At 43.4% G+C, this 72,089-nt stretch overlaps 1 protein-coding gene across 2 annotated transcripts; it reads right to left on the minus strand.

Annotated features, from left to right (window-relative positions):
- Nucleotides 1-3,247: 3,247 nt before the first annotated feature.
- Nucleotides 3,248-22,587, minus strand: SEC11C (SEC11 homolog C, signal peptidase complex subunit). 2 transcript variants are annotated; one of them, XM_005586559.4, is made up of 6 exons: nucleotides 22,426-22,587; nucleotides 13,097-13,206; nucleotides 9,356-9,505; nucleotides 6,256-6,375; nucleotides 4,421-4,478; nucleotides 3,248-3,448 (listed from the first exon to the last, which is right to left on the minus strand). In XM_005586559.4, the coding sequence occupies exons 1-6, from the start codon at nucleotides 22,510-22,512 to the stop codon at nucleotides 3,395-3,397; spliced, it is 579 nt and encodes a 192-aa protein (XP_005586616.1). In that variant the 5' UTR covers nucleotides 22,513-22,587; the 3' UTR covers nucleotides 3,248-3,394. The 2 variants fall into 2 exon arrangements, with proteins under 2 accessions (XP_005586616.1, XP_045234267.1); XM_045378332.2 differs by having other exon boundaries at nucleotides 22,410-22,587.
- Nucleotides 22,588-72,089: the final 49,502 nt, after the last annotated feature.

The raw sequence follows: 72,089 nt of genomic DNA on the forward strand, positions 1-72,089 counted from the left end.
CTGTAGTCCCAGCTACTCAGGAGGCTGGGGCAGGAGAATGGCGTGAACCCGGGAGGCAGAGCCTGCAGTGAGCCGAGATCGCACCACTGCACTCCAGCCTGGGCGACAGAGCAAGACTCTGACTCAAAAAGAAATAAAGATTACTTGATGAACACAAGTGGTAAAGGATGGATCTCCGCCCAGAAGCTCAGGATGAGACTAAGTTGATCACCCAGTGCCCTGGGCCAAAGGGTGCTTTGTAAGATGAGGGCTCACCTGGAAATCAAGTGACCATTCAGAGAGGTTAGCATCATCTTAGTGGGGGAAATGGTGGCAAGAGGATGACACATAGATGCAGTGTGTTTCTGGTTTATTCTTATGCAATCTGAAAATAACTTCATAAGCCGAGAAGGAAGATATGAACAGTCAAGCATCCTAATCACATTTATTCTCAACTAATGTGTGCAGACGTCTGTTTCTCGGTGGTTCTCAATACTGACCACACATTAGTCACCTAGGGAGGTTTTTTTAAAGACCAGATGCCCAGGTTTGCTTCCTCTAAATTAGAGATTCTCCTACATTGCTAACTTAGAAAGGTTAGGCTTCCTTCTCTTCCCAACAATGTTTCATTTGCCCAGACTTGCTGGGACAGTGGCAGGTCCAGAATCTCAATAGAAGAGCGATTTAGTGCCCACAATCTGGTTGTTGGTTTGTGCATGTCTGCAGGAGCTGTTTTTCTAGGATTTGCATAATGTTAACATATTGTCAAGGGGGAAAGGGGTGGAAGAGCAGGACTCAGGCCTGTGGCTTAAGAAATCAACCACAGGTTCCACCACTCACCTCTTGAAAAAACTGAAGCTCATCCTACCCCGTAGTAGAAACTTTCCAATCTGGATGAAAACCTAAATTGATCTCAAAGGCAGTATGGCAAATGCCATTTAACTTCTTCCTAAGTGTCTTCTTATAGCACAGTGTCGCCTTTGTGGATACCCCGGGCTGCTTCCTGAAATCCTTGCATCTGTTTTTTTATAGTTTATATTCTTCCTTCTCAGTGGGTATTACCTGTCTGGCCATTGCCTACCAGAAACCCTCTACTCTGATGCTTCTAAGCTGTTGCAAAGTGGAAAAGCAGTTGTGTAACCATGTGAGAAATGTGTCACATGAACATTGAAAAGCTCCCAATAAGAGGTTCTACCTGATGAATCAACTGCAAGCAGCTTGGATGTTCTAGTGCTGATTTTGTCTGCTCAGATACATCCTTGGTTCGTGTTGATATGTTCCAGACACTGAGGTTACCACTGAGACCCCCAGATAAAAGAACTTCAATCCAACATTAATTGCCATCACTCCCATTTTATAAGGACCAACAGCATCAGGGAGGTCAAAAGACACCTTTGTCACTAAAATCCACAATTCAATGGCACTGGCTGAGCCCTGTCAGGGTTCTTAGGTGTCTTTGTAAAGTTCACTTCAGAATGTTAGGCATGTTCAAAGAATTACCAAAAAGCTTAGCCATGATAAGAGTTTTTAAAAAATTTACAGAAGCCCAAGAAGATGATAAAATAATACGATTTTGACCCAACATTTTAAAATACCAGTTTTAGGTAAGGGAAAAAAATCCATTTTTTCTTAAGAAAACAATTTATTACAGGACCCAAGGGAATAACGTTTTTAGAAAGTATTCTGTAAATCTTCTTTTCTTTGACTTTGCCGATTTCAACAGTTCGAGGTCCATTACCGTTGCAATAGCCTATATTAGCAGAGAGAAAGGATTAAAGGGCAAGCTGTCCCCAGCAGATCACTCCCGCTGGTCCTTACCAAGCCAGGTGCTCACTCAGGAAAAGTAACCATACAGGTGTGACACAGGTTTACACTGAAAGGGAAAAAATGAGCAATAGGGAACGTCTATCGAGCGGATACTGTGGACGTGTCAAGGACCACGCGGCTTATTGCTCACAACAGCCCCGTTCGGTAAGTGCAGTTCTTATCCTCCATCTGAGGCTAAGGGAAGGTAACTCGCCTGAGGCCACATAAGTGGTTAAGTGACTTTTAGGGCTTCTAAATTCTTAGATCAGAATTGAACAAATGTAAAATAATGAGGTAGATTTGTAAGTCCTGATTGAAAGGATGTCAACATCATTGTGTTTGGTGAAAAGAGAACATTTTAGTAAAACTGAAGAGTGCATTTTAAAACATCACTGGCCTCCTTTTGATTCTTCTAATATTTCACTGTGCGAAGTGGGCACCAGCAGCATGAGCATCCCCTGGGAGCGTGTTAGAAGTGCGTAACGTCAGGCTCACCCCAAACCTCCTGAGTCCGCATCAGCCGTGAACAAGACAGGTGGCTGTGTACTCCTTAAAGTGTGAGAACCCTCTAGCCCGCCAACAGCACTCCCTTTTCTGCACTTGGCTACAATGCACTTCCCGGGATTTATGTGCTCCACTCCCTCTCATTTCTTTCAACTCTGCTTAATGTCACCTCCTTAGAGAGGTCTCCTCTGACTTCCATCTGAAAAGCAGTGTCGTCTGTCACCCTCTATCTGCTTAACATGCTTTATCTTTCTTCATAGCAATGACCAGTACCTGAAATCATAGGCTCATGTGTTATCTGTTCCTCCTGCTCCAGTGTGGGCTCCGTCAGGGCAGGGACTTTGTACCTCCAGCACATCAGACAGTGGCTGGGTAAAAGCGCTTGATAAATACTTGCAAGAGGGTCTACTTTCTCTGCAGGACTATATAGCGTGCAAATATCTAATTTAATGGTGGATATCCCTGGTAAGCAGAAAGGGAAGTCTGAGGAAAGGGACCTTTTGTAGTTTTTGCAATTTTCAACTTTTACCCTTCTGGAGTTTTTGCAGTTTTTCAAAAGAGTATGCACCATTTTAAATAATTTATTAAACACTTCTCAAATAATTTAACAAACTATCTCAAGATATATCATACCACAAAACAAAGCAGATTACATCCCTTCCTTCTAAAAGATGTTGGCTTTCTTAGTTTCTCAGATTATACTTTAATAAGAAACTATGTCCTTTTAAGGGCCTCTTTGTTTACCCCCAGAAATGTCATTATATTAAGAATTTTACTTTTGAAACTCAGACATTACAACTATACATGTGGACCATGCCTTGCCCCACTAGCAGGCCAGGCCCTAAACAGCCTGCCTTGTTATTGAAGTGGTGCAGACCCTCACACTCAGTGTAGAGCTTCCCACAATTGGCAGAGAGATTGAGCAGATTCAAATCAGATTCCACAAAAGAAAACCATCTTTACTGGTGAATCTTTTATTTGGACAAGACAAAAACATCTCCACACTGTTCCCTTTTATACAGAAAATGGAACATCTCAAATATATTAGTTTTTCTCTTTTTCAACAGAATTCATTTCAATCTGGTCCCAGGAACTGCTTCTCATTTTAGGATTCACGTTTTAGTAACACATATGCACCCATTATAGCCAAAAGAGCATACTGGAAAGAAAACACAATGGAAAATCACTGTGAGGTCTACAAAGAAACTTGGTCTGTAAATGTATTCAGATGAAGTCCGTTAAATACTGGGCTGAGGACAGAATCAAAAGATTACCTCTTCCCCCCATGCCTTGTTCTCTAAATGAGCTGTTCAATGCCACATTATGATCAAAAACCTAAAAATATACTGATGGACTGAAGATCAGACAAAGAACAAACACAGCAAATGCAGTGCTTACTCCTACGCAGGTTTCCCATTGTTTGTCAAGTGATTTTTTAAAAAAATACTTAGATACATGCCTGTAATCCCAGCACTTTGGGAGGCTAAGGCGGGCAGATCACCTGAGGTCAGGAGTTCGAGACCAGGCTGGCCAACATGGTGAAACCCTGTCTCTACTAAAAATACAAAAATGAGCTGGGCGTGGTGGTGCACACCTGTAATCCCAGCCACTAGGGAGGCTGAGGAAGGAGAATCACTTGAACCTGGGAGGCGGAGGTTGCGGTGAGCCGAAATTGTGCCACTGCACTCTAGCCTGGGTGACAGAGCCAGATTCCGTCCAAAAAAAAAATATATATATATACACACACACACACATTTACATATATATGATACACACACATATATACACATATATATTGAGAGAGAGATACCATTTTGGTTGAAGTTGAGAGGTAAGCATTACTAGTTTATGGGACTACTTTTGTGTGTGTGTGAAAATTTCCATAATAAAAAGCAGCAATTAGATAAATGCCATTTTAGAACATGAACACACAGGGGGAAAGTAGCTATTTTAAATAATTAATTTAAATGTTGCTACTTTAAATGACTACATTAATTTGTGGTTAACTATAGATATTCTGCAGGCCTATTAATGGCAACATGTTTTAAGAAGACTGCCTCTTTACAGTTGCACAAGTAAAAGCTCCAATATTTAACTAAGTAAACAAATATAGACACACATAAATTCCTACCTTGAATTTTGGATAGTCATTCATTATTATGGTGACCATACCAACATATGGTAAAAACCTAAATTGTGGGATAAAAAGCAAGAGATATAAAAATTGTTTATAACATGATGATGGCAACATCTGAAAATACTATAAATCAGTCTTAGGAAATGAATCGTACGTGGGAATGCCACTGACCGGGGCTGTAAGGATGTATTCAGCCCTGTCTCAAACAGCTTTATTAGTAAGGAGCATCAGCACTGGCAGCCAGGACAAGTTTTCTAAGTAGGCACTTGAGTTGAGATAGTGATGCTGGTTGTCTTCACTTGCTACAATTAAAATAGTTAAGCCGCTTATACAAAAAGAATAGGCAACTTTCACAAATCTAGTTTTTATTTAGAAGAGAAGATTCAGATAGGCTATATAAAAACTGCTGTTAGATAAAGCTTTCAAAGCACATGAGTAATGAGTTTGTAATGCAAATAATTATTTTGATTTCCCAGTGCTTGTCAGATATAACAAATAAATGTATTGGGTAGCAAATACAAATGTGAATAGCATAACTTATACTCATATATGATTATGAGCCCAGAGAGAAGAGGTTCAGTGCATAAACCAGCCAATGATTACGCTGACAAAATTAACAGCAATATGTAATCAGATGGACCCAGGTCTCAATCACCTCTGCTCGTGGGAGACAAGCTAACACACCCATAGTACCTTCCAGTCTTTTATACATCAGTAGCTCCATCCTCTCTCTTATCCAAAGTCTTTCACCAGAGTGTCTAGAAAGACAGGATGGACTAACTGGAAGCCCTCCCGGTCCCCCCGGAGATATTCAAGTGAAAATGCAACAAAGAAAAATGGTTAAAGGAGTAGGAAGAAGCCGTAAGCCACAATCTGATTGATAACGCTAAATCTTACAAAATGGTAGCCAGTCTCTCCAGCCTTAAAAAGCTAGTGAGATTTAGGTAAGATAAAAAAAAACATTTCTACATCTGTTCAACATAAAACGGGTTGCCGAGAGGGGAAGAATTCCCTTTTTTGGTTTTTAATGAGGACACATTCTCTGTTATGTCAATCAGAAGCAGAACTCATTGCTGGACAACTATACAAAGATGAATACTAAAAGATGTATCACAGAAATGTTTCTAGTTACGAAAAATACGAAATGATCTAAGTGTCCACCAAAAGGGGATTGGTTAAATAAATTTGTATTCGCAATAAAACAGCTTGTAGCCACTTAAAAAGATATAGATGTAGATTTGACACGAAAAGCTATTTCCAACTTCCTGCTGGGTGAAAAACAATCAAATTCTAAGTAAAATTATATATATGTATAACACACATCTGTACCAGCCCAGAGAGTATCTACAGCATTCCCTGAAATGTTAAACAGTGGTTATCTCTGGGAGACTTTCTTGTAATGGTTATTTAAAATCCACAAATAACTAATCTCTCAGGATTTATTTTTATTCATTTTTTAAGAACAATTTTTTAATAATTTTTATTAATAGAGATGGGGTATCCCTATGTTACCCAGGCTGGTCTTGAACTCCTGGGCTCAAGTGATCCTCCTGCCTTGGCCTCCCAAAGGTGCTGGGATTACAGGTGTGAGCCACTGCGCCTGGCTGGATTTACTTTTAAATAGATTTGAACCCATCATACGGGTAACTGGGCTCCGTTTTAGATTTTAGGTCTTTAGGAATTTATAAGTTGTATTTGTCTTCACAGGATAAACTAGAACTGCTTAGAACTCTCCTGATTTGTAATTAACGATTCAGCCTATCGATTTAATTTCTTCATTTCTAAGTGTTTTCCATAGCCTTCTATATAACTTAAAGGTGAATTCTCACCCTCGTGCTCTTCCCACCACGTCCTTCTTTTCCAGCCAGTTCTGGCCTTCTTTGTACAAGCCTCTATCGTCAACTTCATTATTATCTCCTTTAGTCAGAAATTTGATGTCTCCGTTATCTCTGGAAAGCAAAATAATGTCCTCTCAAAAATTATTTTCAGCACAGCGTCATTTACAAAAATATTAGTTTACCCAAGAGTTTACTGTCAGACAGGAGCATTTAGAAAAACAGTCAAAGATAACCTGACCTTTTTTAAATCTAAGATGACTGCTTAAGACAACCATTCAACTGAAGCACAAATCTAATGACCATTTTGTAGACTTCAACTCCAAAACACTCAAGTAACCGTGACAACAAAAAGCATGACCAAGCACAAGGGCAACAATTTGCTTCCAGCACAGCACACAATGAAGAATTCCATCTCACCACATGGCTTCTGGGAATGACGAATATACTAGGACCTAATATTTTTTTAACCTGTAAACAAGTGTATTCGTGTCATTCATCAGTAGGTAAAATCATGTGAATCACCACTGTGCAATTCTTTCAAGTCCAGATTCGAAATACACAAAAACACTGCTGACAAGGAGCTTTTCCAGGCTCACTTCATTCACTTCAAGTCAGAACAGGTCAGAAGTCAGGACATGAAGGTGGTTTAACAACCTGTGCTGGACTTGAACTGTTTTCATTCTTAGACCTCATGGAACAATTCGGTTTTTTGTTTGTGTGTTTGTTTGTCTGAGATGGAGTCTTGCTCTGTCACCCAGGCTGAAGTGCCATGTGCGATCTCAGCTCACTGCAACCTCTGCCTCCCAGGTTCAAGCGATTCTCCTGCCTCAGTCTCTGAGTAGCTGGAATTACAGGTGTGAGCCACCACACCGAGGTAACTTTTGCACTTTTAGTAGAGGTGGGGTTTTGCCATGTTGGCCAGGCTGATCTAGAACTCCTGACCTCAAGTGATCCACCAGCCTCGGCCTCCCAAAGTGCTGGGATTACAGGCATAAGCCACCATGCCCAGCCTCATAGACCAATTTGTTAACATGGATGATATTCCTCTTCACTCTAGATATAAACTTAATCCTAGATCACACAGATTTGAGCACAAGGTAATTTAAATGCAACTGTGCTCTAGGCTGTCCTCAGATTTCCTTTTCCTTGCCAAATGCACAATTTGTTACTGCATTATTTCCTTCACCACTGACCACGGTAGCATAAAGTAGAATTTGCAGGGAAACAAGAATCACAAATGGCATAACACCAGTGTGTTAAAGAGACATGTGGGACCCATTTTAAGCATTCTAAACTGGTGCTCAGATAGCCTTGACTCTAGAAACATAATATTGTAGTATTATGGAGCTGTAAAGAGGGTCTTCTTTCAATGAGAGAGACGAAAAAAGAATGCACTATTATAATGTGATAAAATGCCAAAAACCCCCAAAGATTTGAAACCATATTAAAAAGAGCAAGCTGATTTGCAGACACGGTTATAAAGGAAATCAGGATAAAAATCCTGACAGTGTCTCATAATTCATGCAAATTAGAGCAAATAATCATTTCCTCAACTTGGAACAATGGATCATCTTTAGAAATTAATTGTAAGTCAGTGCAAGTACTGTCACATCATGATTGAGGATGCTTCTTCCTCAGGAATCTAACAGGTAGGCATCAAGTAACCGTTAGCACAGGACCAGTGTATCAGCACAGGATGAAACTGGATTGTTCTCATGTGTAGAGTAATGTGAAGTGAATAAGTATCCATATCTGTGGGGTACACTTGTGAAGAAGCAGTAAATGGGCCAGGCGCGGTTACTCACGCCTATAATCCCAGCAATGTGGGAGGCTGAGACGGGTGGATCACCTGAGGTCAGGAGTTTGAGACCAGCCTGGCCAACATGGCGAAAACCCATCTCTACTAAAAACACAAAAATTAGTCAGGTGTGGTGGCACGTGCCTGTAATTCCAGCTACTTGAGAGGCTAAGGGAGAACTGCCTGAACCCAGGAGGCAGAGGTTGCAGTGAGCTGAGGTCACGCCATTGCACTCCAGCCGAGGAGACAAGAACGAGGCTCTGTCTCAAAAAAAAAAAAAAAAAAAAAAAAATTAGCCAGGCATGATGGTGCATGCTTGTAGTCCCAGGTACTCAGGAGGCTGGGGCAGCAGAGTCGCTTGAACCCGGGAGGCGGAAGTTGCAGTGAGCGGAGATCACACCATTGTACTCCAGCCTAGGCGACAGAGTGAGACTCCATCTCAAAAAAAGAAGCAGTGAATGGAATGGGAATCTAATACCAGATATGTACAAGGAGTTACTTCTCTCTCTCAAACTCACACACACATACAGAGTGAGAAATGCTCCATTATTTAAAAACATACCTTGGCATACCTGAATTTAATTCTGACTCATACAGATAAAAATCCATACTAAGCTGCATAAAGGTAAATGAATAACCAAGTATATATGAAATGTAACACTTTTACTAATCATGTGAAGTACTCTCTCATGGGAACTTTATATATTTGAGCAAGAAGCAAATGTTTCCGGTTCCAGAAAAGGATCTTAATAAGTAAGTCATGGCTGGTATTAACAGCAAGGCTGTTTGGGGAGTGGGGGATGTGGCAATGGAAAATTAATGCAGAATATGCAACGACCAAATCATGAGATGAGTTGGAAAAGGAATTTTTATCCATCCAGGACTAATATTACTGCTGAAAATGCCACTTTGGCCAAACATAGAAAAAACAGCTAGTTTTTTTGCATTTCAGAAAATAATTTTCATATCAAAACTGTTTGATTTTCTTTGAACTCCTTCAAATAACTACCATGTCATAATATATCACACCTTACATTTGTGTAGCAATTTAAGTTTCTGAATTGCTTTAGTAAACATTAGTTCACTCAATTCTCATAATCACTCTGTGAGTTACTGTGGGTTTAACTACCACAACTCTCATCCTACAGAAAGAGTTACGCAGTCGGTCCAAAGTCACCCAGTGAGAAAATGGCAGAACTCACGACATCATCCTGTGCTTTTACTAGTTTCTAATTAGCCACGAATCTACCAAAAATTTACAAAACAAAATCAAAAAGAAATAAGCCTCTTTACTTTTCATGAACTTTGATTACTCTGTGAACTATTGGAATGTCTCGTCCTTCAACTTTAAAAACAACTATTTCACCAGCTCTGATTGGGTCTTCCCGGAAATTTGTGAGGAACAGGAGGTCTCCTCTGTGAAAGGCCGGCTCCATACTGCCACTAGAAAGAAGCACAAAGTCAGTATCAGCATTACCCTGTGTCCAAAAGGCGATCAGAATAAACATGTCAGAGGTGAAACTCAATAGTCAAGTAGGTCTCAGGAGCTATAAAACAAGCCACTGCGGCTTCCTTCTGACTGCTCAAGGTAGTAACATGTGCGAAAGGAAATGACTTCTACTGACATTAACGTGTCATGAGCACTGGCAGGACCCTCTGCAGTTCGTATCAGGTAGAAAAGCAAGCAGGATTAATGTCAACTCTGAAGTAAAAGCTACCAATTTTTAGCTTTCAAAAAAGTCCTGCATCTACAAATACAGTAGCGTTTTCCTCCAGAACTGCAGACTTACAGCTAATCATCTAGGGCAATCCTTTCATTTAGAGCAGATCCCCAGCACTTAGGATACTGCAATCCTTACTTAAGAAATGAGGCACACACCGGCCGGGCGCGGTGGCTCAAGCCTGTAATCCCAGCACTTTGGGAGGCCGAGACGGGCGGATCACGAGGTCAGGAGATCGAGACCATCCTGGCTAACACAGTGAAACCCCGTCTCTACTAAAAAATACAAAAAACTAGCCGGGCGAGGTGGCGGGTGCCTGTAGTCCCAGCTACTCGGGAGGCTGAGGCAGGAGAATGGCGTGAACCCGGGAGACGGAGCTTGCAGTGAGCCGAGATCCGGCCACTGCACTCCAGCCTGGGCGACAGAGCGAGACTCCGTCTCCAGAAAAAAAAAAAAAAAAAAAGAAATGAGGCACACATGAAAGCACTTGGGGAGCACGACCCACCCTGATGCCAAACTGAGGCTGGGACAAAACGGGAACCCGGCCGGGCGCGGTGGCTCAAGCCTGTAATCCCAGCACTTTGGGAGGCCGAGACGGGCGGATCACGAGGTCAGGAGATCGAGACCATCCTGGCTAACACGGTGAAACCCCGTCTCTGCTAAAAAATACAAAAAACTAGCCGGGCGCGGTGGCGGGCGCCTGTAGTCCCAACTACTCGGGAGGCTGAGGCAGGAGAATGGCGTGAACCCGGGAGGCGGAGCTTGCAGTGAGCTGAGATACGGCCACTGCACTCCAGCCTGGGCGGCAGAGCCAGACTCTGTCTCAAAAAAAAAAAAAAAAAAAAAAAAAAAAACCGGAACCCAAGTCCTTCGCCTCCTGCAACAGCAGGAGAATATGGTGGAGAATTCCACCATATTCTACAAAAGTCCAATTCTAACAAATATGGACTGAGTTATTGTGGAAGTCAATAAATAATTCCACATGATACCAATTTAAACCTGTGCCAAAATCTTTGGTGGATTCAAAGTAAATTGCAATATGCTGGAAGCTAAAATTTGAAAAGTTCATTTTTTAAAATATATATATATAATATATATATATACACACACACACACACGTATGTGTGTGCTAATTCTTTGCTTTAATACGTGAGAGAATAAGACCTAGAAATACAGCTTGACAGGGGGCTGTGCAACCAAGGACGAGTAACGGCTGCTGAGCAGGAAGAACCTGAGGAGAATGAACCACTGAAGCTCCGTGGAGCTCTAGCGGAAACAAAGAAAACCATGGCTCCCAACAAGAGTTCGAGAAGCTTGCCCTCCTTCCCTCCAGCCTGGCCCACCTCGAACATCTCAGCAGGTGCAGAAGGTGGCAAGGAGAAATGCAGCCTGTCAAACCAGTGCCACTAAGTATGGTCATGGATGAAGCATTCAAAGTCAGCCAATCTGAATGACAGGGGAAAAGGGCTAGAAATACAACTGACTTAAGAGAAAACATCACAGTCAACAAATTTGAGTTTGTTCTGTCCCCCAATATGAAATTCTATTTTGTCTTCTTCTGAAAATAAAACATCATTGTTTCAGGGTTAAAAAAAAAAAAAAAAAGCTAAAATGCTTAAGATAATTTCTTCATCTGAGGCTTCATCTTTACTCCTTCGACAAAATTCCTGAAGATACAGTGGGAAGATGTTGATAGAAAAGTAACAGTGTAAGAGAACTGCAGCTAGGAAAAGATCCCTGCACAGACGACAGAGGCCATAGGTGTCCTGAAGTTGGACATCAAGGGTCACTATCATGTCCTATCAGGAGAGCAGTTCTCTTCAATGTTTCACTAATATCAATGTCTGCTTGCTTTCCTCATGGGCCAGATTCCCCCCAAAACTACACATCCCTTAGGGATGTCATTGGTTTATGCTGATAAACCAAATTGCTTTAACATTACAAAGGATGCTTTAAAAAAAAAAAAAAAGTCCCTAAGTGCAGCAATTTCACACTAGCTCCTGTGTGGAAGTGTGTCTGTGACATCTGAGGAGGGCCAGGAAATCTCAGATCTAGTGTTGGCTCTGCCAAAAGTTACTGGGAGATGCTTGAGGCCTGGCCTCATTGGGCCTCAGGTTCCTTGTCTGTTAAAGGAGAGAGTCCATCTAAATTTGAGGTTTTAACTTCCTTCTTCTTTAAAAAAAAAAAAAAAAAAAAAAAAAAGCCTTAAAATCCTTCCTTCAAATGAAATCTTACCAGGAAGTGTAACCACATAAAACACACAAGCATGGAACTGTTACACGTGAAGCTAGGCTAAGGTTTCCTGAATCCATGAGTGTACCTCCCTTCTCCCCACTCCTAATCCACCCACCCCAACGCCAGGGGCCTCCCTAAAGCACAGTGTGAACACGAGTGGGTCGGAGGTCCCACAGCTCTGCTGTGTGCTAGGCTAGCCTCTTCTAAATTCATGGAAACTCCATCTCTAGAAGTGTGCCCCTTGGCCAACCACATGAGGGCGGCCTGGTGGGGCATGGATCATGGCTATGACCCCACAAGGTGGTGGCAAGGCCTGGTGGAGGGAAAGGGCACTGGTATGGGAGCTAAGAGCCCTATGTTCTGGCCTCGGCTCCTGCACTGGTAAGCTGTGACTCTGCCCAAGTTACTGCCACAGCCCACCATGCCACCTTGAAAACAACAGATCTGATGACCTAAGACACACCAGACAGATGGCATCTTGAAGCACCTACCAGCTCCCAAACACGGCCATTTGATTTCAAACTGATGTTAAGTTTTTCCCCTTGGATGGCTTTATGGCTGTGTGAAGTTAACTCTAGTGGTAACTTTTCTAAAATAAACATGCTGTACTTTTATAAGCATCATAGTCTCAAGAAGATAGTAGCCATCAATACACCAGTAGTACTGAAGAAGCTTGAAAAAAATACTAGACACAATGCTACGCACTGGGGATACGGACGCCCTGCCTGTTTGGTACAAAGAAAATGAAGTAACATTTTTAGTTATGTTTAAAAATCAATTTGTATAGAAATAATGCATGAATACCATATTATTAAATTGTCATTTGACATGGATTAGGTGCACAAGCACCAACATGGTTAAAGCTCTAAAATGTCTACTAAGAAAGATAAGATTTTTCAAAAGCCAGAAAAAAAGAAACATTCTCAAAATAGGTATCAATAAAGACTAATAATTTATCCAATTAAAATCTTGAATTTCAGCTGTCATACAGGTTTTCACTTAAGGCTGCTCCGCTCCTCAGACCCAGGGCAGCCTTGTGATGGAGGCTGGAGGCTGGAGGCCAGCCTGGGGGACCTACCTCAGCACCACCACGATGGGGCTCTCGCTGCCGGTGAGCACGATCAAGCCTTTCCATATCATGAGAGCAGAAGACACAATCATGGCGAAGTTTAAAACCTGGTAATAGAGCTGGAATGAAAAAGAGGAACCACAGTGAAAACCAGTGGCAGAAGACCCGCCACCCTGAAGCTGGAGATGCACTCATCAAACTTTTCCAAAGACACGGTTTTAGGACAGGAAACTAACACAAGGGACAAAATTCTGCAGTATTTCAACTTTTGTCCCTGGAAAGAGCCTGGCAAATATCTCTCCTTAAGTGAGAGAGAGGGGAGGAAAAAAGAGCAATCTGTGAGGCCTGTCTTGTTAAAGCCCCAAGGAGGCCCTCATCACCTCTTCGGGATTTCCCAGCACCTTAGACCCTAGAGGGTTGCGCTACTCAAGGCCTGCCACCAGAGCCTCCCGATGAAGACCATTCCCAGACACAGTGCAGCATGCTGAGCACAGGTCTCACCCAGATCCGCACACTGTGGATTCACCTACAACTACCTTTAGCCTCAAACGGAAGCTTCCGATTCCTATAGTGCTTGGCAATGAGGTCATCCTGCATCTAAAAATGACATTTTAAAACCAGTGAACAGAAATGCTAAACATCTTAATGTTTAAATTTTTCATAAATGTTTCAAAAGGTAAATAACAAATATGTGGTTAGGGGCCGGGCACAGTGGCTCACGCCTGTAATCCCAGCACTTTGGGAGGCTGAGGCAGGCAGATCACGAGGTCAGGAGATCGAGACCATTCTGGCTAACACAGTGAAACCCCGTTTCTACTAAAAAATACAAAAAAAAATTTAGCTGGGCGTAGCGGCAGGCACCTGTGGTCTCAGCTACTTGGGAGGAGGCTGAGGCAGAAGAATGGCGTGAACCCGGGAGGTGGAGCTTGCAGTGAGCCGAGATCGCACCACTGCACTCCAGCCTGGGCGACAGAGCGAGACTCCGTTACAAAAAAAAAAAAAAAAAAGAGTACAGGTGGGCAGGTCACACGAGTTAACGCATAAGCACTAGTTACATCAGCTCTGAGAAGGAGGTAGAAGCCCACCCACTCTACCTCAGACCACTGCGTTTAGACCCACTGGGCTTGCCTCGCTCCTTGCAGCATGGCACAAGCTGAAGCACAGGCTCTTCCTTGCTGACAGCTGCCTGCTGCACCTGCCAACTCCTGGTGACTAAAGGAGAAAACAACACCTGCCCATGTGCCAACACCCTGTCGGGCTGGAGCTGACCTGTCAGCCCAAACATCCGCCTTCCTTCCAGGCGCAACAGGGACTAACGCTGCTGTGGCTAGGACCACTCAAAATCAAAGCCCCTCATGGCATCGCCAGCACCGCCCACCAGGGAGGCTCCTTACTTTGGTACCTGCCTCAATCTTCCTCTCCACAACCCCTGCAGTTGTTGGGGTGATCTGCAGAGCCAGGTGGGTGGTCCATCAACACTGTGCTATCTTAATTCCTGGGCCCCCATCCACATCTCCAAAGATCTCCCCTCCACTGGGGCCACCCACTCTCAGCAACACACCCCGGAACCAAAATGGCTCTATCCCCACGTGGGTCTATCCCCACTGGTTCAATGACCCCCTTCCACCGGGCCGCAGGTGCCTATTCTCCTGGAACCTGTGCTCAGCTCTGTGTATACCTGAGGACCCATGTTCTGTCAGGTCCTTCACCCCTCACTTCTGTTTTTCTACCCTCAGCATGTAGTGTGCACAGTCACTTATAGGGTGGGAGCCACAACCCTACCAGGCCTGGCAGCCCCTCCTCCAGAGATTTCCGTTCCCCTCTCCAGGCAATGAACTCCCAGACCTCTGCTGAGGAAGGTGAGGCCTCTGGGTGGAAGACAGGAGAGCGGGGGGTCTCACTGCTTCTATGCCTTTCTACCCAATCAAATTTATTTCAGCCCTATCTCCCCTTCGCCTTCAGTTCTGGGGACACCAATTCCTGGGTCTCAGGACTCTCTCTGCCTCACAAACCCGAAGAGCCACAGCCTCCCCCAGTGCCGCTCAGATCCTGGCTTTCTCTGGCTGTGCCAGTTCCCATTCTTCCATCTGTTTTCCAGCTTCTAGTATTTGGCTGATCTTGTTTCCTTTCCTGGGCATATCCTGGAGTAACTGATAACTTCTAAAACCTCCTTGCTATTAATATAGTTTTAGCGTTTTGGAGGCAGTGATGTTAGACAAGTTAGATCCCACCTTAGCTCCCTACCAGCTTTCCAGAACATCCTTTTGAATTGAGTTTGGAGTGAGGACCTGGATCACGTGGCTCTGGGCAACATCATTTTCCTCAACTATCCAAATTCAATTTTAACTGAGCTGGAATGTGGTGGTATGAACTCTTTTTGAGCATTGAGTACAATTTAAAATACAGTTTTAAACACAGTTTAAATACAGTTTAAAATACACAAGGCCGGCCAGGCGCGGTGGCTCAAGCCTGTAATCCCAGCACTTTGGGAAGCTGAGACGGGCGGATCACGAGGTCAGGATATCAAGACCATCCTGGCTAACACAGTGAAACCCCGTCTCTACTAAAAGATACCAAAAACATTAGCCGGGCGAGGTGGCGGGCACCTGTAGTACCAGCTACTCGGGAGGCTGAGGCAGGAGAATGGTGTAAACCCGGGAGGCAGAGCTTGCAATGAGCTGAGATCTGGCCACTGCACTCCAGTCTGGGCGACAGAGCGAGACTCCATCTCCAAAAAAATAATAAATAAAAAAAAAAATACACAAGGCCTGGAAAAGTCAGGCTGAAAGACACTCAGGAAGTTCAAATAGAGACTTCCCAGGTGGTTCTACGTGGTTCTGACTTCTGGGTATATGGACCGTTCTTTACAGCGGCAGCGTGCAAGCATCAGTGTGCACTAGGATCAGCTGGCGATGCCTGAGGACTGCACTTCAGACACATTCCCAGGCGACACGAAAGCTGCTGGCGTGGGAATCACAGCTGAGAACCACTGCTCTATACCATTGGTTCTCAACCTTGGCTGCACCTTAGAATCCTCGGGGAAGCCCTGGAAAGTCCATCCCAGACCAGCTGGATCGCTGGGAGGGGTGGGGTGATTCTGAGGTGCAGTGAAAGTTGAATCATGGCTCTATACCTCCTCCTCCCATCAGCTAAAGACTCTCCCATCGCAAACCCTTCCTCCACCTCACATCCTCCTCCAGCTTTCACACTCTCTCTTCTCCTTCACAGCTCTTCTCAAAACAGTGTCTACCCCAAGTTGCTCCCCTTCTTCACCATCTATATTCAGTCCTCAACCTACATAATCAGTCACATGCTCACTAAATGCAAAGGATAACTGTCAGCCCTCACCTTAACTGACCTTCCAGCGGCTCTCAATACACATGATCATTTCTTCAAACCCTTGGCCCCTGCCTTCCACGATGGCATGCCATCCACTTCTGACCACTTTCTTGTCTTCCTGCCAGTTGCTCCTCCTCCACCTGAACCACCTCCTCTACCTGAATGCTGGCATGGGTCCCGTCATGCTAACTACTCCCAATTCAGAGACTTCCAACTGCCTACCTGATGTTTCCACTCAGATGTCTTTAAAGATACCTCCTGCTCAACATGTCAAAATTAAACTTACCTTTTCCAAAAGCTTTCAGTGCTAGTGATCCTTCTCTCAGTAAATGACATTATTATTGCCCTGTTATTTGGGGCCACCCCGTACCCATTCATTCTATACATTCTGGCTTTCCAAACATGTCTGGAGTTTGTACAGTTCTCTCTATTCCCACTGCCGCCACTCTCATATCACCAACGGGGCCCATCAGGCTGCTGTGACAGCCTCATGACAGGTCTCCTAATGCCCGTGCACACCTCTTCCGATCCATTCTCTGTGCTACAATCAGGGCAGTCATGCGCCACTTTATGACAGACACATTCTGAAAAAATGCGTTGTTAGATGATTTTATTGTTGTTTGAACATCATAGAGAGTACTTATACAAACCCAGATGGTGTCGCTTACTACACCCCTAAGCTATACGGTGTAGCCTATTGCTCCTAGGCTAGAAACCTGTACAGCTTGCTACTAGATTGAATACTACAGGCGACTGTAACACACTGCTAAGTATTTGTGTAACTAAGCATAGAAAAGGCAGAGTAAAAATATGGTATAATTTTATAAGACCACCATCGTGTATGTGGTCCATCATTGACAGAAACATCATTATATGGTGCTTGACTGTACTGGTTTTCAAATGCACATCTGGTCACCTGGTCATGTCTATGCCCTGCCTAAAGCCCTTTGATTGTATCCCACTACTCTGAGGATGAAGACTAAACTACAATATGGCCTCTAATGCCCTGTCTGATATATCCCCCCAGCCTCACTTCAGCTGCTGAAGCTCGCCTCACCCCAGCTGCACTGGTGGTACTGTCCATGCTTCCACCTCACATGCTTCTTTCCACCCCAGGGCCTTCACCCAGAAGGCTCCCTCCCTGGACCCCTCAGTTTACCAACACTCACCTTTACATCCACCATTAAATGCCAGTGCCCAACAGAACCCTGCCCTGACCGGCTAGACCAGAAATCAGCAAACTTTTTGTGTAAAGGGTAAGACAGTAAATATTTTATGTTTACGGGTCACATAGTCTCATTGAAACTACTCAGCCCTGCCAATGTAGCGGGAAGGCAGCCATAGACAATATGTAAAAGAAAGAGCATGGCTGTGTGCCAATCAAACTTTACAAAAACAGGTGGTGCAGTGGGGTTTGCCAACCTCCACTCTGGCCAGCCTAGGTCTTCCTATTACATATTCTCACTGCATCCTGTATTTCTTAATATCGTTCATCAGCATCATAATTAAGCATGTAATTACCTAAAGTGTCTTTTGCACTAGACCTTACATTCCACAAAAGTAGGCATCATTTCAGCCTTGCTCATAGCTGTATCCTCAAGATTCAACATGGGCTTGGCAAAAAGCTAAGTATTCAATTTGTTGAACAAATAGTGATAAAATAACCATCTTTAATGGTGAGTGCAGGTTGAGAATTATGGCCCGAAGACATTCATTACAGTCTTAATTCTAATAATGTGGAAAAGGCAATAAATGAGCAACAACAGGGAAATAACTGAGTAGAAAATGGGGTCAGGTGCGGTGTAGCTCACGCCTGTAATCCCAGTACTTTGAGAGGCCGAGGTGGGCAGATAATCTGAGCTCAGGAGTTCAAGACCAGCCTGGCCAACATGGTGAAATGCCAACTCTACTAAAAATGCAAAAATTAGCCCGGCATGGTGGCACATGCGCCTGTAATCCCAGCTACTCGGGAGGCTGAGGCACAAGAATCTCTTGAACCCGGGAGGCGGAGGTTGCAATGAGCCGAGATAGCACCACTGCACTCCAGCCTGGGTGACAGAGCAAGACTCTATCTCAAAAAAAAAAAAAAAAAAAGAAAAGAAAAGAAAAAGAAAATGGCAGATTAGTCCGCTATTTAAAACAATGCATAAAGAACTTAATGGGAGTGGAGGAGAAAGTGGGTTGGGTTAGGGGAGGAAAATAAAAAGGAAGTTTAATGACACAACCAAACACAGTATGTTGAGTGAAAAATGTAAGCTGCAGTAGGAGCTCACCAAACGATAAAACAAACACAAAGAGATGCCCCAAGACTCTAAGAGAGGCTATTTTAGGATAGTGAAATTACGAGTCATTGACTTTTCTTCTTTAAACTTTTCTCTATTCTGAAAACATTCTGACTGATGTAAGGTAGGAAAAGCAGAGCTCAAAACTGTCTCTTGTTAATGTTAAAACTGTAACAATAGGTAATCTGATGCAATTATGAAGGATACAACTGAAAGTGAGGACATAAGTGAATTAAGATAATAGTTAGTGTATTTGGTGCAATAAATCAAAATAGGAACATAAATATAATTCAACATTAAAGTTACACCTTTTTTTTTTTTTTTTTTTTTTTTTTTTTTTTTTTTTTTGAGATGGAGTCTCACTCTGTTGCCCAGGCTGGGGTGCAATGGCACGATCTCTGCTCACTGCAACCTCCACCTCCCTGGCTCAAGCGATTCTCCTGCCTCAGCCTCCCGAGTAGCTGAGATAATAGGCGTGCGCCACCACACCTGGCTAATTTTTATATTTTTAGTAGAGACAGGGCTTCACCATGTTGGCTAGGCTGGTGTTGAACTCTTGACCTCAAATGATCCACCTGCCTCGGCCTCCCAAGGTGCTAGGATTGCAAGCGTGAGCCACTGCACTCAGCCTACACACCATTTTTTAAAGCGACTTGGCTACTGTGTCAATAGCAAATTATGAAACTATCATTATATTCCCAGGAGACTGAAAAATGAAACTGGAGTGCTAAGCAGACATTGTCAAAGTGTTGGGCTATAATACGTTAAACCATTGCTTCTTCTGGTTACATGGATTAAGTTCTTTAGTGGTCGTTTCTAAGATTTTAGTGCACCTGTCACTGGAGCAGTGTGCACTGTACCCAATATGTGGTCTTTTATCTCTCATCAAATGAAGAATGTTTACCAGAAAGTTGCCATGAAACAATCAAAGTCTTTACACCATTTCACCGTAAGCTCAAAGAGCATAACGGAAAAAATCAAAAATCACAAAGCAAATATTTAAGAATGCAACGAAGTGAGCATTTAGAAGAGATAAAAAAATTCATGTCTTCATTCAATAAATATTGAGTGTCCAACAACAACAACAACAAAACACTGCTTCTAAAGTAAAATCAGCCTTACAAGTCACGCCACGCTAAAGCAGAAGTTGTTCACTGGAATTCACATTCAAAACCCTCCCCAGCTGCTCTGCCTGACTGAAAGCACTTGATAAATCACCACTGTTCCATAATGAATTACATATCCAATTAGGAAAGCCCCAAACCATGGTTTTAAACAAAGATTGCCGTTTTTAGGCAAGTTTTCAAGCCATCTGGTTCCACCCTGATAAAAGCAAATTATAAAATCTTGCCACTTATCCAGTAAAGACCTCGTACCAAGAATATATTTTCCCGTATAATTTCCCAAGCTTGAAAAGTTCAGTAAGGGGAAGCAAAATCAATTCCTCAAAAAAGCTTCCATTGAGCAAATCATCTACCTGCTAAGGAAATGCCCAAATACACAAAAATCTAAAAATCAAACTAAGAAACCACAGATCATACTTGCAACACCTTAACTTTAAGAAATCTACTAATCAGATTCTAGGCTTAAAATCCTGGAATCCAGAAAAGTAATTTTGACTGAACTCCTGACAAGCTGACTGGGGTCTAAAAAAACCAAACCACCACCACGTTTCACGGGTGCTTTTGTTGTTGTTCACCTTTGCCTACCAACTTTGTATGCTCAGCACTTAATGCTCACGACAAGAGTGTAGAAGTAAGTCCACACTCAGTCATTGTCAACCAAAGATGAAACAGCCAACGTCTAAGAGTTTTAAGCAAACATTTCAGACCAAAGATTCTGGCTGACAGCAGCAGCACTGCCAGTAGCTGTATTTCCTCCTCTCTTCCTCACTGCAGAAACAAAGAGCCCTTGTCTCGCATGTGGGTCCTGCTTTAATAGTAAGCAGGGGCGGCAGAGAAAGAAGGTCCTGCTTTCAAGACTGGTGGAGCATGCAGGCCTGACAAGGTGTCATAAGATGCTATTTTGGAGGGAAGAAGAGGAACAACAACAACAAAAAAGCAAACGGACAAAGCTTTTTTAAAAAGTACCGAGAAGCAGTAGATTTGAGCTTGCTGAATTTTAATTAGAAGACTAGCAAAACAGGCAATACAGCCAGCTACTGGCAGGCCTTATCATTGAGAGCAAAAAACACACTGATCTTTCAAAGGGCAAAGTGGTTTAGGGATCAATACACTCATCAGAGGGCCTTTTCTAACAGTCTGCAATTACAGCCATCAGTAGTCAGTACTAATTTTAGAGACATTTTAAAAACCCAGCCATTAAGTCTAAATTTTTAAACAAAGCTCTACTTCCTGTAGGGTATTCTTGTGAACAGCATCAATGCTCAGGACATTAGCAGTTACTTTTTTAAGCTGGTGATAATCTCTACTACAACTCATCTTCCAGAAACAGGAGTATATCAGCTGTGCACACCTAGACACTACCACATCCTAAACACGGTTGATGAAATAGAAATTATCATACTTTCCCACACGACTGCACTAGTCTGAAATTCTACTTGGGGGAGGGGGAGGAGAGTGAGAGGGGAAAAACACATATGCCTTAAGGAGTAGTTGTGACTTCCCATGGGCATCACCCCACATCTCAACTGATGGAGCAAATGAAACTGGATGCCCTCAAAATAATGGGGATTAATACCATTTTCAAAGACAAGCAAAATCCCTTGGTTGGAAGGTCCCATTTTTCTTAGCACAATTTATTAGTAGTAATAGTGGCATTAGTATCCACCGTGATATTTAGGCCCTACAGGTCCCCCAAATTCTCTACCTAGAAGCTTACATAATCGTATTTTTTCCTGACTGAGAGGGCTTCCTTTCCAATCCCTACTCACTCTTAACCTTATAGTGAAGAGATAAGGACCCAAAGACAGTGATGATGACTAATAAGTGGCTAAGGAGAGAGCAAGAGGAACGTTTTCCTCTTAGGTCTTCTCACAAAGGAGAGGGAATTCAACCACCCCAACTGCCCAAAGACCCTACACTGCCTCCTATATTCATAGTGCAGCCAGAATGATGGCATCTCAGAAGTTAGCGAAGGCTTCTGGAATCCCGCTGGGAACATGGGTTGAGTCCACAATGATTGCGCACCGCTTGTGAGCTCTCTAGGCACAGGGAGCATTATTGAGTCCAGACCCACGGTCAGAGGAAAAACAACTGCCCAGGTTGGAAAGAAACTGCTTTGGGAGGCATCGCTGGACAGCTCCCATTGTAGGAAAGTTCTTCCCTCTCGCCTGCTTTTCTGCCACTTCCACCCGCAGGCAGTCAGGCCTCTGAAGCCCCACAGAGAAATCGGTTCCCTCTTCACCGGGTGGCCCTTCAAATACGCGCAAACAGCTGTCGTTCACATAGTCAACTCTCCCACAAGCGTGGCTATGGCTTTCTCATCTACATTTGACATTCCATGGCACGGGGTTTCTATTCTCCCCTTTCCCACACCCTCCCCTAATTGTGCTCTTGTCAGGGCAAGGAAGTGCACACCCATGCCCACACGTAGGCGTAGAACCCAGGGCCTGAGAGCCCAGCGCGGGAGCTTCGGGTGGCCGCCCGGCCGCAGTCACTGGGAGCTGCCCTTCCTGGAGCCCTGCACTGGAAGCCCCAACTCCTCGCAAGCACAGCCGGTCCCGGCCTGGGCGCGCTCACCACCCGCCTCCGTCACCTGGCGCTTGTTCATCTTCCTCAGGTCCCCGAAGATGTCCAAACCGGACGCGGGGAGATGCGCCCCCACGGCGCCCGCGCGTACCATGGCGGGGTCTCTGGGGACCTAGCGGCTCGCCGGCTCTGGATATGACAGACAGCAGCGGGGCACCTGCCGGCCCCCGCCCACCGGCCCCGCGTCCTTGCGGCCACGTGACCGGCGACTCGCTTGGGCGTCTGGGAATCGTAGTCTCGCTAGTCTTGGGCACTGGCCAGCCAGGAAGGAACCTGAAGGAAGAAAACTACCACTCCCAGAATGCCGCGGGGCGGGCACCTCGGCCAGTGAAGACCCAGGGCTCCTAGGGAGGGCAGCGACAGGGCTCCGGAGCCTTGTCCGACCCTTCGGAGGGAACGTCGAGCAGCGAGTGACCCCGCATACCTCGGGGCCAACTCGGGGAAGGGACTACTCAAGAGAAGCCGAATTTCCCGACTCTGGTCAGGCGCCAAGAGGACACCTAACTCCCGCTCGCAAATCACCTAGCCGTGTATCTTGGCTATTGGATGACTGCAATGAGGAAAGGTGGTGCCTCTACGCTGGGGGCCGGCTGAACCGAATCGGGGCAGGGCCTAAAGATGGACGTGAGGTGGGCGGGGCTTGGAAGAGGTTGGACTTTGATGCCAATGAATTCTGCGTTTTGAGTGGTACCACTTGAATGCAAGGAAGTATCTTTGAATGCCTTGACCACAGTTGGGTTGCAATGGATATTAATTAAAAGAATACATAACCACCTAATTTCATACACGAGAAAGCAGAGGCCCAGAAAGGTTCACTGACATGGCCAAGGTTAAGTGGAAATGAGTCTGGAATAGAACTCAAAGTTTTAAATTTAGAAGTCCTAGATCATCACAATTCTGATCCTAGATTACCTTTGGTTCATTCACTCACTCGTTTATGCATTATTTATTGTATTTATTTATCCACAAATCTTTATGGAGCACCTATCATGCACCTGGCCTTGTTCTAGGCACTTGAAAAACATCAGTGAACAAAACAAACAAAGATTCTTGCCCTCATGAAGCTTATATTCTACCGAAGACAGATATAATAGATAATTTATACAGTACCTAAAGGATGGAGGTGGTATGACAACAGGAAAAGCAGATAAGTTGAATGGGGAGGTCCGGGGGAAAGGATCAGGTTGCAATTTAAAATATACCAGAAGCTGACTTACCATGAAGCTAATGAAAGGTAAGTTTTGGGTCCCTTCAGTTTCAAAGGTGTTTTCCAAGGCGTGGGAGAAACTTAACCACAGAATGTGTAAAATTTTCAAAAACAAGATATTGCAATTGCCATTGGTCAAGAGTTCTGTTTCTTTGCATTCCAACTTCACCTCCATTACATTTCACCTGCTGTTGGAGGGACAAAGAGAATTTTGGGGATCCAGCTAAGGAGGAAACGAGTTGGAGATACATTTAGTTTGAGTTTGGTGAATGTATTTTATGTGATTCACGGTCTTTCCTGCCATCCTGGTGTAAAAAATGGCTTCTGGGAATACTGCCATCCACTGTGCCAACTCACCTGGCACCGTGGCAGGGAGAAGCACTGGAAGTGGCATCTGATATGAAAGTGTTCTGCAGCACCTGGCCTTGGAAGTATGTGGGTAGGAGAGAAAAACTAAGGTTTGAAATGTACAGATTCAGAAGCTAGTCTGTGTGAAATTCTTCCAAATATCAGATGTATAAAATTGTAAGTGGAAGACACAGTGCTTAGTACATAGGAAGATATGGTGATAGTTAACGCCGTCACTAATAATTGCTGGAACTAAGGTGGCAGCACTAAAGATTCAGAATCTGGATACATTTTGAAGAAAGAGTCTTCAGGATTTTTTGAAAGAATAAATATAGGGCATGAAAGAAGAAAAGAGATTGAAGCTGACTCCGGATTTTTAACCTACAGAACTAGAAGGGTAGAGTTCCCCTCAACTGCAATGAGGAAAGCTGTGGGTGGAACAGGTTTGTGGAAACAGAGTAAGGGTCCAAAATGTGACCAATAAACCTAGAACCCAGTGTGATATTTTCAGGTCAGAACCTTTGGCCCGGCCTCCAGGCTCCTGCTTAGGTTGAGCATTGGGTGAGAAGCAACACAGGAAGACACTGGGTAGAAGTCCCTGCATATTGTCCAGTCTTAGACTAATTTATTCACCTCCATGAACCCTTTGCTCATCCACCAAATAAAAACTGTATTTGTTACAGCCACTTTGGAAGACAGTTTGGCAATTTCTTCCAAAACTAAGCATCTTCTCACCATATGATGCAGCAATTGCACTCCTTGGTATTTACCCAAATACCAGCTTGAAAACGGATGTCCACACAAAAGCCTGTACATGGATGTTTTTAGCATCTTTATTCATAATTGTCAACACTTGGAAGTAACCAAGATGTCCTTTAGTGGATGAATGGATAAATAAACTGCAGGATATCCAGAAAATAAAATACTATTCAGTGCAAAAAAGAGATGTAATATCAAGCCATGAAAAGACAGGAGGGAAGCTTAACTGCATATTACTAAGTGAAAGAAGCCTATCTGAAATGGCTACATACTGTAAGATCCCAACTACATGGCATACTGAAAAAGGTAAGGGATGTTGTGAGAGTCAAGTGAGGTATTAATAATATGAAAAAAACAAAAAACAAAAAACCCTCCTGCCTGACTCAAAATAGACTCTCAGAACCCGTAGGAGGAATTATGGCTACCATTAATATTTTTTTTCTTAATCCAGGACATAAGTGATTAAGAGAACTAGAGTGTTAACTTCATTGTTCTGTCATTGGTGACCTCTTTCCCAATGAAGTACTCCTTCCCATGAACTCTAGAGGCAAGACTATGGAGACAGTAAAATGATTAGTGGTTACCAGGGGTAGAGGGGAGAGCATGAGACTATAATGATGAGTACATATCATTATATATTTGTCAAAACATAGACTGTACAACCCCAGAGTGAACCCTTATGTAAACTGTGGACTTTGGGTGAGAAAGATGTGTCAGTGTAGATTCACCAATTGTGACAAATGTACTACTCTGTCAGGGGAAGTTGATAGTGGAGGAGACTGTGCGTGTGTGGAGGGCAGGAGTAGATGGGTATATCTCTATACTTTCCACTCATTTTTGCTGTAAACCTAAAACTACTCCAAAAAAATAAAGCCTAAAGATTTTGGGTACAGCATACACTGCTCAGGTGATGAGTACACTAAGATCTCAGAATTCACCACTAAAGAACTCACTCACGTAAAGAACCCAAAAACCATCTGTATCCCAAAAATTATTGAAATAGAAATAAATAAATAATAAAAATAAAGTCTAGTTTTAAAAAGTTTTTTGACTGTCGGTAGCATCTGCCTTGATGGTTATGACAATCACAGGTAGGATATGTAAAAATGCTTTGTAGACTGTAAATGTTATAAACGTTAGATACAAGCATGTAGAGAATCAGCCCCTGGAAATGGAGGTATAAACCACGTTGGCCTGCACGGAGCCATTAGAGCATGGGCCCTGCGAAGATGTCTCCCCCACTTTTGTGACTGGTACACAGCAGATTTATTTCTCAGGGCTGCCGTAACAAAATGCCAAAGTCAGGTGACTTAAAACAACGGAAATTTGTTTTCTGACATTCTGGAGGTTTTGCTGAGACTTGCTTCCCCCGAATCCTCTACAGAAGGATCTTTGCTTGCTTCTTCCACATTCTGGTAGCCCTAGGCATTCCTCGGCTTCTACAGCATAACTCCAGTCTCTGCCTCCATCTTCCCATGGCTGTCTCCACTCTGTGTATGTATCTTTCCTCTTCTCTTCTAAGGTTAATGGCCATATTTGTTAGAACCCACCCTACTCTAACATGATCTCTTTGTAACTTGATTACATCTGCAATAAAAGACCCTATATCCAAATAAGGTCACAGTCACAGGTACCAGGTGTTAGGACTTGAAAATGTCTTCTTGGAGGACACAATTTGACCCATAACATGTAGTTTGTACACTGGAATAATAGCTTAGCAGAGAGGTTTAGAGCCTAAGCTCTAAGCAAAAGACAGCCTTGGGTACCAATCCAGGTTCTAAAACTTACTAGCTGTGTGGCCCTGAATAAGTTATCTCACCTTTCTTTGCCTCTTTTTACAGTGATAATGGTTACACCTACCTCACAGGAGTAGGTTATGAAGAGTCATCTCTATATGTAAGGCACATAGAACAGTGTGTGACACATAGTGCTCATTAAATGTTAGTCATCATCATCATCATCATCATTAATTACTACCAGTGATCAGCACAATGATCACCACCATTCGGGTTCATAGCTGAAGTCTTTACCATCTCTCTGCATGTATTACAGACGTTCTAATGGCAGGTGCAGCTTGTTCTTAGTGTAACTCACATACACCTGGTGCTTTCCTGACCAGAGAGAAGCGTCAGAAACTTCCATTTTAACACTCATCAGGTCCTCTAACTACTGAGCTGTTCTCATGTTTGTTTTGCCATTGGAAAACCATGAATCCATTTGCGGTGAACCCAGAGACGGTCATCAAAAAATAGGATGTGAAGGACAGGGAGGCCACTGAAGACTACATGAAATAGACAGGCTAGCACCACTAAGATGGAAGCCAGCACCAGCCCAGGGCCCACAGCAAGGAAAGTACGCTTTTCCCTGCCCTGCATCTAGCACCGTGATGAAGCAAGGCTCATGGGACAGTGCTAGGTGGGGAATCCTTTATCAAGATGTCCATCCAGCTCTACACTGTTGCTGGGGGACGAGGAAGGAGACATTAATACCCACCCATCCCCTGGCACATAGAAGGCTGTTCTTTGGTGCCGTCTTTTCCTCCCTGAGGCTGCCCTAATAGTAACTTCAATCTGAATTTCCTGGCATGGGTGGATGGCTCTGGGATAAGTGTGCTACCCTGCAGGCCTCTTTCTCAGCTCCTGGTCTGGCCATATTCCCTCTCTTTACCTGATCTTGTTGTGACTTTATGTGCCAGCCCCTGCCCTATGCTTCTTGCAGTCATTTTCTGAGAACGTCCCCTCTCGGAGAGGGTAAGGGGTGCACCCAATGGCAAACAGCCAACCTAGGCACTGCCAAGACTTGATACCAGGTCCTTGGGCTGGTGCTTTTCCACCATGAAGTTGACACAAAGCATTTCAGGGATGGATTTTTACCCCATGCCTAAACCATAGTGAAAGGTGCACTGTTGATGGTGTTCTGGATGCAAATCCCAGCTCTACCATTTACTAACTGGTCACTTTAGGCGAGTGAAGTAATCTCTCTGAATGTCAGTATCTTCTGCAATAAAATGAAGCTAATGAAACTACCTAACAGAGATGTTGTGAGAGTCAAGTGAGGTAATATGTAAAAACACCTATCTGACTCAAAATAGACTCTCAGAAGCAGTAGTAAGAATTGTCATTACTATTTTTTTCTTAATCCATGATGATAAGTAATTTAGAGAACTAGAGCATTCTCTTCGTTGTTCTGTCACTGGTGGTCCCTTCCCAAATGAAGTACTTTTTTCCATGAACTCTAGAGGATTCTAAGCCTTTTCGTAAGATTCACTGAGTTACTCTTCTTGACCTTGGGCTGGGGCTGCCATAATAACTCAATGTCACTATTCTGGCAGTTTTGCGGGGGAGTTTATACTTACACTCGTGTACAGTTTCTTCCCCCATCATAACCTTCAGCCTACACTTATATTCTGGAGATTCTCAAATCTATATTCCAGGCAAGGTCTTCCTGCAGAGATCTGAACCCATAAATCCAACTGCATATGGACACAACCTCATGGGTGTCCCAAGGACATCAAACTCAACATTTCCAAGATGGAAATTCATCATTGTCTTCCTTTTTAAATCTTCAGCTACTCTCCTTCATTCCCATATCCCTCTTCTTGATTAATGGCACCTCTATCTACCAAGATTTCTAAGCTAGAAACCTGGAAGTTAATCCTTGATTGCTCCTGCAATGTCCTGTACTTTAATCCCACATCTAGTTGTTAGCCGGAAAGCCTGTTGATTCTACTTCCAAATATCTCCCATATCTTTTCCTTTTCATGTTCTGTCAATGCCCTGGCTCAAGCTTCCTCTTCTTTTTCTTTAGCTTTATTCATTTCTCTGCCTCTGGTCTCACACCCCTCCAGTCTAACCTCCACACTGCTACTGGACTGTTCTTTTTAATCTGCAAGTGCAATGATGTTGAGAAAGCTGCCACTCAGAATTTTTTGGTGGTCTCTATTGCCTAACCAGTTAAAAGCAAAACTACTTAACATGGCAATAAAACCCTTATTATTTGGCCTTTGCATGCTTGTCTGATATGCAAAGGGCAATATTGTCTGGAAATGAGACTGAGGGCCCACCATGAGTTGCCCAAACAGGCAGCTAGCTGAGTCCCAGGGGATCCTCTGGTTCCACAAGAGGGTAACACCCAAGCCTAGCTTCCTACATGACCACAGCCTCCTCCTTCTAGAATAAAAACTTCTAACATCACACTGCTCCAAATTTCCCAGGGTGCAGGGCAGCTGGCTTTCTCAAATCCAGCCTTGTGCTAAGCAGCCTGTGTATTCTCCTGCTGACAAGAACATTCTCTCGCTTGATCCATAAAAACCCAGATAGGCTAAGGCTCCATCCACTGGAGTAGAACTTATGCCATGTTTATCACATACCCTAGCAGACTTCTCCATGGGGAAAAAGAGAAGACTGGAGAACTATACGCACCTCTGCTTGCAGACCTTGGCTTTGTGAGTTTGCATGTTTTCCAACAAAGCCTGTGTCTTAGCTAATGCCATGTGACTTTGTGGAGTTTATCCAGCTCCTTTGCATGACAGGGGAGAGTCCTAAACACATACATGTAGAATGACACCAGCTTCATCTTTAATCTTTCCCTTCTTGAAATTTGTACTGCATCATTGTTGAATTACTCATGGTGCTCTGAACACCGTATGTGATTATGCCTCCCTGTCTTTTTTCCTGCTGGAGTCCCTTTTTATAATACCCTCCCTTTGTCCCAGTTCTCTGTCTAGAAGACTCCTCCACACCCTGGAAGAAAAAAGGCCCAACCCTACTTCTCTGCGGGAAGCCATTTCCCTGGTACTCTCAGATTTCCCTTTTCCTATTTCCCCTGCTGTCCATTAGACACCCCTTTTCTTATAGTTGTTCTGTATATTTCCTATCTTCTCATGCATCTATGTGATTCCCTAGGGTAGAGATTGTGTTACAAGATCTTTGGGATGTCAGTTTTCTTCCCAGAAACCTCTGCAACTGGTAGTGCCTTTGCCCAAGTTCTTGTCCTGCGTCCAGGAAGAATGAGGTTCACAGACAAGTAAAGGGTGAAGAAGACAAAGAGGAGCTTTATTTAGTTTTAGAACAGCTCAGAGGAGACCCACAGTGGGGTAGCTAGCTCCTCTCTGTAGGCAGGTCGTCCTGTCATGTGTTCATCTCTCAGCAGAGAGAAGCCCTGAAGAGGGTGGCTTGTCTCTGCCCACTGGTTATCCTGACATCTACTGCTCTCAGCAGAGAGGAGACCCTCGATGTCTGCTACTCTTAGCAGAGAAGAGCAACCCTGGAGAGGGTGGCTCCTCTCCCAGGCGGATTCTTCAGACATCTCTGCATGTCTCTGAAGATCTCAGCAAAGAGGATAGCTCCTCTCTGAGGTGGTCATCCCATCATCTCTCCATTCTCTGCCCTGCTCTGGTTGTCCTCTCTCCTGCTCTGGCTGAGCCCTGCTCTGGCTAAGACCAGGACTTTTATGAACCTCAAAGGGGAGGAAGTATTTGCTGATTGGTCCATGAGGAGCCATGGCCAGGCCTGGAAGAGGCACCACAAGTCCCTGCTCTGGTCAGCAGGACTGGCAGCCCAGCCCCTAGCCTTCAGGCCCTGGCCTGAACCCTGCCATTCATGGCCCTAGGGCTCTACCCCAACTGCCCACTCTGAGAGCAGAGCCAGCACAGGGAGTGAAGAGAGGCCAGGCAGCAGGAGCAGACACCCCTGAGCCTGCAGGGGTGGGGGAGCGGATTCCCAGGCCCCCCAGGGTGCAGGCTAGAGAGACACCCAGGTCCTGCACGTCTGTGTGTTGCTATTCCAGATCTGTATTTGAGGAACACAGCCCGTGGCACTTGGTATACACTGTTGACTTAAACAATGCTTTTCCCCTTCATATCAACTTATAAGAAGCACCAGAACTAAACCACCCAAACCACCAGCCACAGTTTGGGTGGCTGCAGCAATAAGCAGGGAGCTCTTTCCCCAACTCAGAAGGAGCAGGGCTCCCACCAGCTCCATGGGGTGTGCAGCCCCAGCCACACCTCCCTGCTACAGCTAGTGTGATGGCAGCCACTGCCATCAATTGGATCTCTTAAATTCTGCATGCCTGGCAGCAAATACCATGCCTGGCAAGTAACAGGTGCTCAATTTTTTAAAAACTGATACAATAAACACCCTTATCAATTTCTTGCCTCTCAGCTCCAAGTTCATCCTTCTTCATTCTGCTTTGTGATACTGGAAACATTTCTCCGTTGTCAGCTGGAATAACTTTAAATGTTGTTAAGCTTTTTCAGTAGATGGTGCTGGAGAGACACTAGAGGAGGAAGGGGCTTCTCTTTCTAGTTCCAGTGACCTGTGGGACACCCAGGGGTACATGCTTTCCAGCAAGTTTTCCCAGTACCACTTAGAGTGGCTCCCTAGCAAGTGTAAATTATACCTCAGAGGGTGGCTTCTCAGGGTGTCTCATCAGCACCAAAGTAGGCAGTTTCCGCTTTGCCAGTCCCAGTCTGTCACAGTTCAGATAACTAATACTCAGTCGGGTACTGTATACCTTAGGTTTTTTCGTAAGCTTTCCCAGTGGAACATGTAGTCATTTATAAGAGTGACTGTACACTGGGGAAAAGGAACTACCCAGATATTTTGGGAATTAGCAGACATTGTCTCTGTATTGATTAACTCCTAGAGACCTAAAATGTGACCGTGCTCACAAGTCAAAGTGGAGGCTTATAGCAGTCAGGTGGCAGATTAAGCCTTAGCCCACATCTGACTTACAGTGGGACCAATTTGTCTATGCTTCCCTTCCCCCAGTGGATTTTTCCTCACCTCTTGGATGTGTATTTGAAATTGATATACTTGTCACTCTCAGAATCCCCAAGTTCTTTCTCTGACCCATAGGTAAGGGCCATTGTGGTAGGAAGGACTAAGAAGCCCATAGAAAGTTCCCTCTTCACCAGGATAGTAAACCAGAAGCAATACTGCATCCCTGGGGGTGGGGGAGCAGAAATCAAGGCCACTATTAATGAATAAAATGATACAGAGTTTGTGATATCTATCACATTCCCATTTAACTCACCTGTTTGACCTGTACAGAATATGGGTAAATATTAGAGAATGGCTATGGATTATTATAAACTTAACCAAATGGTGATTCTAATTGTGTTGCTATTCCAGATCTGTATTTGAGCCACACAGCCCCTGGCACTTGGTATGCAGCTGTTGACTTAAATAATACTTTTCCCCCTCATATCAATTTGTAAGAACCAGCAGAACCAATTTGCTTATACCTGGCAGGGCCAGTAGTACACCCACACAATCTTATCTTGGGACTATGTCAACTTTCCTGCTGCCTGCTATAATATAGTTACAGAAATCTTTATCATCTTGACACTCTGAAAAACATCACATTCTTCTACTACATTGGTAAAATTATACTGATTGGAGCTGATGAACTGGAACTAGAAAGTGCACTAGATGCCTTAGAAATAACTCACGCGATGCCTTAGAATCTCACGCAAACTAGAAGGCGTGAGAAAAAAACACACACACACAAATTTCACATCTGCCATCTTAGTGATGTTTCTGGTGGTTCAATGGTCTGGATGATGTTGAGGTATTGCTTCCAAAGTGATAGACGAGTTGTTATGTCTCTAAACAACTACTGCAAGTAAAGATGCACAACAGTTGGTAGGTCTTTTTGGAATCTGGAGACAACATAGACCACTTTGAGTGTGTTACTTTAACCCGTCTGTGACTCATAGGCTGCCAGTAACCCACAAGGCTGCCAGTTTTAAGAGGGGAACATAAAAAGTGAAGCCTCTGTTTTAAGAAGGGACCATAAAAAGAGAAGACTCTGCAGCAAATCCAGCTCCTGTGAAAGCTACTGTACTGCTTAGATCTCATTATCCAACAGATACAATAATAACTCAAAGTGTGCATGACAAATAAGAAAGCTATATGAAAACTCTAGCAACTACCAAAGGAAAATTGCAGAGCAGATTTTTAGGATTTTGGAGGAAACCTATGCCCCCGTCTCTAGATAACTCTTCTCTTTTTAAGAAACAGCTTCTGTATTGCCATTGGTCCTTGGAGGGACTGAAAATCCAAATGTGGGACCTCAGGTGACCATGCAGCTCAAGCTTCTTATCATGTACTGAGTATTTAATGACCCACCTAGTCATTAGGATGGATGTATGCAGCAGCAATTTGCCACCAAGTGGAAATGGTATATAAGAGACCAAGCTCAGGCAGATCCAGAAGGAATGAATAATTTGAATAAGCAGGTGGCTCAGACTCCTTCAATACTACTGCATTGCGTCCTCTCTAGTCCATACTTTCAGTCCCCTTCTGGGAATTTTCCCATCTGCAGTTAACTGATAAAGAAAAAGCTCGGCTGGGCGCGGTGGCTCAAGCCTGTAATCCCAGCACTTTGGGAGGCCGAGACGGGCGGATCATGAGGTCAGGAGATCGAGACCATCCTGGCTAACACAGTGAAACCCCGTCTCTACTAAAAAATACAAAAAACTAGCCGGGCGAGGTGGCGGGCACCTGTAGTCCCAGCTACTCAGAAGGCTGAGGCAGGAGAATAGCGTGAACCCAGGAGGCGGAGCTTGCAGTGAGCTGAGATCTGGCCACTGTACTCCAGCCTGGGCAAGAGAGCCAGACTCCGCCTCAAAAAAAAAAAAAAAAAAAAAGAAAAAAGAAAAAGCTCAAGCCTGGTTTACAATAAGGTCTGCATGATATGCTGGTACCACCTGAAAGTGGACAGTTGTGCCACCTGACAGCCCCACATAGAGGCGATTCCAAAGGACACCTGAAGGCAAAGCATCTCAGTAGGCAAAACTTAAAGTAGTACATTGGGTTGAGAGGGGGCCAGAAGCATGGTTCTACAGTGATCTGTGGACATTTGCTAATTATTTGACTGGATCATCAGGGATGTGGAAGGAACTGTATGGGAAAGTTGGTGACAAGAATGTCTCTGGAAGAGGTATGTGACAACTCTCTCAAAATGGGTGCAAATTATGAAGATATTTGTGTCCCAAGTGAATGCTTATCAAACGCGTATCATACAGAGGAGGCTATTAATAACCAAGAGGACAAAATTATATTCTCCATGGATATCAATCAGCCTCTTTTCTCAGCCATCCAAGTGCTTGCTCAATATGCCTGTAACTAAATTGGACACGGTATCAAGATAGAGGTTATGTATGCGCCAAAATATGGCCTTTCCTTCTCCAAGGCTGACCTGAATAATGCCACTGCTGATTGCCTACTCTGCAGATAGCAGAGACTGACATTGAGCCCCAATATGGCAAAATTTTTTGGTTGGGCTAACCAGCCAGCTGGTCACAGGTGTTGATTACATTGGATATTTTCTATCATGGAGAGGGAAGAGATTTATTCTCACTGAAATAGATACATATCCAAATATGGATATGCCTTCTCTGCATCAAATACTTCTGCTAGCAACACCATCTGTGGACTCATAGCATTCCTCACCCAACATCGTGGCATTACATGCAGCATCACTATTGCTTCTGATCAAGGAACTAATTTCACAGCAAAGAACATATTCAGCATTGGTTCATGCCTATGTAATAAGCTGCTTTTACTACGTACCTCATCACTCATAAGCAGCTGGCCTGATTGAAAAGTAGGAGGGCTCCCTGAAGCTTTGATAATGATATCAATTTGGAGATAATTCTAAAAATTTTAGTTTCATCTTATAGAATGCAGTGTATGCTTTCAACTGATAACAATTATGTGGTGCTGTTTCCACAGCCAGAATACATGAGTACAGAAATAAAAGAGCGGAGGTGAGATTGGTTCCTCTCACTATTATACCCAGTAATGTACGCTCAAAAAGTTGCTTCCCGTTTTGGCAACCTTAAACTCCACTAGTTGGAAATCTTATTCTCCAAGGGGAAATGCTCCTGCTAGGGACACAGCAATGGCTCCATCAAATTGGAAGATGAAACTACCCTCTAGCCCCTTGGGGCTCCTTATACACTGAATCAGAAAGCAGAAAAATGGCTGGAATAACTGATTCTGATTACCAGAAGAAAATCGGATTGCCACTACAAAACGCGGCCAAGGAGAGCTCTATCTGAAATCCATTGGGTACTCTAGGATGTCTTTTAGTTCTTTCATGATCAATAAAAAAGGCTACGGCAGCCAAAAATGTTTTAAAAGACAGCTATTGAGGACTCAGACCTTTGAGAAACAAAGTTTTTGGTTACTTCACCATATAAACAATACTTACCAGCCAAGTTTTGCACTGAAAATAAGGGAATGGGTAGTGGTAGAAGAAAATCATCACCTTGACCTTGTGGCCAATTATAGAAATGAGGGCTATATTAGAGTTGCATATTTTTTCTTTGTCTATTATATGTACATATTAATTTTCATGTTATAACCATTTTGTTCTTCTTCCTTCTACCTATTATCCATTTACATGCAAGTTCTTGGAGGTTAACTTTACAATTTAGTCTTTAGGTAACAGAATATTCAGTGGAACTGTGACTGAATTTTAAAAATAACTAATATAACCAGCAAGGATACAATGACTGGGACTGCATATGTCCTCATTTTGGAGAAAGTGAGAACTTTTTCACTTATTCAAAGGTTAGCTGCTGCTTGTTCATTGAAAATATAGAGTTGTTCAATTGTTTTCCAGAAGTTCAAACATGTATAGGAGGATGCATATGGAAGCTGACTAGCTAAATAAGCGACCTGTGCCTTTGAACAATTTATGGCCGCTCTCTAAATCTACCCTTTCTTGCCCTGCTTTGTGATACAGAGCTGAACCCTGTGAATATTCATCCTTTGCCAGCTGACGCAATGTTAAGCTTTGCCAATAGAGAGCACTGGGGCACACTGGAGGAGAGCAGGCCCTCGCGTGCCTTTTCCCCTGTTCCTGTGGGATGTAGATGCCTGTGGTATTTAGATACCAGTGGCACGCGAGATTCCCAGTGCTGCTCACCCTCCAGCAAGTCGCAATGTTTGCACAGAGGTTGGCTCCCCTTTGAGTTTCACCCGTGCCCCAGATGGCCTTCCAGTGCATCTCACTGGCACTTCTGTGGGCAGTTTCCTACTTGCCATTCTAGCCCATCACACCTCAGAGAACTTCTCTACCATCCAGGGGACACAGCCACAGCTTTGAAATCTTATCTCAGACATCAGGAGGCAGATCCTCTTTCAAGTTTGTTCTTTTCTTAGGTATACTGCCTCAGCCCTGTAAGTCATGGCTACTCCCTGTATCTGCTAGTCCTGTATTCTTTAGAATTTTCTTTACTCCCTTAATAGTTAATCCACTGTTATTAGTTGCTAGTTACTAACATATTAAATTTTCTCTGTTCAAATTACTGGTGTGATCTTTGTCTCTTGACTGCACCCTGAGTCGTATAACTAATCATTGAAGAAGCTGCTCCAACCACAAAACACAATATCTGACTTAATAAGCTGGGTGGGTTTTTTTTCATATAGTCACACAAGTAACACATAAATATTCCCATAGAAAACCCAAATTATACACAAATGAAATCTCCCTTAACCCCACTCCACTCTCAATGCAATCCCAGTTACTTCCCAGTGTTGGAAGTATGATGTGTGTCCTTCCAGACCTAGCCCCTCTCCCTTCTTATTAATTTATTTCTACTTTTTGCTTTTGAAGCAATGTTATGGCGTGCTGGGGGTGGGGGGGTGGCGGTGTCTTGGTAGTTTTGTAAGATAAAATTCCTAGAAATTGGATCACTTAGCCAAAGAGCATTAACATTTAAATTTTAAATTTCCCTCCGGAAAGAATAAACTAAATTCTCATCCCACACAATAAGATTTTAGCCAGTCGCAGTAGCTCACGTCTGTAATCCCAGCACTTTGGGAAGCTGAAGTGGGCAGATCACTTGAGGTCAGGAGTTTGAGACCAGCCTGGCCAACATGGTGAACCCCGTCTCTACTAAAAATACAAAAATTAGCCAGGCATGGTAGATGCACCTGTAATCCCAGCTACTTGGGAGGCTGAGGCAGGAGAATCACTTGAACCCAAGAGACAGAGGTTGCAGTTAGCCAAGATCGTGCCACTGCACTCCAGCCTGGGTGACAGAGCAAGAACTCCATTTCAAAAAAAAAAAAAGATTGTAGACAATTAAGGTATGTCAAAGTTAGAAGGTACCATAGAAATCACATGGGTAAAACTTTTTCACCTAACTGATGGTGAACTAAGGCTGAGAGAGAGAAATGACTTTTCATCAATGTCATACAAATAATAAATCTAGAAGGCAGGGGGAAACTTAAGTTGTTGGACTAGGCTTTTAAGGAATTATATTCAAAATAATGGTTCAATATTTAAGTCTTGTTGACCCAAAGCAAAGTGGAGAACTGAGGCAACTCTTAGTATAACCACTCTTCCAACAGCCCTATATTTCAAACAAAATGATCTATGCATCTTGGCCATGGGTGAGTTTGCAGTCCAAATCACCCAGCTATTGGCCAGTTGTTTTTTAGAATCATAACACCTAAGGCTTCAAAGGGATTTAGAATCCATCAAGGTCAAATTTCTACCTACAGCAGCATCTTCTCTAAAAGACTAGGCAATCCTAGAACCTCTCTTGAAATGTTACTGAACAGTTCCTAAATTCACTAGTGAAAATGGAGCAAGGGACAAGCACTTACCAAAAATTATCCTCAACACTGTTCATATGGCACTTCCTTAACAGTAGGCCCTTAAAAAACAGGAAAAGAGGCCTAAGTGATGAAAGCAAAAAAGCAGAAGCAGTGACACCCAACCACCCATCCTTCCAACCTCACAGCCCTGTTCACAAGGAAGGGTACACTCTCAGCATCCATACGGTCCCTCAGCATGGATGTGGCTGTGACAGATGTGATCTTGAAGATGCCTCTTGGATCAATTCTTGATGCTGCTGGGCCCCTAGTTTTGTCTTCTTGACTTGTGCTTACAAAGGAAGTCAGTAAAGTCAAGTGAAACCTCACAGGTTCATCAAGCACCTAAAGAGTCCCCACCCTTTGCTGGGGATCAGCTCTCTCCCTCTCTGTTCTCTGTTCCTAGCTCTTCGTTTTTCCATCTCCAATTGTGCAGCGATATCAAACACAGGGTCTTAGCTCTAATCGGCCTGTTCTTTCAAAGACCTATGAAAAGCAGAGTCTGATTGCCGTTGGCTCTGCCAGCATCTGGGGAGATCTAGTTTAACTAGCGTTAGAAATCAAGAATCCTCTCTTTGCTTAGGTCCTGGTCATTATAGCATTTTCTTGATTATGTAGGTTAAATCAAAGCATAGAATTGCTTTATTTCTCCCTTTTCCATGGAAAAATAAACATGTACATTTTCCATATGAAATTCCATAAACACAGGCTGACACACACCACAAACCATCTCTTTATAATTCCTAGACAGCCTTGTTTTCTTCAGGTGAGATCATCAGAAATAGAAATTTAAGAAGTCTTTCATGCAACAGTTTGTTCTCTTTCTTATTTATTAAATTATTTGCTCCATCTGGCACTAGGAAACCAGAGGTGAATAAGACACTGTCCTTGGATCCAGTTAAAGCTCTAAATGTGCAGGGTGACATCTGTAATGGGATAACAGGTGAACGAGGTAGGCCATCATCAAAGATACGCACTCTCAGCATACCAGGGTAGCCCTTATGAGTGGGGAGGGTGAATTGCTACAGAAGTAATGCCAGATAACATTTCCTATGTGTTTATTTTGTATCAGTTAAGTACATCTTTATATTTACTATCAATGTCATTCTTACAAAAAAAACACTATTTTATAGAAAATGGGTAGTAGTTCTCAGAGATGGTAAGCAACATGGCTGACGTCACAGAGCTAAGAGATGACGGTGCCTAACTTGAATACAGGTCTGCCAAATCCAAACTGCCATCTGCTGCACCACACAGCCTCTCCTCAGTTTTTCCTACCCTTAGAAGCCACTAGGCTGCATGAGCAAACCCAGCCTCAGGTAAGGCTTCCAGTTTGTGAGTTCAAGTTTTTGCCTATAGACTGATGGTGGGGGAGACCAACAGCAGCTCCAAGTCATGAGTGCTGCAGAACCTCAGGGATCCTGTTCTATTTTTTCCTGATGGAGAGAGGTAGAACTCATTCTTCAATGAAGCACAAACAGAAAGACATATGATGAATGACTGAGAATTTGGTCAACCCTAGCAAAAACACTGCAAGCTGTCTGGATAGGAATGAGTTGTATCGTCTCAGATCTGAGTCAGAAGCAGCTGGTTAATGGTGCCAGACACCGGCTGTCTGAGTCACGCCCTGCCTTCTCCATCTTTTGCATCTGTGGAAGGGTATGCCTCAGAGGAACAGCTCTGTTCCCTAGAGATGTCATAATCAGAGGGTGGAAATGTGGGCTGCCTTATCCCTCCTCCTCAGTCCATCTCCCGCTTTGCTGCCTAAGTGCTCTTGTCAAAATAAGCCATTTCTCAAATTACCACCCTCTTCTACCCCAGCTGACTGTTCTGATTGCCTCGCTTTTCCTTGTAGATGCTACAAGCAGCCATGTGGAATTTTATGCTAAGAAAAGTGTCAGGAATAATTAAAGAGAGAGAGGGAGGGAGAGAGAGAAAAAGATAGAAAGGAAAATAACGTTCCTTAGCAAAAGATGCTTATTTTGATTTTATGTCCCATGCTACTTAACTGTCATGAAACAGTCAAGAGCTGTTAAATTTTGGCTCCTAAATTTAATTGAATGCTGTATTTTTTTTTTTAATGCTGGGAGATATTTTCTTATACTTGATGCATCAGTGAGACTTAATACTTTCTGCATAAGTTTGATAGATGCAGGAAGGCAGCACCGTGTGATACTGAGCAGCCTGGAACCAGAACCAGGAGACCCAGGCTATCCTCCTGGCTATACCCACACATAGTAGTGTCACCTTGAACCACCCATCTTACTCCCTGGGCCTCAGTTTTCTCATCTGTAAAAACCAAGTGGTGGCCTCTCATGTTCTGTGCCAAGTATAAATTTTGCAATTATGGCCTCCAGGGAGCAAAAACAGAACTTTACTTTCCTGTCATTTAGAAAAGTTGACTGGGCGCGGTGGCTCACCCCTGTAATCCCAGCACTTTGGGAGGCTGAGGCAGGCAGATCACTTGAGGCCAGGAGCTCGAGACCAGCCTGACCAACTTGGTGAAACCGCATCTCTACTAAAAATACAAAAATCAGCTGGGCATGTGGCAGGTACCTGTAATCCCAGCTACTTGGGAGGCTGAGGCACCACCAGAATCTGGTGAGATAGAGGTTGAACTGGGGAGATAGAGGTTTCAGTGAGCTGAGATCGCACCACTGCACTCCAGCCTGGGCAACAGAGCGAGACTCTATCTCAAAAAAAAAAAAAAAGTTATATTAAAGTCCCTTTTATCTGGCTGGCAACAACTGAATATCAACATTTTCAGTTTTAAAACTGCGTCTCAGTAATCTCAATAATTTGAAATTATTTTAAGATTGTCTCCTATGCCCATTTTTTCCCCCCAACATGACAAGTGAGTTTAAGGAGGTGTAATGTGGCCTTCAGGGGCAGCTCTTTGTATTTGGTTCTCGCTCTTGATCTATCTCACTCTGGTTCTAGCATCCCTTGAAGGGTAGCCTGTCTTAGCTGGGCCTCAAGTGTCTTCCACAGTGGCACCCTCCGAGTCATTGGCTCCTGTCCTCACTGTCCCCATTGAAGTGCCTGAGGTCCTGCTACAGCTGTGGTCCTCATCCCCACTTGCAACCATCAAACCTGAGGCCCCAGGCTGCTTCAAGTCCTCTCTCTTTGGGGCCTTTCTTGGCTAACATCTTGAGCCCATCTCTATTCTAATATCCTATGCCACTGTGGCTCAGGAGACACTGGCAAGGCTGTTGACACTCAGAGGTATAGGTGACACACTTCCACTGTGGAATTATCAACCCTAGAAAGGGCAGCTATCTTCATACATTGCTGCACCTTCAAGACTAAGCTGAACGGGGGACAATGTAAAGACAGCCCTTGGGAACTCTTCAGATTCTCCTCTAACTCTCCTCCCTGTGCCTCAGTCTAGAGTTTTGAAGGGATTTCAAGGAAAAAATGGATTATTTCAGATGTCATCCCCATTTAAATCTTTCTGACCTTATATCTGAATGGTGATTTTAGCCTTAGAAGGCAAGAATTCACCACTTCAGTGTCAGACATTAGAGAGACCTCTTTTTTTTTTTTTCCACCAAAGTAGGTAGTTCATGTCTGGCTGTCTATACTGGGGCAAGAACAGCATCCTGGGATTCATGTAGCAGTATTAAAAGAATGGACACATGGAGAAATGGAGCAAAACTATCAATACTACATATGACAGTATGATAATTCTATGATTGGATGACTTGACTTGGTTAAGTATCAATTCTAAGTTTTAGGCTAGGTGTGGTAGTTCATGCCTATAATCTCAGCAATTCGGGAGGCTAAGGTGGGAGGATTGCTTGAGGCCAGGAGTTTAAGACCAGCCTGGGCAAAAAAGTGAGACCCCCATCTCTACAAAAATTTTAAAAATTAGCCAAGTCTGGTGGTGTACACCTGTGGCCCCAGCTACTTGGGAGGCTGAAGTGGGAGTATCACTTGAGTACCAGAAGTCAAGTCTACAGTAAGTCACATTCATGCCACTGTACTCCAGCCTGGGTGACAGAGTGAGACTCTTTAAAAAAAGAAAATCTGGCCGGGCGCGGTGGCTCAAGCCTGTAATCCCAGCACTTTGGGAGGCCGAGACGGGCGGATCATGAGGTCAGGAGATCGAGACCATCCTGGATAACCCAGTGAAACCCCGTCTCTACTAAGAAATACAAAAAAAAATTAGCCGGGCGAGGTGGCGGGCGCCTGTAGTCCCAGCTACGCGGGAGGCTGAGGCAGGAGAATGGCGTGAACCCGGGAGGCGGAGCTTGCAGTGAGCTGAGATCCGGCCACTGTACTCCAGCCTGGGCGACAGAGCCAGACTCCGTCTCAAAAAAAAAAAAAAGAAAAAAAAAAAAGAAAATCTAAGTTTTCAATTAAAGGTTTGCAGCTGGCCATGGTGGCTCACACCTGTAATCCCAGCACTTTGGGAGGCCAAGGTGGGTGGATCACCTGAAGTCAGGAGTTTGAGACCAGCCTGGCCAACATGGTGAATCCCCGTCTCTACTAAAAATACAAAAATTAGCCGACTATGGTGGTGGATGCCTGTAATCCCAGCTACTCGGGAGACTGAGGCAGGAGAATTGCTTGAACCTAGGAGGCAGAGGTTGCAGTGAGCCAAGATCACGCCGTTGCACTCCAGCCTGGGCAAAAAGAGCAAAACTCTGTCTAAAAAAAAAAAAACAAAAAAACAAAAAAAACAAAAACAAAAAAAAAAAACAGAAGTAAATTAAAGATTTGCTTCTCTTTGAGGAAACTCACTAAAGTCACTAAAAAGCATATATTTATAAATTCTTGCTACTTACATTTTTATAGAAACTGGGGATTCAACTATGTACAGGTCAAGGTCCTTGCTTGTATGATGCTTTAGTATGGAGAAAGACAGTAAACTAGCAGATGAGAAATAATTTTAGACATTTATACTGCTGTAAGTAATGAGAAGGAGCCAGCCATTCCATGCTTTGGGGGAAGAGCACCCTGGGCACAGGGATTAGCAATTGCTAAAGCCCTGAGAAGGAAAAGAGCCTAGAGTATAAAGATGTCATTTAGAACTGTCTGCAAAAGATGGATAAATGATCAGAACAGTAAAAAGACATTATCACATATGGAAACTCAGATAGAATGGTGAATTTCAGCGAAGCTGGGTTGCCCAAAGTTGAGATGATGGTAGGGACATAGGAGCAACCAGAATGTCATTTAGTGATATGTTTATTTGCATCATTTATTCAGGTATATAATTCATTCTATAAGGACTTATGGGGAGTTCTAAGGGTTACAAAACCAAACAAAATCATAGCCTTTGCCCCCAAAAATTTTACAAATTAAGGAAGGAATTGAGACATGTATAAATAATTACATTCAAGGTACAATGTGTTAAACACACACACACACAAATTTTTACTGCACCATAGTAAGTCTAAAGGAAATGAAAACAGATGTACTGAAAGAGAACCAGCAGTCCTCAAGAATACTCAGCACTTGCTTTTCAAACCCAAGGTTTTGGACCAAAAAGGAAAATAAAAGCCATTTCTCTCTTATAGATTCCAGTTCTTAAAAGTCCAGACTTTCAAGACTGTGGTCTCTACTGGGAGTTTAGGAGTCTATAATAACTTGGTCCCCTTCCCATATGGTAGCATGAGGAATTCCATGGATGCAGTCCCCAGTGAAAAAAAGAAAAACTGGTGGAATTTATTTAAACAAACCATTCAACGTGTCTGGAAATTGTCAAAAGGGCACACGACAAATGAAGAAACATTTACTCAAGAAAATCTATTGAAGTCACTAAGAAGAATAAGAGTTCATGGCATTTGAACTGCACCCCAACCCCTCCCTCACCCTACCCTAGCTCAGCTTAATGGAAGTTCCACTCCAAGTGGGTATGACCAAGAAGATGGAGCTCCATCTTCTTATTCAATCTGAGGTTGCCATAACTCATAATGGGGGACTGGCCATCAGCATGTCTCATCCTCTCCAACTACAAGTTGAATGGCTAAATTTCTGATGAGTGCAACCAAGAGGTTAATATACCTTCCTCCTTCCTCTGTCAAGCTCCCATTCATGGGATGGAGCCTCTACCTCAGGTACAGAAGCCCATGAATACTTGGAGCTGGTCACCTTTGCCCCAGCTCACTCCCAAGGCAGTGGTTCCATGATAAGAGAGATAAGCCAAGAAGACCAGAGGCTACTGCTCCTGCTCAGCTCCCTGGATAGCAGGTCAGAGATTTTGACAAGTGGGAAGAGGCAGTAGGTGAAAACAAAGAACTCCAAAATATTCTCCAGAAGAACCAACTTTATTTGAAACAGAATGTGGGGAAGTTCAAGCCTAAGGGTGCTCTTGAGAAAAATATTCCTTTTAAGCAAAAAACTAAACTATAGGCTCATATCTTAGTCTGTACATGCTGCTATAACAAAATACCTTAGACTGGGTAACTTATAAAGGACAGGAGTTTATTTCTTACAGTTCTGGAGGCTGAGAAATCCAAAATCAAGATCGCAGCAGATTTAGTGTCTGGAAAGAGCATCAAATTGTATTCTTTAAATGGGTGAATTGTATGTTATGTGAATTATATCTCAATGAAGCTGTTTTTTTTTAAAGTGCCTGTAATAACTTGACTGTTTGTTATTGACCATAACAGCATGTAGAAAGCTATCACTGGCCAGGCACAGTGGCTCATGCCTGTAATCCTAGCACTTTGAGGGGCCAAGGCAGGTGGATTGCCTGAGCTCAGGAGTTCGAGACCAGCCTAGGCAACATGGTGAAACCCCATCTCTACTAAAATACAAAAAAATTAGCCAGGTGTGGTGGTGTGTGCCTGTAATCCCAGCTACTCGGGAGGCTAAGGCAGGAGAATCACTTGAACCCGGGAGGCAGAGGTTGCAGTGAACCGAGATTGCGCCATTGCACTCCAGCTTGGGTAACAGAGTGAGACTCTGTCTCAAAAAAAAAAAAGAAAAAAATGAAAGCCATCACTGCTTCAGAAGGTTGAGGGGGTGGGGGTGGGTGGGCACAGGGACAAATGGGCGTAAGAAGGAAAGAAAGTCACAAAGTCACAGGGTAACCCATACTCAAGGAATAGGAAAACAGACTCTTCATTATAAGAACAATGAAGAATTGTGTGCATTTTTATAATCTACCACACACACCCTAACCTGTGCACTAAAAACATTTTTTAAAAATTTTCCTTGATTTCATAGCAGAATTCATTTTGACAAACTTTTAAAGACATGAGGGTACTTGGGAAGATTTAGGATCTGAATTTACAACTGCCCACTGGAGCAGGACAGCTTAGGGGTTCTCAATCTTCATGGCAGGTCGTGGGAGACAGTACAGGCATAGCTCAGTGTCCTATGTGGTTGAAGAGAAGACAGTGGGTGTGTAATCAAGCCTCAGCTTCTGGGTCCAACACCTGCGAACAGAGTAACCAGACAGACAGCAGAGCTAGAGGAGAGCCAGGAAGAGGCGATGGGGGAAGCTCAGTAAGCAGGCTCATCTGCAGGAAATGTCTCAGCAAGGGAAAAACTCATCCACCTAGCAGAGCTTTAAGATATTAAAACCCACTTATGCCTAGTGTTCCATTATTGGAATGCTATGCATGTGAGAGTTACTCATATCCTACTGCTTAAGGTCATCACTAAGGTCTGATTTTTCACTCATGCAAAAATTTAAAACATTGCAACCTCCAGCATAAATGGGTTAATATGGGAACCAGGATCTTCAGCTGATTCTCACAAAGGTCAAGTCACTAAATGTCTGTCAAGGGTGAGATGGAAACCAGATCTCAAATACAAGGTGAAAGGCAATTCTCAGACTGGGACATTGGGTCAACCAGCACCAGACCAATGGGGCGGGAGCTTTTCCCGCTTTTGGTCAGGATGGCCTCTGGATTCTGCAGCAAGGCCGAATAACACAGCTGTGACAGGAAGAAATGGGACAGAAACTGGCCTGTGTTCAACATTAGACTAAATCACAGGAACTAAGGCAGTTTCCATGGACTGAAATTGAATATAATCATGAGTGTGATGAGACTACCCAAGGTGAGAGTCGTGAGTGCAAATATCAGCTTCAGAATGTCTGCAGCAATGGATCCATTCCTCTCTCGGCTGGGGAGGTCTTCCTGGTACGTGGTTTTCAGTGCTGAACAAAACGCTTTAAGAGGATCCTTGACGAACTACAGCACCTCAGGAGAGGAGTTTTTAAAATGGAGAGGACTGGAATGTAACAGCACATTAGAAATATATACGGGAGCTGGGCATGGTGGCTCACATCTGTAATCCCAGTACTTTGGGAGACTGAAGCGGGTGGATCAACTTGAGGCCAGGAGTTCAAGACCAGCCTGGCCAACATGGCAAAATCCCATCTCTACTAAAAATGTAAAAATCAGCTTGGCGTGGTGGTACACGCCTATAGACCCAGCTACTCAGGAGGCCGAGGCACAAGAATCGCTGGAACCCAGGAGGCGGAGGTTCCAGTGAGCAGAGATCATGCCACTGCACTCCAGCCTGAGCAACAGAGCAAGACTCCGTATCAAAAAAAAAAAAGAAAAGAAAAGAAAAGAAAAACCACACACAGAAGAATTGGACATGGGAAAGTGAAAAGGAGGGTATTCTGGCTGTAAACAAGAAGACATGCAGAAGGGGAAGTAAGGATGGAATTACAACCACTTTAAACTAGCTCTAGGGGACATCAGACATTAGACCCCAGAAGGAAGAACCAGGATCAATGAGTGAAAGATGTCACTTTAGAGAGAAAACAGATCTAACAATTAGCAGTTGGAAAAATGGAACAGGTTTTCCTGTAGTGGTAGTGAGTTCCTGGTCCCTCGACATATACCAGCAGAGACTTCTGGGAAACTATAGAAGAAATTCATGCATTTGATAAAGTGTAGGTTGAGATGGGCTCTAAAGAACCTCATAGTCAGAGACTCTAGGTCTCTGAGACCTAACTGTCAAAGCCATGGATGGCAGAGAACGTTCTGAGCAGGAGTCACATACGGAGGATGGGCTTCAGAAAGAGCAATTCATTGGCAAGTAAAGTAGAATGAAGATATAGGGACTCGGGCCACATGGCCAGTCAGGTGGTGTAGTGACAGCTGTAGGGTTGTGTTACCCCTAATCTCTTTTTTTCTGGGAACTTACCCCTCCACTCACTACCCACATAGCTGCAGAAGCAACCTCATAGTCCAGTAGGATATGGCCAACCCCAGTCACACATCCTGGCATAGATGCCTGACCACAGCTGCACTGAGCACAGTGCCTATTGCCATGACCTTAATGCCAGTCTGGGTTGGGGGACCTGACTCAGCTTGCACAGTGAGCTTTTTCCCAGAATCTAGGGATGTGAGTGTCTTTCCCTCAGTGGTTGAGGCTACACTACCTGCTGTCATGTTTCCTCCATGAACCAAAGAAGTAGAGACGATGCATTTGTAGAAAGAGGGAGAAGGGACCATGAAGGTATGCACGGGGAGGGATGGAGGTGAGAAATGGAGAGTGAGCCCTGACCCTGCTGAATTCCACATTCCAAAAATTCTGCCATAACCACATTCCTGTCCCGGGTTCCGCAAAACCCCCAGGTATCCTCATAAGAGTCTCCCTTTGGTTTAAGCTGGACTAAATGAGCTTTCTGTCACTTAGTATATTGGTAAATATAGTCTTAGCCAATTCAGAACCTCCTTACAATTGTCAAGGTAGAGCCAGATAGAAACAGCGGGAAGGGAAAGGCTGTGCAGGCTTCAATCACGGAAGGAAATGATGGGCCGTAGCATTCTTCCCCTCCGAACCTTCCTGCCCCTTCTCCCCACGGGGCTCTCTGCAGTCCAGGTAAGAAACATCTGAGGCTATGGCTGAGACAATGCTCAAGTGCCAGTTTACTTAGAAGTTGGTAAATTGGTCATAGAACAGATGCTACATAGAATGTTACTTAATTTCATTAGCAATTTTGCCTTTGCCAAAACATGTTTTTGCCAGAAGTGCCAGCACATCAGGGTTGTATGTTCGTTAAAATTGAACAGGATCCCAGAGAGCCCTGGAGAGGGTCACAGACCACCTGGCAGATGGTCACTTGATTTTCCACAGCAGGAAGAAAACACAGTGTTCCCCACAAAGCTGCGCTTCCCTAGGAGCCTCCAACATGCACCCAAAGTCCCCCCAAACCAAACTGGGATCTGCCCCAGGGATGGCTTTTTGCTGATGAATGACTCAGCCCAAGAGACTCAATAAGAGACCTCCTAATGTCCACACCTTTCCAGACCTCATGCTGCTCCCACTCCATGCGCAAAGGGGAGAGCCATCAGTGCATTTTTATCTACATTTTTACCTGCAGTTCATAGTCAGTTCTCAATAATCAAACTGGCTTTCCTTCTCTTCTTAGCTAATTTCAGTAAGACATAAAGCAGCCACTCCCTTCCCTCACACATATGCTGTGAGATTTATTTGACTTCTCCAGTTAACAACAGTCCTTTTCTTTGAAGCAAATTTTCTTCTTTGTTAGATCTTGATTAGAAGCAATTAATAATGGGTTTGAATTTGCCAAGAAGAGCTTCCCAGCCACATACATTTTGCATTTGCAGCAGGAACCCGTTCTCTAATAACAGTTTCACACAAGGAGCAACATGGTCTGAACAAGTTCAAGGATTTTCATAACTTCACGCCTCAACCTCACTAGCAAACGTGCTCACTGGGGCTACTTTGGTCCATTTCTGGATTACTTTCGGTCCACTTCCATATACTTCCAGTCCACTTCTATGCCTATGGGAGTGTTTTCAGATACTAGAACTATGTATTCCAGGTCAAGTGTCTCTACATCTGCCTTGTCCCTGAATGCAGGATCATTTAACAATAATAATTTTGTTGTACATTTGCGTAGTATTTTTAGCTTAACAAATTTACATGATCTTTGGATAATCTTTACGATCAGGAGTTGTCAGAAATATTTAAGTTACAAGTGACAGAAACCTAACTCAAAGCTGATTAGGCAGAAAGGGGCATTTCTATTGGTTTCTATAGCCTATCTCTGCGAAGGCAGAGTAGTTGAGCCCCAGGACTCAAGATTCCTCTCTCTCTCTCTCTCTCTCTCTCTCTCTCTCTCTCTCTCTTCATTTTCCAAACATGGTAGTTTATTCTCTCAGAATGGCTTTTTCCATGGGGCCAAAACCTAGCATCTAGCAGTTCAGGGGGCCATTACCTTCCCAGCTTTATCTCCAGAGAGGAGAGGAATCCCTTAATTCCAGAAGGAAAACTCTGGAGGATTCTAACTGGTTTGGGAAATGTGTCACCTCTGCGTCCAGGGATAATGGGAACTACAACTGGAGCCCTCTCTAGACCCCCATGATCGGGAGGCTACGGTGTGAAAGTGGCTGTTCCCCAAATAAATATATTGTTCTCAAAAGACAGAAGAGGTTCTAGGCAGGACAAAACAACAGATATCCACTCTATAGGCATCTTTGTATTTTACAGAAGAGGAGGCAGAGAATGAGAGAGTGGGCAACTTGTCTGTGCGTATTCAACTAGTAAGTGGCAGATCCCAGACTACAAAAAAAAAAAAAACAACTAAGAACATCTGGGTATAGTTACATAGTTTGCAATCTAAAAGCAAAGACAAAATGCTGACAATAAGTCTGAAATTGGGGCAGAATATACGAAATCAGGACAGTCTTAGAAAATCTGCAGTTTTTTCTTAAGAACCATATACTCCTAAAAAAGTGCTTCACATACAGTAGATGCTCTAACATACTGAATTTCACAACTTGACAGTGTTTTATTATTTTTTTCTTTATTCTTAATCTCTCATCCTCTCCTTGCTAGAGTTTAGGATGCCATCCAAGGGGGAAAGCAAAGATTTGGCACATCATGGGTATATAACCAAGGATAGCAACTCACTCCTAAACCGTGTAACCTTTTCTCGGTTTGCCTGTTGCAGTCAGCTCCCCAAGTCCTGGGAGCAAAACTCAGAAAGTGTGAGTGAATGCAATGCAAACCCGGCTTTCGTGGAGAAAGCAATCAAGGGAGGTGCCTTCCAGCTCTGGCACAGCAGCCGAGTTCACTGCCAACCTGATCACTCAGGAGGTAGCAGATATGTTGCAGATGCCGTTCTGCGTGATCTTCCTTTTCACCCTGGAATCATGCCAAGCACACTGCAGTTCCAAAGGAAGACTTTGATGTGGATATGAAATGCCTTACCCTGCTACACCTCTGCCCTCCTTCCTTTCAATCCTCCCTCCCTCCAGTGGCTTAGACATCCAGAGCCTTTACATTGCCCCACAGCTGCCCAAATCCTCCCTTTGTACTAGACCCAGACTCAGAACTAACTCATCCTGCCCTTTCCTGCCCTAGCCATCCTCTCACCCTTTAGGGTCCTGAGATAAATTGGAAGTAGGGGTGATATGAAACCCACAGAGGCAGGCCGGGCGCGGTGGCTCAAGCCTGTAATCCCAGCACTTTGGGAGGCCGAGACGGGTGGATCACGAGGTCAGGATCGAGACCATCCTGGCTAACACAGTGAAACCCCGTCTCTACTAAAAAATACAAAAAAACTAGCCGGGCGAGGTGGCGGGCGCCTGTAGTCCCAGCTACTCGGGAGGCTGAGGCAGGAGAATGGCCTGAACCCGGGAGGCGGAGCTTGCAGTGAGCTGAGATCCGGCCACTGCACTCCAGCAAAGGGGCACAGAGTGAGACTCCGTCTCAAAAAAAAAAAAAAAAAAAAAAAGAAACCCACAGAGGCATTTTCCTTGTCCAGGAATGTCCTGATGAGCAAAATACAATACATAACTAACTCCTAAAAAGTAATTGAAAGGGCTTGCATTTTAATCAATATGGCAGACTAGGTATTCAGAGAGATTCCTTTCAGTACAGCACACTGAACATTTTTTAAAAATTTAATGCACAGTTGAACTGTAAGGAAAGTAAAGAAATTCCTCAATAAAGCCTGAACCCAGAGTGCAAGCAACACTATTGCTGGTATTTGTTGACCTCTGGTGGCCTAGACACTGGATTTTAATGGGCCATATGCACAGGGGACAAGAATAGCCAAGTATACTTTCAAAATGTTAAAGAAAACCACTTTTTCTCATACAAATACATGGTAATGTTTATTTGACTCATTAATAAGAGAACCAGAGAATGACAAAGCCAGTTGCCATTTCAAGGGAAGAGACATTAAATGTGCATGTGTGCTGTTTGTGTATGTGTATAAATATACATGTAATGTTGGATTACGATTTCTGAATAATTTTTGGTGGCTTAATGTCCTACAGGGAAAAAAAAAAAGCCATAACTTTTGGAATTATCTCCTTTGCCAGACAAAAATTGTTTGCATCTCATCAGCAATTATTTTCTATAAACTAACATCTAACTTTCCAGAGTCATAAGCTTTCTGGGCTCTAATCAATAGAAATTGCAAAAGAAGAAAAGTTTCCTTCCCCTGTCTAGAAAGGCAGATGACTTTTAGGCAGCTTGTTAAATGATGCCCTAAATGACAATGTATGGCAGGTGATCATCTTTTTGCCTTACTTCCAAATTTCAAGTAACTTTTCTTAATACTCCCCATTGTGTTTCTAGGTATTCTCCAAAGATTATTTAAAATTACATGCATGCAAAAAAAAGGGGGGGGGGGTTGGGGGCAAGTGTCATTATGTGTTTGCTATTTGGCCTGGTTCCCATACATAGAAAGAGCAGCAAGTGGTATTAGGACATATAAGCCTCTCTATTGTGTGATCAGCAAGAGCTGAGTAGCTACTAAAGCCAGACAATTAGCTTCTTTCCAGCAAGGTCTTAAGGAATCCAAGTTTGCATTCTCAATAGCCTCCATCATTCCAGAGATTTAAAAATTCACTCTTATTTTTTTCAGTTATTCTAAGGCTACAAAACCAAAATTCATCTCCACTAGATTTCATTTATAGCATCTATAAATTAATATTTTTCTCCTTGGTGGTTCCCACATTTCCTAAGTTTCCTGGCCTGCCAAGAAGGAACTTTCCTTTTACCAGATCGGTTTCCTGGGAGTGTTTTGCAGACATTTGTTCTACCTGTGAAGTTAGGCCTATTTGCTGATAGGTTTATCATATCAGACAAAATGAGATTGATTTTCAGATAACGTATTCCAGGTTTGCCCTTGGTTATACAATCATTTTGTCTAATTATATTCTAGTTTAAAAATAAAAATGAGGAGACAGTTTTTTGTTGAGCTTATGCAAATAATTACATTGCCATGAAATGTAAAAAAGACTCAGGAAAATAGTTGATTCTGAATTTTGATATGTCAAAGAGAAAAATATATCTTTTTTTATTTTTTAGATGAAGACTTGCTCTGTCCCCTGGGTGAAGTGCAGTGGTGCCATCTTGGCTCACTGCAACTTCCACTTCCCAGGTTGAAGAGATTCTCCTGCCCAGTCTCCTGAGTAGCTGGGACTACAGGTGTGTGTCATTATGCCCAGCTAATTTTTGTATTTTTAGTAGCGATGGGGTTTTATCTTATTGGCCAGGCTGGTCTTGAACTCCTGACCTCAAGTGATCCACCTGCCTAGGCCTCCCAAAGTTCTGGGATTACAGGCGTGAGCCACCGCAGCTGGTGGATATTGTTTTTAAGGTGTTTCAGTTAGTGAGACTAGAGTCTAGTAAATCAAGAATTAGGAATAGATCAAGAAATAAAAGTGGTTCTTTATATGCCCATCAGAAAACAGAAATATAAAACCAATGCCAACAATATTTAAAACAAATAATCACATTTTGTTTCCTTCATTGGTTAATTCAGACATACTTCGTCAAGTCTTTATTTGCCAGATCTTGAATCAGCAGTCTGCTTTTGGGAATTCATATGCATCTAGACTAAAGAGCTTCCTGGGAAGTCTGACACAGTCCCAGTATCGTCTTTCAATTGTCTACTTGTGGCAGTGGGTCTCCATGAGTTTATTCCTTGTGGAAACAGTTGATAATATCGCTTGACACAGTGTTTTCTAGAACTAGCCTAAGACACTGCAATGGACTGTTTATGTCCCCTCAAATTCACATATTGAAATCCTAACCCCCAAGGTGATGGTGTTAGGAGGTAGGGCATTTGGGAAGTGATCAGATTACAGGGCAGAGTTCTGATTAATGGCATTAGTCCCTTATAAAAGAGACCCCTAGAGAGACTACTCTCCCCTCTGACTGGACATGTATGGTTACAATGAGAAGACAGCTTTCTTCCAGAAACCCAGTTCTTACCAGACACCCAATCTGCCAGCACCTTAATCTTGGACTTCCCAGCCTCCAGAACTGTGAGACATCAATTTCTGTTGTTTGTAAGCCACTCAGTTTATGGTATTTTGTTACAGCAGCCTGAAGAGACTGCTGTATTTTGTTAGAGCAGCCTGAATAGCCTCAGTTTCAGAAATTCCAGTGAATCCTAAGCAGAATGAATAACATCAAATCCTTATCTAGACAAATATTAACAAAGCTCCAGAGCACCAAGGCAAAGGAGAAGATCTTATAAGCAATTAGAAAAAAGAGAAAAATTATATACCAAAGAGTGACAATTAGGTTGACAAGTGATTCTCAACACTAGCAACAGAAACCAGAAATAGTAAAACAATTATTTCAACGTACTGAGAGAAAATAACTAAGAATCTAGAAATATGTAAGTAACAAAACTATCTTTTAAGAAAAATAAAGAAAAAAGATGTATTTAGACAAATAAGAAGCAGAGTATTACCAACAGCTCCTTCCAGGAACTTCTTAAAAATGCCCTTTGGATGGGAGGAAAATTGTTGATCCTGGAAAGAAGAAATTATATTGAAGAATGAATGGTGAGCAAAGAAAATGGTTAAATGATAAATTGTAAAATCCCGATAAACACTAATATAAAGCAATGTAAATAACATTTAATATATATAGTTTAAAAATATCAAAATAGATCTAAAATCCATTATAATAATAGTTTGTAAATGAGAAGTGATTGATGTTAAAATGTTCTAGGATCCTCATATTATTCAAGAGAGTGAAAATTGATCAGTTTTAGACTTATAATAAAGTAGTTCCCAAAATTTCTAGAGTTTCCACTAAAAGAATATTTATGAAAGGTTTAACTTTCAAATAATAGAGAGAATGAGAAATGAAATACTGCGGGAAAAAAGTCAGTCCATAAGAAGGTAAGAAAAGAGAAGAAACAAGAAAATAGAGCCAAGAGAATCTACAAGACAAGATGATAGACATGAATCTAAATATGCAACTAAAATAAATGTAAACAAAATGAAGCCTCCAATTGAAAAATAAATATTGTCACGTTTGACTTTTAAAATTTCAGCTATAAGCTATTTTTAAGTGTCACATCAAAACATAAGGTCATGAAAATGTTGAAAGTGAAAGAAAAGATATTTCAAGCCAGTATTAATCAAAAGAAAATTTGAGTCACCATATTAACTTCAGACAAAACAGACTTTAAGCTAAAAGGCATCATTAGAGATAAAGAAAGTCACTACATATTACTGAAAGGCTCAATTCACCATGAAGAAATAATAGATCTAAATATGTGGGCACGTAATAAAAAAGTTTCACATAATGCAAAATGACAGAACTAAAAGGAAAAATAAAAATTTCATCATCATACTGGGAGATTTTAACACTCTTTCAAAAACTGATCAGTTGGCCTGGCATGGCGGCTCACACCTGTAATCCCAGTACTTTGGAAGTCAACATGAGAGAATCACTTGAGCCTGGGAGGTCAAGGCTGCAGTGAACCCTGATTGTGCTACTACATTCAAGCCTGGGCAACAGAGCGAGAGCCTGTAGTGAAAAACAAAATGAAAACCTCATGAATCAAGCAGCCAATAATATCAATATGACTAGAAAAATAAAATCCACAATCTTAATCTAATGGCGATACGTGGAATAGTATAACTAATGAGTGAAGAACTGCACATTTTCAAGCACATGTGAAACTTATAGAAAAACTGGTTGTATCCATGGTTATAAAAGAAGTGTCAAAAGTTGTCAACATAGTAATATCATACAGATCACATTCTTTGACTATAATATTATGGGGTTATAGATGACTAATGAAACCACAATTCTGAGATAGGTACATGGAAAATTAAAACTACATTTTTAAATAAAAATAGAAAACAATTTAAAAATTGTTACAATAATATATGTATATCTAAAAATAAATCTAATATACAATATCGATTATCTTTATGCCATAAATTAGAAACTTTAAACACTTTAAAGAAGACCTAAATAAATGGAAATATATGCCAAAGTTACAGATAGAACACTCTCTCTTGAAAAGATGTCTGTTCTCTTTAAATTTGTCTCTCTGCTGTATGGAATTCAAGTCAAAATTCCAAGAGGTTTGACTTCTAAAATTTATATGGAAGAATAAAAGGTCAAGAATAGCTAAGACACTTTTGAAGAAGAATGAGGTAAAATAATTTACAAAGCAGTAGAAATTAAGATAGTGTGGTAGTACCAGCAGGGAAAACAAGTAGACAAACAGAATAGAATAAAGGTGCAAAAAAGACTCACACAAATATGGGAACCAAACAAGCTGGAACCCACTCTCAGCGGAAATCAATGGATTGTTTAACAAATGATTAAAGCTGTGCAAGTTTATTTTTCATATTAAAAAAAAAAAAAAAGGAAAAGGAAAAGGAGGCCAGGTGTGGTGGCTCATGCCTGTAATCCCAGCACTTTGGGAGGCTGAGGGGGCCACATCACTTGAGGTCAGGAGTTCGAGACCAGCCTGGCCAACATGGCAAAACACTGTCTTTACTAAAAATACAAAAATTAGCTGGGCGTGGTGGTGCACACTGTAATCCTGTTACTAGGGAGGCTGAGGTATGAGAATTGCTTGAACGCGGGAAGTGGAGGTTGCAGTGACCTGACATCACACCACTGCACTCCAGCCTGGGTGACAGAGTGAGACTCCATCTCAAAAAAAAAAAAAAAAAAAGAAAGAAAAGAAAAAAAAAAAAGGCACTTATCTGATATCATACATATCAAATTAATTCCTAACAGATCAAAGACTTAAATGTGTAAAGGGAAAACTTTAAGAAAAGCCTTTATAAGAAAACACAGGCTTATGCCTATAATGTCAGCACATTGAGAGGCCAAGGTGGGAAGATCTCTTGAGTCCAGGAGTTTGAGACTAGCCTGGAGAGAAGAGCAAGACATCTGTCTCTTCAAAAAATAAAAAATTAGCTGGGCATGGTGGTGTGTGTCTGTAGTGCCAGCTACTGGGGAGGCTGAGGCAGAAGGATCTTCTGAGCACAGATGATCAAGACTGCAGTGAGCTATGATTGTACCACTGCACTCAGCCTGGGTGACAGAGTGAGACCCTTTCTCAAAAAATAAATAAATAAGCACAATATTGAAAATTTTAATTACGTTAATATTAAGAACTTTTTAAAATCAAAAGACATCATCAAAAGAGAGAGATAAAACATACCATGAATTGAGAGAAGATACTTAGAATACATAAATCAAGAAAGAACCAGTTTCCAGAATATAAAAGAAATCCTATAATTCTCTTAAAAAAAAAAAGACTTTAACAAAAGGCATTTCACATAAATAACATGGATGCCTAATAAACATATAAAACATTTTTTAACCTCATTAGTAACCGGGAAGGGTATACAACCAAAACCCATAATGAGATTTCATACTGCCCAGATTGAACCAAATTTAAAAGTCTGATGAGGAGGGTTAAAGATTCAGGGCAACAAAAGCTATCAGCCTCTGCTGGTGACAGAGTAAATTGGTAGGACCACTGTGGAAGAAGATGAGCATTATTAAGTACAGCTGAAGATGCACAAACCTGTGAAGCAGCCATCTGCCCCTAGGTATGTATTCTAGAGAAACTCTTGCACATCCACATCTGGAGACACACACAGAATGTTTATAGTAGCAGTATTCTATTGACAAAACTGCAACCAACCAAAATGCTCATCCACAGTAAAATGGATAAATTAGGATGCATTCAAGCAATGAAATATTAAATATAAAAAATATTTTATTCCCACGTGTATCAACATGGATATACCTCAAAAGCATAATATTAGATCAAAAGCAAGTTGCAGTATGATTAAGTTTATGTAAGTTTAAAAAACAGGCAAATCTAACTAAGTAAAAGCTTAGGGATACATGCATTTGTGGTGAAACTCTGAAGTGAATGAAAATGAGTAATAGTGGCTGGGTGCACTTGCTCACGCCTGCAATCCCAGCACTTTGGGAGGCCGAGGCAGGTGGATCACTTGAGGTCAGGAGTTCGAGACCAGCCTGGCCAACATGGTGAAATCCCATCTCTACTAAAAGTACAAAAATTAGCCAAGCATGGTGGTGCATGCCTGTAATCCCAGCTACTCAGTAGGCTGAAACAGAAGAATCACCTCAACCCTGGAGGCGGAGGTTGCAGTGAGCCAAGATCGTGCCACTGGACTTCAGACTAGCTGACAGAGCAAGACTCTGTCGAAAGAAAGAAAGAAAGAAAGAAAGAAAGAAAGAAAGAAAGAAAGAAAGAAAGAAAGAAAGAAAGAAAGAAAGAAAGAAAGAAAGAAAGAAAGAAAGAAAGAAAGAAAGAAAGAAAGAAAGAAAGAAAGAAAGAAAGAAAGAAAGAAAGAAAGAAAGGAAGGAAGGAAGGAAGGAAGGAAGGAAGGAAGGAAGGAAGGAAGGAAGGAAGGAAGGAAGGAAGGAAGGAAGGAAGGAAGGAAGGAAGGAAGGAAGGAAGGAAGGGAAAGAAAGAAAGAAAGAAAGAGAAAGAAAGAAAGAAAGAAAGAAGAAAGAAGAAAGAAAGAAAGAAAGAAAGAAAGAAAGAAAGAAAGAAAGAAAGAAAGAAAGAAAGAAAGAAAGAAAGAAAGAAAGAAAGAGAAAGAAAGCAAGGAGGGAGGGAGGGAAGGAAGGAAAGGAAGGAAAGGAAGGAAGGAAGGAAGGAAATAAAAAAGAAAAAGAAAAGAAATAAAAAAGAAAAAGAAAATAAGTAATAGACAGTTCAGATTCAGGACAGTGTTTACCTCTGAAGAAAGTGAACAGAGAATGATTGGAGTGGGGCTCCCAGGGAGATCCAAGGGGCTTGGGAATGTTTTATTTCTTAAAATGGGTGGGAGGTACATGATTATTTATTTTTCTTTGAGCTATAAAAGTACATTATACACCCTCTTGTAAGCATGACAAATTTTAAACACCCTCTTGTAAGCACGACAAATTTCATACACAAATCCATTTTAAGGTCAATCAGTATGGAAACAAGCAACATGGCTCAGAGTGAGGGAGTGTTTAAGAGTTTCCTGGATGCCCTGTTACTTCCCTTGGAGAAACACTTGCTATGCACCTGCCTCATGCTAGGAACGGTGCAGCTGAATGGACTCCCTGCTGGCTCCTTTGTCCCTCCTCGCCCTCTTGTGGATGGGAGAAAAAAGCCACTCATGCTCAGAGTTCCTACACTAGTTCCGACACTCGTGCTCAGAGTAGTCTACACTACGCTGGAGATGGTCACACAGGCTTGCTTTGTCCTTTGTGATTCTTTTCTCTCCTTCACCACTCTGAAATTGCTTCTGAGGGTTTGATCTATGTTTTATACTATCCTTTATTTCTTCAGTGACCGGAATGCATATGTAGATACATAAATATTTAACCAGGCACACACTTTCCCGATTTTTTTCCCCTGTACCTAGATAGGAATGTGATTTCAGAAAGAAAGGAGTTAGGAGTGCAGTTTTGTGGGTTATTGATTATGTGTTGTTATTGTTAATGATAATAGTAGAAGTTCAGTGGTTGAGCAATCCTCCTGGGCACAGGGGACCTTCAGGTTACTCACTGGAGCCCTGATGGGGGAGTGTGTGGGCTGCAAGCCTTAGCCCTGGGCGGGCATCAGGCAGTACCAACCACCTGCCTGGGGTGAATTCCCGCCACTACCCCTACTAGCACCAATAGAACCTAGATGTCTTTCTACCTCCCCCATGCAGCAAATAAGAAGAGGGAAACTCTATGTGGGTCTCCTTGCAACATCCCTCGTTTTTAGAGAAACCCCCTTGGGAAGAGTAGGTCTCTCTTCTTGTTCATCATGCCAGAAGGTGATTCCGGAATCGTTGTAGCCATCTCATGCCCAATCGGAGATGAAGCTAATACCGAAGGGCAAATCTCAGTGGCTTACAACAAAGGGGTTTATTGCTCGCTCATGCTGTATATCCAACATGGATGGGTTTTGCCTGGGTCTCTGTTCTGAGGCCAGTCTATGGAGACAGCTCTTATAGGGGACCTGCTTATCTTAGCAGAGGAAAAGAGACATGAAATCTTTAAATATGGCACTTAAAACTTCTGTTTGAACTGGATCGTGTCTCTTACACATTTCACTAGCCCAAGTAAATCACATGGCCAAGCTTGAGTGAACAGAGCGGGTGGCATAATCCTAACACAGGGAGACTGTAAATATTTGGGAACAATTATACAATCTACCAAGGATGGCAAGAACCTAAGAATCTGGGTCCTCATGACATCACTGAGTCACACTTTATAACTATCTAGTTTGCCATGTCTCTGGACCTACCTGTTACATGAGATTTTTAGAAGTTGCCTTTCTCATTTCTTCATTGTTTAGGCTGCAGAGGTTGGAGTGGCCTCTTCAGAAAACAATGGTATTTCCACACTTTTGTCCTTTAGCCTAGGATGCTCAAGTTCTCTGATGCTTTGACCCAACAAATAAATATCCCATAGTGACCCTGAAGCTTTATAAGCAACCTCAGGAGGTCCAGGAGACTTTTGTGGAGCCAGGCCAGTTAGCAAAATTTCCAGACTCACAATTCAAACAATTTTCTGCATCTTTATCCTAGAAAATCATAGAGGTATATGATAGTTTTTATTTAGCCAACAAACAGTTCCTTTTGAAGCACTCCCACCCACTCTCTTCCAGGCCAAGCTCCCATGTCCTTCAATGTGTGCTTTAGGCTGATTCTTTTTAATATGTTCTTTCATTGTCATCTCCATAGAAAGCCTTCCTGAACTCCCCCAAAATGGTCAGTTGCAAATGACAGAAAAACACACTTAAGAAACAGGGAGCTTTTTTAGCAGGCCCCTGAGATACCACCCAGAATTGAAGGACATGTGTCTCCGGAACATTGGCTAGGGGAGGGATGGGGCTGGGCCTCAGAAAAAAACTGCAGCCAGAGAATGATAAGCCAATGATTCTCCTTCCCTCCCCTCCCCTCCCCTCCCCTCCCCTCCCCACCCTTCCCCTCCCTAACCTCTCCTCTCCTCCCCTCTCCTCTTCTCTCCTCTCCTCTTCTCTTCCTTCCCTCTCAGGACAGACCAGCTGCCTCCACGTGGCACAGATCTGTCTGCTGTGAGCTCTCAAGCTACATGTTTTCTGATTCCACCACCAGAAAGAGAGAGGGGCCCTGTTTCTAGTTCAAGCTCTACCTTGCCAGGGAAAGCTCTGTTAGGCCTGGCTTGGGTCAGATGCTCACCCCTAGTCCAACAACCATGGCCAGGGTTTTACCATTGGCCCAACCTGGGTCAGGAGTCCAAGCCTGTTCCAGGACCAGGGGTGCAAGGACACAGCAGCTCCTGTTGGAGCCACAGATTGGAAACAGGAAAGGAGAAATACTCAGGGGAGCTGTTCTTAGAGGAAGGATGGGGGTTGCTGGTTAGACAAAAAAATAAGTGTCCATTCGACCTTCCACAGCACTTAGTACTTTGTGTTGATTCTATGTCTACGCACCTATCTCCCTGCACTGAGTCAGACCCCGAAGGGTAGAGACTAAGCTTTCCCCCGGTGAAAATCCACCACAGGCAATGGCTGCAGGGAACAAGCTCTCTCACTCAGTTGAGGCTTGGTCCTGTCCACTGTGGGACCTTGGATGGTATCCTTCATTTCTGAGAGTCTCAAATCCATAATCTGTAAGATTTCAATATCTTCCTCAAAGTTTCTTACGAGGCTTGAAAGAGATAAAGTGTTAAAGTACCTAGAATGTAGTAAGTACTCAATACATGTTGATTAAAGAGTACTTACCAAACCCCTAAGACTCTTTCAATCTTTGGTACTTAGTTGACTCCAACTGCAGAGTTTAGGAACCCCCAAGATGAATGAACCTCGCTTCTGATACCAATTGCAAGGTTAAAGGTCCCCCCAAACCACCCCTGTGTTCTGTAATTCACCAAGAGGACTCAGAACCTTCCATGTTTATGGTTTATAGCAGCAAAAGGACACAGGCTAAAATCAGCCAAGGGAGAGAAGCCCTGGGGCAGGGGCCAGTGAGGTTCCAAGCATGGAGTTTCTACCCCCAGTGGAGTCACAGACTTTCTCAGCAACTATGGGTGACAGTGGCAGACTATTGAGTATTGCTAACCAAAGAAGCTCACCCAAGCTCTGGTGTCAGGAGATTTGACTGGGGCACCATCATGTGGACCTCTGTGGCTGCCCATGTGGCTGAGCTCAGTCTCCAGCCCTTCACAAGGTCAAGCTGATACTGTATGACCCAAATCCCCCCACAAATCATATTGTTAGACCATTTGGTGCCACTCAAAACCCCCAGAGAAACAGGCTCTTATCAGGCATGGCATTCCAAGGGCTTAGAAATCACCTCTCTGGAGCAGCGGTGAAAGTGCCAAACACTCTTTGGGTAAGGTTCACTGATTAGTAGAAAGCCATACATTTCTTGTGTTATCAGGTCTGACTCTTGCCTCAATAAATCCTGCAGGCAACGGCTGTGTCTTTTTTAAAACCTTTTTTTTTTTTTTTTTTAATTTTAGGTCCATAGTAGGCATGTATTTTTTTTAGGAGGTACATGAGATATTCTGATGCAGGCATGCAATGCATAATAATTACATCATGGAGAATGGGGTATCCACCCCCTCAAGCAGTTATCCTTTGTATTACAACCAATCCAATTGCACTTCTTTAGTTCTTTCAAAAGGTACAATTAAGTTATTATTGACTATAGTCACCTGTTGTGCTCTCAAGTAGTAGTAGATTTTATTAATGCTTTCTATTTTTTTGTACCCATTAACAATACCCTCCTCACCTCCCTTGCCCCAGACTATCCTTCTCAGTCTCTGATTACCATCCTTCTACTCTCTACGTTCATGAGTAACATTGTTTTGATTTTTAGATCCCACAAGTAAGTGAGAACACAGGATGTTTTTCTTTCTGTGCCTGGCTTATTTCACTTAACATAATGATCTCCAGTTCCATAAATGTTGCAAATGATAAGATCTCATTCTTTTTATGGCTGAATAGTACTCCGTTGTGTATATGTACCACATTTTCTTCATTCATCTGTTAATGGACACGTAGATTGCTTCCAAATCTTAGCTATTATGAACAGCGCTGCAACAAACATAGGAGTGCGGATATCTCTTCAAAATACTGATTTCCTTTTGGTGGGGTATAGACGTAGGAGTGGGATGGCTGTGTCATATGGAAGCTCTATTTTTAGCTTTCTGAGAAAACTCCAAACTGTTCTCCAGAGTGGCTGTAGTAATTTACATTCCCATCAACAGGTACAAGGGTTCCCTTCTCTCCACATCCTCACCAGCGCTTGTTATCAAGGGGCTGTGTCTTGTCTCGTGTCTTCATCAAACCATCTAATTTAGGAAAGAGCCTTTTGCAATTGTTCAGCAAACAACTGATACCAAAATCAATTGAAACCTGTTATAAATCAGCATAGACAAGAAAATGAACTTCCCTTGTGCACACGAATGACCAGAACAAGCGGGAGCTTGGATGGAAAGGAATCCTGGAGGGGGAGTGTTTGGAGAAGGAAGCCAGTGGTATATTTTGGAAAAGTAGGCAATTTAAAAAACAAAAAAAAAGCAGTTTTAATGGCATTTGCTTTGCTTTCTAAGTAGCTCTATATTCACAAATTCAAATTCAAAACATACAAAAGTACATGCATCAAAAATCTTCCTCCCAGATGGGCAATTTTAAAATGGAATTTTGAAGATGAAAACATCTGTTCACTTACTAGCCCCTCCCTCCAACCCCCAAAAATATTCCGCTTTCAGGAATGGTTTCAGGGTAAATTGTTATTGTTTTGATTTTACCAAATGAGCTACATATAAAAACAATCATCTACATTTTAAATTGCGTGTCCTGCTCTCTGCCACAGACAAGGATAAGGTCGAATTTATTAGAAAATACTTTTCTTGGGCCGGGCACGGTGGCTCAACACCTGTAATCCCAATACTTTAGGAGGCTGAGGCGGGTGGATCATTTGAGGTCAGGAGTTTGAGACAAGCTGGTCAACATAGTGAAACCCTATCTCTACTAAAAATACAAAAATTAGCGGGACATGGTGGCATGTGCCTATAATCCCAGCTATTCAGGAGGCTGAGGCAGGAGAATTGCTCGAGCCTGGGAGGCAGAGGTTGCAGCGAGCCAAGATGTGCTAATGCACTCCAGCCTGGGAGACAGAGTGAGACCCTGTCTCAAAAAGAAAAAAAAAAAAAATACCTTTCTTTTATTCTAAGATAGTAGCCTTGCTCTTAGACTCTTCCCTGTGTATTTGGACTGACTTGGGCACCTTCCTTTGAATAATGAAAGGCTATCTCACCTTGAAGCACGCACCTAAATCCACACATGCTCTCGGTATTTGATGAGTAGATCTTCCTCAATGCCTCTGATCAGTTGAACTTTATTTTAATTTGAGAAATCTTGTATTTTTCATCACTTTATTTATTTGCCTTCTCAGTTAGAGGCCTTTGTACTCACACAGGCTTCCCGCCATTTACCTGGCAAATAAAGCAACAATATTCTAGGCCTGTTTATCTCCAGGAAGCCTGCTGAAGTGCTATTAGCCGGAAGAGTGTGTCCAAATGGAAGCATGCAGGTTAATAGAGACCCGCCTTTGCAAACAGCAAACAAAGTCCAGCTGGCAGAAGACAGCACGAAACTGTATTTGCAATTACCTGTTTGTTCAGAAACCGTGTGGTGCGGGTCTGGGGCACGCTTTCTTTAGAAGACCCTCCCCACACGCCCACTGCACTTCTGGGCACCTGTCATCAAACCTGACAGCAACTGTTTATCTTTTCTCTGCCTCTTCTCACTGCCTGTGCTGGGAAAACAGAAGGATGGAAAACAAAGCCCCGAGGGCCAATTAACCCACAGTGCCACCCCTCACTCCCAGTCAGTCTTCCTAAATGCTCAGACACATGTTTCTGATGCACTGTTGGGGACTCTGTCTTTCCCGCTCAGCATGCGGATGGCCCACCTCGGCCTTGCAGTCTGCAGAGGGACGTGCAGCCTGGCCTGGATTTGCCTCTTGGCTGTCTGTGCCAGGTGTATTCATCTGTTCAGGCTGCTGTAACCAAGTGCTACAAACTGGGGGCTTAAACAACAGCAACAGATTATCTCCCAGTTCTGGATACTGGAAGTCTGAGAACAAGGTGTCAGCAGAGTTGGTTCCTGCCAAGGCCTGCGAGGGAGATTCCGTTCCTTGCCTCTCCCCTGGCTTCTGGTGCATGGCTGGTGATCTTGGTGTTCCTTGGCTTCTGCTGCGTCCTCCCATCTCTGCCTTCATCTTCACATTGTATTCCTCATGCGTCTATGTTCGTCTCTGTGTCCAAAGTTTCCTTTTATAAGGACATCAATTATGTTGAAATTGGGCCCACACTACTCCAGTATGAACTTGTCTTAACGAATTTCATCTTCCATGACCCTGTTTCTAAATATGGTCAAATTTTGAGGTATTGGGGTTAGCTGTCAACATCTGAACTTTGAGGGAAACACAAGTCACTTTGTGATATGGTTTGGCTCTGTCCCCACCCAAATCTCTTCTTGAATTGCAGCTTCTATGATTCCCACATGTTGTGGGAGGGACCTGGTGGGAGGAAACTGAATTATGGGATCAATTTCCTTTATATTGTTCTTGTGGTAGTGAATTTCACAAGATCTGATTTTTTTTGTTTTTGGCCCATGACGGTTTGACTTACCAGATTCTACTTCTGTTTTTAGAAAATGTTCTGCTGCTTAAACACAAACAAAACAAACCACTGATCTAAGAAGTACTGATCTAAGAAGATCTAAGAAATACTGCTCTAAGAAAAGCAGCACTTTTCTGACATTAGCACTTGTCCCTGTCCCTCGCTTCAATATTCCTGCTCAGTACAACATTCCAGAATGACTCTTCTGAGTGATGGGATGATCAGACTAGATTAACAACCAGGACTCTAGGACTGCAGAGTCCTACATAAGATAAGAAGAGCAGGAGCCAGTCTCAACCAGCTCTGGTTCTAACCAGCAGGGTGACTGAGTTTCAGGGTCCTCCTGTGTGAAGTGGGATAATTCTACCAGCCCTCTGTGCTCTATGGAAGAGCAAGCAAAAGAATTTATGTAAAAGCCCACTGTGAAGTGTATACTGTGAACAAGAATGGAACGTTCTGTCTTGCCAGGCTCTGTGATCAGAAATATGAGAAGGATTCACTCCACATGCATGCCGCTTCTCCACTATTTGTCAATTCCATATTGTATTGATCCCAACAGCCACTAAATCCATTGCTTCACACGGATTTACAGGCTAGGAGGAGACCCATATAGCCGATATCATTCATTATACCTTATTCCACCACAAAATCAATATAAATGTGTCATGAAAGATCAAAACTCTTCCGAGTCTGCACCATACCCATAAACTAAGCAGAGTTTTGGGATTTCTGATTTAATTTAGCTGTAAGTATCAGGAAATAGAGAACAGGAAATTGAGTAACAAGAAACAGAACAAAATCAAAAGAAGTCAGAATCAGAACGAAACACAAGGCCTAGGGATTTCACTGCTCAGCAGTGGGTCCTGGGTGTGATAGGCTGCTGGGTTTGTGAGTCCAGTGAACCATACCTCCTGATTCATACCTTGCTTGGTTCCCTCCACTTCAGTCTCAGCTGGGCCTGTGACTAGTCGGCTTGAACCAACAAAGTGGCAGAAAGGTCGCTGTGTGGTTTGGAGCCTAAGCCTTAGAAGGACTTGGCAGCTTCTACTTCTGTGTACCTGGGAGCCCTGGGGTACCACATTAGAATATGGACGTCCTGCTGGAGAGGCCACATGGAGAGCACAAGCCCTGAGACTACCAGCAGAAAAACCAAAGAACCCAGGCAGTGGGAAGAACTGAGATCCCAAAGACATGACCTCAAGAGAGCCATTCCAGCCACCCCCAGCCATTTGAGCCATCCTTGCTGGGGCACTGGACATGGGGTGAAGATGCCACCCTGAACCTCCCTGTCCCAGCAGACACCACTTGGAGCAGAGAGAAGCTCAGAAGGCCTCTGAGTTACGTAGCGATGGCTCACAGAACAAGGGTTGAAGAAGCCAGGACAGGGGGTCCAGCTGAGGTCAGCCGTGCTCTGCTTCTAACAATTCCTAGTTGGAGCTGAAGGCAAGTATGGGCAAATTAAAACCCTCAAGGGGAAAGTTAGGAAGCAAAAAGAGGAGTTACTTGGGACAAAATAGAGAATTCCTAGATGCTGTACGTACAAATAGAAGAAGGAAAGATGAGGAGAGGGACTTAGAAGGAAGGAACTGAGATGCTCTAATGGGGAATTTGATTAATTTCTTCTTCTCCATTATCTCAGGAAACTTTCAATACTGTTATCCATTTCTTGTGAATACATCGTAAAGGTAGATGTTTGAGAGATGCACCTGAGAGCTGGGTGATACACTCAGGTGACACCTGCTCCTCGAAAGTTGTGTGCAAAAGCCCAGGGAACTAAGGATTTTCCTATTTGATTGGCTAAACCATGTTAATAAACTTTTGTGATTCAAAGATTTTCCTGTTCAAAGCATCCACGTAACCCCAAAGATGCTGCAGGAAGAGGCAATCCAGTTCTAACACAACTTAGCTAAATCATTTTGCATCGATAAGGCCAACCCCTCAGGTAATATAAATCCAATGCCTTTTTCAGTGATGACCAAGGTAAGGCAGGCCCCAAAAGAGCCCTGGGAAGAGAAAGCCAAGGCAGATGTAGTCTTCAGGAGCCCATGGAATGGTCCAGAATTACAGGTAATTATTGCTCAAGAGGTCAGTATGGGTCAAACACCACCCTGCACCTTCAGAATCCACTAACTTCAGCCAGATTCAATACACATGATTTCTTACTCGTATCGACACCAGCAGCAGCTATCTCTGGTCTTGGGTTTTGTTGGGGTTTTGCCATTTATTTGGCTCAGATGTTACCACTGACTGCTGGCACTCCACTACTGATCCAGGCCCTTCCATACTCATGCCCTGCTGTCCTTCAATCCATCTGTCCAGGGCTGACATCAGCATGGGACCCCGTCCCTAGCTTCAATATTCCCACTCAGTATAAACATTCCAGAATGACTCTTCTGAGGGATGGGATGATGAATACCAGATTAGCAACCAGGACTCCAAGGAAGTGAGAGGGTTTGAAGCAAGCCAAGCAAGCAGTTAAGAGATAGAACCTCCAGAAGAACATGGACATTGAAGAGGAAGGTAGGGCAACCATGAATCTGACAGCAGGAATCCCAGACAGGCAGGAATCCAGCCATCCTTCTCTAAAGATCCAAGAGGAGCAAGTCAAGAAACAGGGGGAGAAGGCTGGCCACAGCCCCAATGCAATATCATGTGCACTGTTGTTGAAGAAAAAAATGACCCTGAAAGTGAAAAGCAAAAAACAAGAAGCCCTTGACCCTAAGGCATACATTTAAACATCAGAGGATCTTTTCCATAACTCTGTCTCAGGGACGGGAAAACAATCGAAAGAGGAGATGGGTGGCTGCACCTGCCCAGACATGAAGACAGGGCAAAGGTTAGGATGAAGGCAGGTTGGGGACATCACTCTTTACTTTGGTTCCTACGTTCCTTGATATTCAGTCAGGCCACATGAGTGGTACTCAAAGCAGCCTCCTATGCCCAAGGGAATGCCCAGCCTTACTCCAAATGTGGCCTCTGTGCCATCCACAGAGCCCCATCATCTCCTCATCATCTCTCCTTAGACCTGAATAGTTATTTGATTGCATTTTTAGAAAGGGGAATGTCAGTGGCGAGAACAGGAAGTTCACAATTCCCATGATATGCTGAACAGGACAAGCAAAAGGAAATGTCACTATCCTCAAAAGACAAGTCACACACCAACCCTTCCAATCAAAAATACAACAGAGTGGCAGCTTGTCCTTTGCATGTGATCCTCAGACTCACCTTGCAGTGCATCAAGCTGAGTCACATTTGGCCATCGTTGAGGGGTGGCTGTAAAAGTTGCCCCTCCATGGCCCTCCAATTATTCCATGCCACAGGCCTGCTCAGTGCCATTCAGCTGCAGGGCCACTGTGTCTTCAAAGACCACACAAATAACAGACTGTCAGAAATCTGCATAAGACTAGGAGAGACTGTGAGGCCAAGCAAGAATGACTCCCTCTGCAGAACCCTGCTGCAAACCGCCCCTTAGTTGATCTGAAAGGAAGATAAGCTCCATCTATGTGGGAGGAAGAGCAAAGTGCTTTCCTTCTGGTGTCTCTGAGCAGATAATTGGAGCCAGAGTGACAGGGAGAAAGCAAATTCACACCAGAGCAGCTGTTTCTTCTGCCTGTTTTGAAACTCATTGCAAAAATATAGACTTCAAGGATGGAAGTGCAGTGAGTTTCCATGCCCAGGATGGTGGTGTCATCTCTCATAGCAAACGGAATGGTGTTCTCCCTGTGGCCAATTTTGCATTTTAATGCCTTGAGAGGCAGCTGTCTTGTAGACAGCAGTTTCACTGTGTTTTAAGAGAGTTTTTTTTCATATATCTCCCCATTCACAGTGAAAATATTGTCTCAAAGAGCTCCTAGAAGTGCTTTATTAGAAACCTAAAGTTTTAGGCCAGGCGCAGTGGCTCACACCTGTAATCCCAGCACTTCGGCAGGCCAAGATGGGCAGATCACTTGAACCCAGGAGTTCAAGACCAGATGGGGCAATGTAATGAGACTTCATCTCTACAAAAAATAAACAAAATTAACCACACGTGGTGGCGTGCACCTGTGGTCCCAGCTACTTGGGAGGCTGGGCTGGGTGGATTGCTTGAACCTAGGAGGTTGAGGCTGCAGTGAGCCAAAATCACACCAATGCACTCCAGCCTGGGAGACAGAGCAAGACCCTGTCTCAGAAAAAGAAACCTAAAGTTTTGAAAGGTGTTATGGATTGAATTGTGTTCCCCTCAAATTCATATTCTGAAGCCCTTACCCCCCAGTACCTCAGGATTGCGACCTTATTTGGAAATAGGGTCATTGCAAATGTATGTAGTTAAGATGAGGCCATACTGGTGTAGGGTGGGCTTCTACTCAAATATGACAAGTATCCTTATAAATAGGGAAAATGTGGCCACAGATAGTGGGAACATGCCACATAAAGATGAAGGCAGAGATCAGGGCGGTGCTTCTGCAAGCTGAGGAGCCCTGAAGATTGCCTGCAAACCATGGACGCCGGTGGAGAGCATGGAACAGGTGCAAACCACGGACGCTGGGGGAGAGTATGGAATGGGTTTGCTCTCGCAGCCCACAAAAGCCACCCCTGCTGACACCTTGATCTTAGACTTTGGACCTCTAAACTGTGAGACATTACATTTCTATGGTTTAAGCCACCCTCTTTTTAGTACTTTGTTACTGTAGCTCTAAGAAACTAATGCAAAAGACATTGCTGTATATGGATGAAAGAAAAGGACAAGTCGAATGAAGCTGATGCTACTTAATGAATTAGGTAGATCCTAAGTGTTGAAAGGGGTTAAAGAGTACATAATTCAAGAGAAAAATATTTCACCTTCCAGGAATGTATTTTCTCACTGGAAAAACAAGGTATGTATTCAGGAATCAAGCCTTGGGTTTTTTGTTTGTTTGTTTGCTTGTTTTTCGAGATGGAGTCCTGCTCTGTCGCCCAAGCTGGAATGCAGTGGCGTGATCTTGGCTCACTCCAACCTCCGCCTCCCAGGTTCAAGCGATTCTCTTGCCTCAGCCTCCTGAGTAGCTGGGATTACAGGCACACGCCACCATGCCTGGCTAATTTTTTTGTATTTTTAGTAGAGATGGGGTTTCAGCATTTTGGCCGGGTTGGTCTCGAACTCCTGACACCAAGTGATCCACCCACCTCGGCCTCCCAAAGTGCTGGAATTACAGGAATGAGCCACCACACCTGGCCTCTTACTTCCTTTTTGAAAAATAGTATCACTCATGATGTGATCTCAAGTCTCATAGTCCTGGTTCCTAGTTCTTTCTTACGTGTGGGCTAAGTCTCCTGGTCCAGGAACTGTGGCCAGAGGTCCCAGGCCTGAGCTGAGGGGAAGTCCCTGGGCCTACAGCACGGAAAGCTCCTGGCCCTTCCTGCACCCCCCACCCCAACCCCTTAGAGAGGTTGCAGAGAAAGGAGGGTTCAAGGACTTGCGGCAAGTCTACTGGCCAAACAGGTGCCAGGGCTCTCATCACCCACTAGTCACCAGCACGGAGCCTTCTCCATGAGATGCCAATTAGAGGAATGGGCTGGAAGGGCTGGGAGAGCCCAGTGAGCCTACCAATGAAGGACGTGAGGGAGGATCATACCCTGTAGCCAAAGGGCAGGTATCAGAAGAGGACAAAGGCAAGTAGCAAGGAGGTGCCTGATGGGCCACAGCCTCTGGTCATTGCAAAGCTTCCTTGAGCATCTCTGTTCCTATGGTCTGGAATCTCCTGTCCCAAGGACTGCCATGTAGTCTTCATCAGAGTGCTGATTAAGGGCAGAGGCCAGGGAATCAGCTGGCCTTGGTTCAAACCCTTCTCTGTCAGTTACTAGCTGTGTGACCTTGAAAAAGTGACTTAATGTCTCTCAGTCTCACTTTTTTTTCAACTATAGTATAGAAATAATGGTAGAGACTTTGGGATGGATTAAGTTAATAACCCACCTAAAGGGTTTAGTACATCATCAGCTACATGGTAAGTCCTCAATCCATGTTAACTCATTAATAAACTCACTTTTACACCTGACAAAAGCATTACCCCCTTGCAGCCCATCTGGAAAATGTCCATCTTGCTTAATCAAACCCTCTCTCTTTATTCACAGCAGCAAGTATAGGTTTTCTCTCTTTTTTTAAGAGACAGGCTCTTGCCCTGTCACCCAGGCTTGGAGTGCAGTGGCACGATCATAGCTCATTACAACCTCAATAAGTTCTCTTTTTGTTGTGGAAGATCAGAGCAGACCCCATTAGATAGTGATGATTGGCTGTTGATGAGACTCATTTCTACTATGGGATGAAAAGAAATCACATTTCTGTCTCGCCGCAACCAAGTTCCAGGCTCAGCTCCCTGACAGTCTAGGGGTTAGGGAATTAGGCAGTGTGTTCCTCTGCACATGAAGAGAGAGCTTTTATTTTTATTTATTTGTTATTTATGAGATGGAGTCTCCCTCTGTTGCCCAGGCTGGAGTGCAATGGTGCAATCTCAGCTCACTGCAGCATCCACCTCCCGGGTTCAAGTGATTCTCCCACCTCAGCCTCCTGAGTACCTGGGACTACGGGCGGGCGCCACCCTGTCGTAGAGACAGGGTTTTGTCATGCTAGCAAGGTTGGTCTTGAACGCCTGACATCAGGTAATCCACCCATCTCAGCCTCCCAAAGTGCTGGGATTACAGGTGTGAGCCATGGTGCCCAGCCCAGGGAAAGCATTTTTGTGCTTTAACAAAGCATGATATCAAAGTAATATGAGTAAGCTAGATGGGCAGAGAAAGAAACACTGGCAAGCTGCATTCTTTCAAAGCCAGACTGCACCTGAATTGGGAGGAGCAGAGTGAGCAAGAGCAGATGAATTCAGCGATACTGAGTTCAAGTGTGGCCAGCACATCTCCGCTCACAGCACACAGCCAGCTGTCTGGTGAACTAGATTATATATAAGTAAACACATGTCTCTAATTGTTGAGTCAGGGGATATGAAGTCACATGGCTATGCCTGCAAGGGAGGCTGGGAAATAGCGCTCAGCTGGGCAACCATGTCCCTAGCTACAGTCTGCTGTTATGAAAGGAGAAGTCAGATGTTGGGGAACACACAGCAGTCTCTCTCACAAGCGGGGATAAAGAGAGAAGATTGAGGAGGGGAGCCAGGCACAGCAGCTCAGGCCTGTAACAAGCCTCCCAAGTTGCGGCCAGGAGTTAGAGACTGTAGTGAGCTATGGTGGCACCACTGCCCTCCAGCCTAGACAACAGAGCAAGACCCCCATCTCTAAAAAACAGAGGAGGCAATTAGAGAGTGAGAACAGAGCTAAGAATGGAGAAGAAGAGTTAATTATAAGTAGAAGAAAAAATTCCAGTTGCTGAGGCAAAGCCCTGGGGTTAGATTCCGATCAGTGCCAACAGCATCATAGCAGTTGCTGAGTTGTTATTCTGGGGTTTAGGAAGAGGGTGTCTATGACTACAGTAAGGAGGGGGGCCTATTCCATCTCCTGAGCTTCACCAGCCTCCACTTCAGGCTCATCTTGTTTCTGTTGTGATTTTGTGCTTCTGACTCTTAAAATTGTTCTGCATTTTGTTCCCTTTTATTTGCCCACTGTGGTTAAACAACTCAACCAGACAACTTGAACAAGAGCTATGACTGAACAGGGATCAAGAAAAGAGGGGGTCCCCTAGTTCCACTATGAATGGAAAAGTAAGCACGCTTCCTTCCCTTTGCATAGTGGGCGTGTTTTTTCAAAAGCTTCTTGCAGATGTCTCAATTCCTTCTGTAACAAAACTGCAAGGCAGGGACAGGCACTGTTAATAATAAGTAGTGAGGGTGCAGTCTCTGGGGTCAGACTGCCTGATTGAAATCCCAGCTCTGCCATTTATGAGCTGTGGGATCTTGGGGAACTCAACTCCTC

This window comes from Macaca fascicularis, chromosome 18 (genome assembly GCF_037993035.2).
Source record: "Macaca fascicularis isolate 582-1 chromosome 18, T2T-MFA8v1.1".
Classification (NCBI taxonomy): Eukaryota; Metazoa; Chordata; class Mammalia; order Primates; family Cercopithecidae; genus Macaca; species Macaca fascicularis.

What these genes read in the sequence shown, in the direction of transcription:
- SEC11C (XM_005586559.4), bottom strand. Translation starts at nt 22,512, where the DNA reads ATGGTACGCGCGGGCGCCGTGGGGGCGCATCTCCCCGCGTCCGGTTTG. An exon ending in GGAAGATGAACAAGCGCCAG is followed by an intron (nt 13,207 to 22,425) that starts GTGACGGAGGCG and finishes TTTTCATTCCAG; the next exon opens with CTCTATTACCAGGTTTTAAA. An exon ending in CCCATCGTGGTGGTGCTGAG is followed by an intron (nt 9,506 to 13,096) that starts GTAGGTCCCCCA and finishes GCTTCTTTCTAG; the next exon opens with TGGCAGTATGGAGCCGGCCT.